Here is a 60,948-nt window from a genome sequence, read left to right on the forward strand (position 1 = left end):
GTGCTGTAGTGGTTGATGCCACGGCTTGATCAGCTGCCATAACTTGCTTCTGGAACAAGTTTGTTGTCAAGTTTAAGTTGTTTAGCTCTTTTTCTCTTTTCCAGTTGTTCCCAGTGTAAGAATTGCTCCTTCCTCCTTTTTACCAGCTCGCTCATTCTAGCAACCGTCTTTTTTCACAAGATGAGTCGATATGTTCAGTTCACGCAACTCTTCCTCCAGTTTCACCTCATATCAACCTTGTTCTCTTCATCCATTGGTAATGTGTACACTACACATTCTTGGCCGTCTTGAGGCAAGCAGTAAGCTAACATGGGAAACATAAGTTCTTTTCTAGTTAACAGTAAGCTACCATAGAAACTTCTTCAGGTATGTTTACTTACCCACCAGTTCCAATTTCTAACCCGAGCCGTTAGGCTTGGGATGTTTGCGTTCAGTCATTTAGGGGGTTCATCAAGTTGGAATATCATATTTTCTTACCTTTTTTTTAAAAGTTTTGTTGTTTCTTTTCTCCGCGTAACTTGAAAATTTGAATTAGAATTCGTCAAAATGTTAGAAATCAAAATCACTGGAAGTAGGAACCATGATACTAAAATCCCTCTCTATACAAACGAAACGAGGACTAAAAGCCGAAACCATACAAACGAAAGTAAGTATTGGAAGCCCAAATCTAGCACGGAGTCACGTTTAGCCTGTGATCAGAAAATAGAACAAACTACACATGACGACTGGCTTCGCAGCCCTTCGAATAGAACATAGCAAGTATTTTGTTTGACGCTTTGGTGAGTGTCGAGGATCAGTACTGGTCGCCACCTTGCTCAAATACGGGCTTCCCAGGCTAGGTGGCTTTTGGGGGTAATTAAGTCTCTAGCTAGAATATCAGCCTCTTGAGAGTCTTGATTGTACCAGCTCACCATGTAAAACCGCTTCATAAACATCCAAACGCGTTGTAAAATCCTACCCCATATACATTTTAATTTTCCGCTCTTTTCAAATGCTTATTCACATGGTGAGACAAAAATGTAACATTCTGCCCGTACGTAAGTCACGCAAAGCACTAGGATGGTTCACCTTGTTCACTAGTTACTTGGCTTAATCCTAGCGCCTCCTAGGTAGAAGTGACTTAATCAATCCTACTCTCAAGTCAAAGTTTTTTTTCTAATAAGTGGACAAGTCATTGCCAGGAATGCTCTCGTACCACAGGAAATCAGTGAGCTAGCAAGTCCTCGTACTGTCCACCTTGCTAACAACCACTAACAACTTACTCCTACTAAATCCAGCCAAAAATCTTATGGACGGAACAAAGGCCTTAGACAAGTCAGTGTCCAGCCGCCAGGACCTTAATGTATAAATACGCCACATTCTGGGCTTTCTACACTAGGGGCAACTTGCAATGGGTAGGAGTCCAAGATCAACTGATGCTCTATCAACTTTCTGCAGATGTCTTCTAAAGTAGAGTTTATCATTGTTTAATTTCAATTAAGTGCGCCTCAAAAGTCTATTGCAGATGCTCCAATATACACCATGACCATACCCTATATAGATATATGTAACTACATAGTCTTAGCAGTTGTTACACAGCATAGAGTCTTCAGCTCATTACACTGTAAGATTGTAAATTCACACATTTAAACCAGATATGAAGATTATTCTACCGATCTGAAACAGTGTTCAGGAGAAATCTTACTATCTAGTTAATGTCAAACACAGTGGCAGCACCGAATGCCAAGAAAGGATTGGCAAAAAAGAAATTTGAGCCTTTTCTATTCAAAGTCATATAAAAGACAAAAAACTAAAACGAAAAACAAATAAGAATGAATTGTACTTGGCTAAACTCCTAGCAAGCATAACAACGATAACCTTTGCCCCTGAGACGAACTAGGTTACTTTCTATAGATGGCAAATGCCCGTCCGAAAAGTTTTAGAACTTGTCTAAAGGAATCTACAATTCCTAAGGGGTTAGCTAAATAACATTGGCATTACTGACAATAATGTCTTGAACCCTTATGAGGTTACATCAAGTCATCAACTAATTGGGACCCAAGTAGCAAATAAAATTTGCTTCTTATTGATGGGGTGGCCCATTGAAGTTGAACAAATATTTTCCTGTAGACGCAAACAACACTTTAAGCATCTCAAATTGGGCTTATGCAATAAATGAAGGAACTGCCACTGTGATTGTCTGCCTAACAAATACAAATCAACAAAATAGCAAACAACTTGGTGTCTAGTGTTTACTAAACGTTTGCAAAGACGTCTCCTGAAACTAATTTCATATACTATTTTCTATCAACCATAGAGTTCATACATCTTTCAATGGTGAGCTTTAGCCTCTGCCTTGCTTTGTGATTTCGCCTTTGCCTGAAAAGAACCAAGCAAATAAGAAAAATATCAGAACTCAAACAACTATGTAAGAATTGCTATTGGTACAATAATGTACTGCAGCAAGAGTTCAAGGACATACATTTGTCTCATTACAGGATCCCCTTACGGGAAGATTTGATAGAAATTCCGTAATTATATATATCAAAAAGAAAAATGAAACCCTAACTAAGAATCACATAAAAGACCTACACACAGTTATTGTATATATTTCCATTTAGAACAGGTGCGTGTCACCTATTAACTTAGGAGTGGTGACTAGTGGCAAATTCTGGTTAGCAGTAACTAGACCAAGTTACTTTCTCAAATTGACGAGAGACCAAAGTGATGCATCACAGAGTATGGGTGTCATATCATGCAGCGTAATGTACCCTTAGCCATCTTAGAGCATTACAATTTCAGCGGGGACACTGATGATAGATTTCCAAACCCGGCTAATCATAAGATTTTACTTGTGGACACACATCCGACCACATCACCACCAAAATAAATATCAAATGCAAAAACTACTTCATTGAATCCACAGTCACGATTAAGTTTTGCCATCAAATCAACTTTAAAGTTGGTTTTTTGTAATTTCACTAATTTGAGATTATGATGAAATCACTATACATCCATACCCCAAACAATACTTATCTATTTATGTCATTTGCTAATATTTCTGCCTAACAAGACAAAAAAAGTAGTTCCATCCATTGTACAAATGTCATTACTTTGAGAATCGCTCTAAAAGTTTAATATGCCAATTTTGATATATTGCACTACAATTCATCAAACCCTAAAAGAGATCCATAATGTAAACGTCCAATTACAACCAAAACCAAACAAATGTTACCCTATATATATTTTTTTTCGAGAATCTTTATTACTATTTGTTTACGTAGGATTGGTGTCCAGTGGAAAACCACAGACTATGGCTAGTAGTTCAAATTCACTCAAAGATGCAACACTAAACACTCGTTGCCAGAGGAAACAATTATCTCGTCCCTATGAAAGCAGATGGAAGAATAAATCTTGCTAGCAGTAACTAGACCAAGTTACTTTCTCAAATTGATGAGAGACCACTGTATCCAAATTTCCAACTAAAATGCTTCTTTTCCTGATGATTTGTGAGGGAGAAACTCTGTCCTCACTCCTCACCAGACATGTTCCAATTAAGAACATTCCTCAATCTCCTCAAGTTGGCTTTCCAACCAACGACGCAACAATTTTCTGAGAACTGAAATCAGCCCAAGTACAAAACTTCTTAACAAAGAAAACCCAAAGTCCACAAACTTATTGTTGATCCGCAGTTCAAACAACAACCAGAGTCATTGACCATACTTAAAACTTTTTAATTTCACACTAAACTGCAGATTCAATCACTAATATTCTGATTCCATTCTCCCATGTTTGTTTCTACACCTGTTGAGATGTTGTGTTGATCTTTTTACAATTAAACTTGTGTTGAGATGTTGCAACAATTTGACTGGGCTATCCATTTGAACTGGAAAAAAGTAGTTGTGTTGTGGACTGGTGAAAGTGTGTGCTGTGGTGCTGTTGCTGCTGGGTGGAAAACTGCAGCTGCTGTTGTTGCTTGTTGTGCGTTGCTGTTGCTGGGGGTGGAGTGTGTGCATTCTTTTGGGTTTACAAACTTTGCTCACTTGCTGGGTGGAGTCTCATCACTACCATTTTAGAAGATCTTTCATGCATCCCAAGGTGGTGGTGGTTCAAATCCACCAAGAATTCATTCCAATGTTGTTAATGGATAAAATTATATGGTTGAATATGTTTTTAGTACTATTTTGCACAATAAATAATCCATATATATATAAATATATATATATATATATTTAAAACCAATCCACACCATATACAAATAAAATAAATTTACAAATAAGATGTAAATCTTAAATATTTTAAAAACCAGAGCTTGTATCATCAAACAAATTTGCCACAAGTTATTTGTAATTGTCACATTACAAATTTGCTAGTGGCAAATGGTGACAAAATTTGCCTTTGCATCACAAACTATGAGTTTTCTCATTAGAACTCTAAAATTGACTTCCCAAGAAACTCTAAAAATCTAAAAATATGGCATTTCCGCCACAAACTTGGGGTTTCCTATCAAATTCCAAATTTCATTAAAGTTTCTACAGTATACAACTCATAATACCTAGACACTTCATACATAAAACAGGGAACATACCAAGTTACACACTTGGTCTCTTAAACCAAAAATCATTGCATCAACTGAGTATCTGTACATTTACCCGCCCTAGAGAACTACATTCTTCTAGCTCAATCAGATACACTATTCCCAAAACTATCTAGCACTAAGATTTTACTCATAGCAAGCAGAACTAAACTCTGGGTGGGAATCGAAGCTAAGACCTTGGGGGCCAAACGTCCCAAATCTTGTACTAATCCATAGTACAAAATGCCAGTTTAATATGCCGATTTTATGATGATGATATAAATAAAATATGCCGCTACATGAGATCTATAATATAAAACTTGTAATCAGATCTAATGAGTATATATACCTTAAGGTACTTAAGTTTCACTGATCCATAAACAACACCAATTGTGAATGCTGAAACTCGAGCAACCTGCACAACCAAAAAAACAATGGGGGTAAGAAACGTAACAATAAAAAATTAGAAAATGATACGTGTCGATCTTTTTTACTTACCAGAGCGAGAGAGCTAGTGCCGGAATAAGGACCGGGTGGAGGTGCCATATCGAAAAATGAAGTTTTTGAGGATAGAGACAAGTTTTCCAAATGTTCAGTCTTTTTCAACTCTTTTAAGTTTGATATATTGCCAGATTTCGGTTGTGATCTGATGTTATCGGTATGTATCGATTTATTTTTCACTTTGGGCTTAGCAGTTTATGCGTTAAGGAAGTATTGGGGTTAGCAGTTTGACTGATGCCACCAAACAAGCCCGTAAAAAGAAGAGTACTTCGGCATATTAGTTTCAAATTCTTTTGCTAATGACATGTTCTACTTCACCCATAGGGCCACATCAGCATAGCCAACGAAAACGATATTGCAACATTGAGGACAACACCTCTATAAGATCTACATTTTAGCCTTTGAATGTGGTCTCTCCTTCCTTAAAGATCAAATCGAATCACAAACAGTAAGTGCCACTGTAGCGACCCAATTTATGATGGCCAATGGTCCGGCGGGTGATGGATTCAGAAAGAGGACATGCAATAGGGTGAATGGCATTCTATTAGGGCCGCGAACATAGGAGTCAAGTATGAAGGCTGAGAAGCGAGGACTGACAGTGTAGAGCCGCGACGTGAAGGGATAGCTGACCTGGAATTGTACCATCAGGACACATGCCCAGCAGGAGCACGGGAAAAACCCTAAGGTCGTACGGGGAACCCTCCACGCGGCAATCAATGGACCGAGAGATGGAGGGACAGGTAGATGGCCTAAGAGAGAGATGAGAGATTATAAATAGTCACAACATTTGGCACTGCCTGTGGGGAGAGAGAGTGGAAAATAGTGAGATGGCAACAAAAAGAAGAGTGGGTCAACCAAAAAAGACGACGGTCACCGAGATGGATGTGGAATCAGTAAGGAGTGAAGGGGAGGAGCAAGATAGGGAAGAGACAGTAATGTCAGAAGCGGAGGAAACAAGGTTGTTGCATGAGGAGATAACGAGGTTGAGAGAAGAAAATGAGGGGTTAAGGAGGGAGAAAGAGACAATAGAGGAGTCGGAAATGGAGGTGTCGAGAGCGGAAAGAGGAGGAAAGGGGAACAGATCTTGGAAGAACAGACGGTGGTGGGGCTCACCAAGGAGCAAGTCGAGAAATGATCGCCCGGCCGATCCGAAGGCTAGTCCGGAACGCACCAAGGGCATGGGAGGTGCGGCGAGTCAGGTGGTGGCAGGGTTGAACCGCAACCCACTGGCGGACTCGATTTGGAAGTCGGAGGTGCCGAAGAGGTTCAACCAGCCAAGGTTCAATCAGATGACGTTGTGGCAGGAGTCGCGGTATGACGGGTTGAGATGTATGATGTTCCCGGCAAGCTTCAAAGGGGGAGCATCTGATTGGTATTACAGATTACCTTCTAAGAGTATTAATAACTTTCAGGAGTTGGAGCAGGCATTCATTGATCATTTTTATAACACCCCGTGTTTTATTTCGTTTATTTTCCTAATAATAATAATAATGGATAATAGAAAAAATAAAAAATATGATAAGTGTTAGTGGAAATAGGAGACGTGGGTTTATGGGATAAACCTTCTTCCCTATTTCGGGGGTTTTGTTTTTAAAAAAGAAAACAAAAAGAAAAATGTAATAGAGTTTTCTCGAGAGTTTACGGGGAAAAACTTCGGCGAATTACACGAAAAAAACGGATCTTGCCGAAAGAAGAAAAGGAAGAGTTTTATTTTGAGATCTAGCTGGTTCGGAGCGCGCTAAAGGTGAGTAGAAATTTTGTATACATGTAAATTTCAACGTGATGAGTAACATGATATTTAAAGTTTGTCCTGAATATATATGAATATATATGTTAATGACAGTCTTGTTCTTTGGTGTGTGTTTTCGCAAGTATCTGATCTTCCTAATCGGTATTAAAGTAGTTTCTAGTATTTCCAGAAACGGACTGCTTTGCCTGCCACAGTAAATCATACGGCTTGAAGAAACTCTTGTACTTGTGTATTGTTTATCTACCAACAGTAACTAAAAGACTAATAATACAATCAAGTAGTAGATAGTTTACATTCAAGTTCTGCTCTAGATTTAACCAGCGTGTGGCTAACTTTATTGAGTCTTAGCTATAGCTTAAAGCATAAGTTTTCTATCATGTTGATCATCATCTATGGCGTGTAATGCGATATGCGATATTGGCATTGCCAAACCTCTGCTGGAGTAAAAGCGTCATTTCGGACCTCTCATGGGTGTGGTATGTTAAGGAAGATGAACCGCGTCGCGATTTTAGATGTTTGGTTTGATATGGGCGATGGAGAGTGTGAGGTGAAGCTATCGTTAATGGAGGCGCGATCCGAATCGATACTATTTAATTTTGTTGTGTGTTTTGATAGGTTATACTGTGGTTCTAGTATAGAACTGTGTTGGTGAGATGAGAATTGATTTCATAGGGGTTGGGGTCATTGAAGCTCCGGAGAAGCCATTAATGGGCGTAAAACGCGATTTTCGCAAAGATAATGGAATTGAGATTTGAGGGTATCGGTGGATTGGGTTTTTTGTGAGGAATCCAACCGTGGGTTTTAAATTGGAGATAGGTTGGTGGGTTGTGGTGGTCGGCTGGTGAAAGTTTTGGAAGTTTTGGTGAGGAAGGAGATGAACAGTGCCTTCCGATTTGGGCTTGGGCCAAATGGGGGTGGGCTTTTATGTTTTTAACTTTTGGATTTTCAAATTTGACTTTTAAGTTAGACTTTGGGCCTTTGACTTTGGGCTTTTGGGTTAGAGGAGTTTGGGGTTGGTTGACTGCTGTTGACCCTTGGCATGTCGACTTTGACTTTGACCAGAGTTGACTTTTGACCAGGGTTGACTTTGACCAGTTGACCCAATTTGACTTTCAACTCGGAATTGTAATTTGGGTTATTAAGATAGGTCTAGGACTATTAACATGCTTGGCTTTAGGCTAAGACCTCTATATATACGTGTGTATGTGTGTATTAACTACTATGTGATTTTGCAGTATTTTATGATATGCAACGTTATGACACTTAGACATCCATGAAATTAATAACGCGTAAACCAAAAAAAAAAATACAGTTATCAAGATACTCATTCGTTCTCTGAAATGATACATGCAATAAAGTTCAATAATGCGTAAATAAATTTACCGCACTCTTTTAAAACTCTCCACGTCTCAATTTTTAGAATTAAGTTTTATGACTGTTGATGTCATATGTTAGGTGGGCATTTATTGAATGTGCCATGAATGATCCAGGTATTCATTGAATGTGCCATGAATGACCAGATTGTTTGGACTACCCTAGAGAGGAACTAAGGTATTCGCCTTGCGGGTTAGTTATATTCTTTGAGTGTACGGGAATGTAAGGTTGGGTATTCCTTGAATGTGACGGGAATGACCTAAGGTACATAGGTTGTGAATTATGTGTATAAGAAAAGTAATTGATTAGTTGTATTCTTTGATTATGTGAGTGTTTGGGTTACTTTTGAATACATAGGATATCTACATATGTTATATGCAAGTTCTAACTTTCTTTTGCAGGAGGGTAAGACTTAATAACATTTTGTGCAGGGACGCGGTCCTACCCTTATACAGCAGTGGATATCGGTAAGTTTTGATTACGGTATTTAGATATTAAAACGAGGTATTAGAATGAGTTAAGATAATATAAGTTTTGCTTGGGAAGAACTATGCCGGTTGAGATGACGGAACTACCTGTCTTCCAAGCTGAGAATGATTAGGTTATGATAGATTTAAAGTGTTAGTTGGATAAGATTCATTTGAAATGTTTATATGTATTTAGTCTACTCATACCAGCAAATTCAATTTGCTGACCCATGTTTGCTTTGTTTTGGCAACGTGGGTGTGTTCTTGGGAACATAGGTGGAAGGCTGTGGAATTGCGGCGTGTGACATTGATTCTTGTCTGGAGCAGTCCGGGAGTTTAATTTTTTAGGTCTGTTCTTTTTGGAAGTATGTAATAGTGTAGTTTCATATTCAAATGGAATGAGAATACGATGTTGAGGACCTATTATTCTTAGAATTTTATATTGATGATTTTTGAATGGAAGAGAGACTTTTTGGAGTTTTGTTGTTAAGATTATTTATGATGTGGGTTTTAGGTTTTGACATGTGTAGTATCCACCCCGTCATAGCCTGGGTTTTTAGACAATTGAATATAGTGATGTTTGAGATATTTATATTTCAAATATTCATTTTTTTTAATTGTTTAGAAATTCGGGCTGTGACAATTTTATACACCAGAAGAAGCTTGTGGTGGACATCGCGGCCTTGTTCAACGTAAGGCAGAGGTCCGCTAGAATCGGTAAGGGATTTCTTGTGTAGATTCAAAGCAGAGACCTTGAAAGTGGAGAATCTGGACGAAAGGACGGGCGGTGATAGCCTAGCGAGAGAGGATTGCTTCGGGAACAAGGGGTACATGAGTCGGTAGCCAAGAATGAGATTGCAACATTACGGGATCCGCACTGAGGGGTGGAGAAGTACATCGTCACGATGACACACCATGCAGAAGGAGGTGAGAAGGCCAGGGAAGGCGGTGTTATCGCTGGAAAAAGGTGAGGGGTGTCGGCGATATGAGTCCTCGGACAAAGGGGGCAGCGGATACCGAGGATATTCGTCGCGGCCCGAGAGGAGCCGAGAAGAGGCTAGGAGGGAGAGTCGAGACAAAAAGCCCTATCGCGAGGTAGAGCAAGTGCCACTGAACAAGTCGTTGAGCGAGATACTATCATTGATTCAGAATTTGCAGGGGTATGAGGGTCCACGAACCAAACCAGTGGAGGTACAAGGCAGACCCTATTGTGCCTATCATCAAATACACAACCATGAGACGGACGGCTGCTATGCGCTAAGATGGTTAATTCAGAAGATGATAGGAAAGGGGTTGTTGAAGGAATTTATAACAAAAGAAGAGAAGGTAGAGCAAGCACTGACCCAGGGGAGGATATTGGGGACGATCAACGTGATCTTGAGTGGAGATATATTAAGCCCCAATGCACACACGGAGACAGAATACGCGGCAGGCGAGCATCTGGCGAGTACATGAATCAAGGGACATTCGCGGGCTACTTCCACGGTCCGCGAATGGAAGGGGAAGTATAATGTTCACCGACGCGGACCTTCAAGCCATCGATTCCCTGCATGAGGACGCGCTGCCTGGTGATCACTGTGGCTATGGGAAATTACATGGTAAAGAGGGTGTTAGTGGATCTGCGGCGGTCTGCGTAGATTTACTGTTTAGAGGGACAATGGAAGAAATGAAGATAGAAAGGAAGCAGTTGAGACCCTCACCGACAAATTTGTATGGGTTCAACGGAAGCATGACGGAACCTTTGGGGGAGCTTCTGGTCCCAGTGACCACGGTGTTCTCGAGATTCAAGGTGGTAGATGCCGACTCGCAATACAACGCCATCTTGGGAAAGAGGTGGATTCACGAGATGAAAGCAGTTCTCTCTACCTACTACCAAGTGATTCGATTCCCTACCCCTACCGGGGTATATGAGGTCCATGGGGATCAGGTGTCAGCTAAAAACAGTCACCAGAGTACAGTGAAGAGATTGATCCGCGGATCAGAGGAAGAGACTTCGCGTTCCAGGAAGAGGCAGGCATAGCAATTACTGTTAATCACCGGGGGAGGGGTCGGCGGAGTTAACAGAGGGACCGAAGACCTTGGATGAGATAGAGGTAGTGAATTTGGGGGAAGGCGACGAGGAGAAGTTCACATCAGTGGGGTCCAGTTTGTCTGAGGAATGGAAGGTTAAGTTAGTACAATTTTTGTCTGCCAATAAAGATGTGTTTTCATGGACGATTGAGGAAGTCACCGGATTAGACCCAGAATTCGCATGTCATAGGTTACATATGAGGGAAGACGCGAAGCCAGTAAGACAGAAGATGTGAGGAACTAGACCGAAGTACGCCGAAGGAATTCGCGAGGAGGTCGCGAGGTTGAAAGGGGGAGGTATAATACGAGAGGTGTCATTTACCGAATGGTTGTCAAATGTGGTAGCGGTGCCTAAGAAGAATGGCAAGGTACATATGTGCGTCGACTTCACTGACGTGAATTCAGAATGTCCCAAGGACAGCTACCCCATGCCGAGAGTAGACGAGCTGGTGGATAGAACTGCAGGGTTTAAAGTGTTTTCCTTCATGGACACGTCAATGGGATATAACCAGGTGGCCATGTATGGGCCAGATCAGGAGAAGACAGCCTTCGTGGTGGAAGGCGGTACATATTGTTATACGAGAATGCCGTTTGGATTGAAGAACGCCGGGGCCACATTTCAGCGGCTAGGGGAGAAAATGTTTGAAAGCAAGATCCGAAAAGGGATTGAGATTTACATAGATGACATGGTGGAGAAGAGCATGTCAGAGGAAGAGCATTTAGAGGGTTTGAAAGAGACGTTCAATATACTGCGGTCATACAATTTAAAGCTTAATCCAGAGAAGTGTACGTTCGGCGTTACTACGGGGAAGTTTCTGGGATACATAGTTACTTACCGGGGAATAGAGGCCAATCCCGAGTAGATAAGAGCCCTAGTGGAGATGCCGTCGCCTCAGGATGTCAAAGAGGTGCAGAGACTTGCAGGAAGGGTTGCGGCTTTGAATAGGTTCATCTCAAAGTCATCGGATAAGTGTAGGCCGTTGTATCGGTTGCTAAGAAACACTCTGGATTTCGAATGGACTGCGGAATGCGAGGAGGTGTTCCAGGAGTTGAAGAGTTATTTAGGTAAGGCTCCTTTGCTGTCGCGACCGGAACAGGGAGAAAAATTGTACTTATATTTGGGGGTCACGGAGTATGCCATTAGCTCAGTACTAGTCAGAATTGTCGGAAAGTTAGAAAAGCTGGTGTACTTCCAAAGTAAAACACTGCTGGAGGCCGAGACCCGGTATAGCAGAGTCGAAAAATATGCCTTGGCATTGGTGTTCTCTGCCCTGAAGTTGAAACCATACTTTGAAGCACACTTTGTAGTGGTGGTGACAAATCTGCCTTTAAAGCAAGCGTTGAAAGCAGAAAAGTCTGGGAGGATGCTGAAATGGGCAGTAATGTTGAGTTCTTACGAGATATAATATCGATCGAAACAAATGCGGAGAAGCGCAGGTGGCAAAAATTCTTAGCAGAGTTTCCAGCGGAGGATCCCACCTGGGGAGAAGAGATGATCATGGAGCCAGAAAAGATCATGGAATAGGACTGGTTGGACCCCTGGGATCGAAGAAATGGGTGGAGAGTGTTCACGACCGGTCACCCACGCATTACTTGCGATGGGATAGGAGCGGTGTTGGTCACGCCGGAGAACAACAGAATGGAGTTAACCATGAAGTTAGGGTTCGTGGCATCCAATAATGAAGCAGAGTATGAGGCGGTAATAGCGGGCATGAGAATGGTAGAGGATGTGGGGGTAAAAGAACTGACAGTGTATTCGGACTCGAATTTGGTAGTGTGCCAGGCAAACGGGGGGTTTGCCATGCGATGCCTGCGGATGGCAAAATATTTGAAAGTGTTGCAAAAGAAGGCTGCCGGGTTTGCAAAGATCAAGTTCATACACTTGGGTCGCAGCGAGAACAGACATGCCGATGCCCTAGCATACGTGACTACCGCAATCCCTGAGTCTGAAGAGAGAGTGATAAAGGTAAAGCGATTGGAGAAACCTAGTATAGAGGAAGTGGAAGAGGAAGGGGCTGAGATATGTCAGGCGGAGGAGGAAGAGGGGGGTTGGATTAAACCCATCAAGAGTTTTTTGTCTGGGGACGTGGTGAAAGATAAAAAGGAGAAAAAGAGATTGGAGCAGACTTCTTGGAGGTACGTGCTGATAGAAGGGGAGCTGTATCGAAAGAATTTTAATGGGCCTTTGCTAAAGTGTCTCGGGCCGAAGTTAGCCCTAGAGGTGTTGGCGGAGTTACATGGGGGAGACTGTGGAAGTCACTCAGTGAGCGGAACAACAACGCACAGATTGATAACGCAGGGCTACTTTTGGCTGCACATGAAGAGGGATGCCGTGAACTACTCTAAGCGATGTGAAAAGTGCTAGAAGTTTGCTCAGATGATCTTTGCACCAGCGGAACCACTATATAGTGTGTCTAGTCCGTGGCCTTTCGCAATGTGGGCAATGGATATAGTGGGCGCTGCCCATGGCTATCGGCAAAAAGAGATTCATATTGGCGACCACAGATTATTCCACCCAGTGGATCGAGGCAATGGCCCTGCAACAGGTTAAGGAAGCTTAAGTGATCAAGTTCTTGTGGGAGAATATCATCTGTAGATTTGGGTTGCCATATATTATCATAGCGGACAATAGAGCCCAGTTCACCAGATCCAAAGTGCAGGCATTCTTACAAGTATACAAGGTGAAGTAGGGGTTCTCAGCTCCATACAATCCAGAAGGCAACGGGCAGGCAGAATCTTCCAACAAGACCATTATGAACAATCTCAAAAGGAAGCTAGAGGATAAGAAAGGCGTGTGGGCAGATGAACTGAGTCATGTTCTCTGGGCATATAGGACAACGCCTCGAACGTTAACCGGGGAAACTCCCTTCTCTTTAGCTTCCGGAGTCGAGGCCGTGATTCCCTCGGAAATGGTGGCAGCCACAACGCGGACAAGAGCGGTGGAAACATGACTGAATGAGAGCATATTGGCAGTGGATATGACTTTAGCAGAAGAGAGAGGAGACGCGGCGAGAATCAGACTAGAGGAATATCACCGCAGCCTTTAGAGACGTTATAACAAGAGAGTCAAGCCGCAACAATTCAGAGTAGGGGATGCCGTGCTGCGATGAGTGACACACAGTACCAAGAGAGAGAATGACGGAAAGCTGGGACCAAACTGGGAGGGGCCCTATACGGTGGTCGACGTAGGAGGAGCTGGTACTTACAAGCTGCGAACAGCGGAAGGAAAAGTGCTAGAAAAGCCATGGAATGTGAGAATGTTAAAAAATTTCTATGCTTGAATGTAATGAAAGTCCAGAACGACACACTGGAGCTGTTTGTAAATATATAATACAATGACACTTTTGAGGAGTAAATTTTGCCCTTATGCATAAATGTAAAGAGATGCCCAAGGACGAGAGGTCCACCTCAAATTAGAGCCGCGGATCCGGGAGAGCCATCCGCGGAAGAAAGGCATACGCTGCACCGGGGGAAAAGAGAGAAGCCCAGCGGTTGGCGAAGCCACTCCAAAAGAGAGACCGCGGTGGGGATGAGCCCTCTGCGGACAAACTGCTTAAATCGTGTCCATGGAAGGTTGAGCTTCCCCGATGGAACTCGAAGTCTATGAGTGACTACGAAGTGAAATGAGATATTCACGAGTGAGAGGCGTGGGTCACACATAGGGGCAAGAAGAGAGAAGGCCCCAGTGTAGAGACTGACAAAGGGAGAGAGGGTAGAGACAGAAAAGGATGAATAGCAGCATGTCAGGCAAAACAGTAACTAAAGCCAAGAGACCATACATATAATGGGGAGGAGTGAAACAGTTCCTAACCAAACCAACACACAAGTAAAAAAGGAAAGAAAAAAATAATATCAATGGCACACTTAGTCGGAAAAGTTAGTTACAAGACAGCTAGTAAAATGACAGATAGCCAACATGGGGGCTAATCTAAGTTCGGCAACAAGTCTTCAGCAAGAGGTGCATGGTCGAGAGAACTCGAGATAGGGCCCGGGGAGGTGGCCTCACAAACTGGGTCTTCAGGCAGCAAATCGAGAGGGGCAACATCAACTGACTCAGAAACAGTCTGCTCCGCGGCAATGGGGACCATGACGACTGGATCTTCTGACATGGGAGAGGGAGGTTTTTCTGGGAGGAGTCGGCCTTCTTTGATTAAACGTGCATGTTCATCAGCGAGCTTCTTGGCCACACGCTTGTCGGCTTGAGCTTTGAAGCTTATCCGCAGCTGCTCCATGTCTTGAGTGTGTTGCAGAAGGAGAGCGACAGTATTCTCGGTGTGTTGGAGGACAACCTTGCTTAAGCGGTCATTCACTTCGTCCATAAAGGCCTGGTGGGAAGCTTCGACAGTTCTTAGTTCATCTTCAGCTCGAAGTTTGGCCATGTCCGCGGTGACAGATCAGCTTGAAGGCGTGCACAGGTGGCCCTTAGTCCATTGGGACCGCCGACCTCCTTCTCTAAAGATTCCACAATACTCAGGGAAGAGAAGAGGCCGCGTATCATGTAAGCCATGTCCAATCTCACCTAGCAACGTAAAATTAGTCAAAATAATGGGCAAAACAGAGAGTGGAAGGGGTGGAAAGAGGGACCTACCTTCTCCCAGCCGACATATAGGGAGGTGCGATGCTGTTCAAAGGTCCCAGTATCTGCATAAGCCAGGTCGCGGGGGAGATGGGAGCCATAGAACATGGCTGAGGTCACGATGGGGGTTTTCAGGGCGAGTCCCTCCCCATTGATCGAACGGCCGCCAAGACCTTGAAGGTGGGGGAAAGTTCCGGAGCCGCGGACCCGGGAGAGATCGAAAGCGCTTTGCCGTGCCGCTGGAGGAGAGGGTGAGGAGCTGCGGAAAGTCTTGCGGTAGGAGATGATCTGCTGCGCTTGTGTGGGGGCTCTTCAGATGAGAGATCCGTGGAGGTGGGGGGCGGCCGGGACAGCTTGGGAGTTGGGGACTTCAGTTACTTCATCGTCAGAGTCACTGTCGAATAACTTAATCTTGGAGATGTCCATGGGGGAAGGCGGGGAGTCGACAGGAGGGGAAGTTGGAGGAATATATTGATCTTCCCAGTCAGTGAGGGAGCGGAAGGAAGGGGATGCATATCGGCAGGACGGGGAAGGAAGGTGGGCAGTGGATTTTCTGACTATCTCCGCTAGAGCCCGAGCCTTGGCTTGAGACTTGGTGGTTTTGCGAGTGAAGCCGCGACTGCGAGGCTTACTTATGGGAGGATGGGACACGGATGGTGGAGGAGGTGAAGGCCGAGGCTTTCGTTCTTTGGGGGGCGGTGGATGACAGAATGGAGCAGAGTATTTACCCAAAGTATGTAGAGCGGGGTCAGTCAACAAGGGGGTTCCGTGGGAGGGATCTATGCCGGTGAACTTCACTTGAGAAAGAGCTCGGGTTCATGGATTTGTTCAAAGACCGCTGGACTTCACACCGGTGTAAAAGCGGGATTTCGAGTCGGACTTCCAACCTGCGCAATAGAGAAATAAAGATAAGGAGTGAGTCCGCCGCATAATCGATATAAGAAAGAGATGTAGTAAATTGAACTCACCACGAGGCAGGAAGGTGAGATGGTTGAGAGTCACTTCAGATGGAACATCCGCGGACAAGAAATTACCGGAGACATACAGGGGGTAATGGTGCTAAGTTTTGTCCGAGGTGGTGAGTTTGAGGACGAAGGACTGTTTACCGGGACGGACACAGAAGGAGTGATATCCAACGCTCATGTCTTTGGTGCTTTTGTGTATATAGTAGTGAGAAATTATGTCGTGGAGGACTATTTGGGGCTCATGGTGGAGGTTGTAATGGTTTGCAGCATACATGATATGCCAAAAATTGCCTATACCTTGGCAGGGGGGAATGTTGAAGTGGTTACATACTTCGACATCTAATAGAGACAGCGGTAGTCGTAAGCCAGAGACAATTTGACCAACCGTGGCCATGAGACATCCAGGTTTGGGGGGAACTAAATGGGGGAAGTGAGTCACGTCGGGCACGTGCTCAAGGAGGATGTTGTCTGGTATACCATAGCCAACCCTAATCGCTTCCAGGTTAGGTCGACGGGAGCGTGGGGGAGGCGGTGTAAGTTTGAAAGGTCACCCGATGGTAGGGGGGCGGTGGGATCGAGACGGAGGAGAAGAAGACTCCGTGATATGATCATGGAAGTCGGACCTCCGATTGGGAACCGGCATGGGAGAGAGCTAAGGAAGATGAACAGTTCACAAAAAAGAAATGCAAAAGAGAAGAGGAAAGATTACCAACCCGATCGTCAAACTCAACAAAGAAGAGCAAACACTTGAGCAAGCAAAGTATATAGAGAGGAAGAGTGAGAAGAAAACTAGAAAGGGGAAAGGGTTGAATGTAAAGAGGAGAGAGAGTAGTGTAGGAAGAAAGTAGGGAGTTCAAAAATGGCGTCTGGTGAGAAAGAAGAAGAAGAGTGAGGAATAAATGAGAAGGAGAGAGGAAGCGAGTGGAAGTTGAAGTGTGAAGGGGGTAAAAGGGTAAAAGAAGGTGATCGGAAACCAAGGAGCTGTTAGTTGAGCCAGAGGATGCGTGACACGTGAAGGAGCATGAAACGAGGCAATCCGAACCAAGCACGTGTGGGACACGTGTGCTAATGATAAGAAAGCGTGAAATAGAAGCCAAGGAAAAAAGCAGGCAAATTGAGTTCTCGAGCCCACGAACATTCATGAGGTTTGCAGACTCGAGAGGGGGCATTGCAGCTGACCCAATTTATGATGGCCGATGGTCCGGTGGGTGATGTATTCAGAAAGAGGACATGCAGTGGGGTGAAGGGTATTCTATTAGGGCCACAGACATAGGAGTCAAATATGAAGGCTGAGAACCGAGGACTGACAGTGTAGAGCTGCGACGTGAAGGGATAGTTGACCTGGAATTGTACCATCAGGACACGTGCCCAAAGCAGAGCACGAAAACCCTGGGTCGTCACGAACCCTCCACGCGGCAATCAATGGACCGAGAGATGGAGGGACAGGTGGATGGCCTAAGAGAGAGATGAGAGATTATAAATAGAATAGGAGAGGAGGAGAAGGGGATAGGTCACAACAGCCACCGTAAATTTTTACTGGCTTTTCAAATGTCTACGGATTCTGCAAAGTTTGTGAACGAGGACAAACGTCACAAGAGAGGATATGTTGTTCATCAAGATATTTGAATACTATAAATAGTAGATAAATGGTCAATGACTCCAGGAGTTCCTTTAATCTGTTCCCAAAATGGAAAACACCAATGAAAACTGGGAACGATACTATATTTTACAAAGAACAACGATCTGAATCATTATATTTTGGGTCCTCTATGGCGCGCCACCAGAATTGGATTGGGTAGCCTCTAGCCCAAGCCCAAATCGCAAAGCCCAGTACACCCCCCACCTCTATCGCGAAACCAGAAAAACCTACTCTAACCGGTCATCTCTCTCGCGCACTCGGCCAAAAAACCCTTCAAACCCTAACGAAAAAAACTCATATCCAAACCTTTAAAGATTGTTTTAATTCTAGTTTTTCTTTCCTGAATTGATTCATATCCGACCTTTTGTGAAGAGAGTCATCGAGTTTTTCTTTCCTGAATCAAGTTTCATATCCAATTTGAAGGTAAGAATCATGTTTTTTTTTTAATATCTCTCACTTTTAATGGTTCTATTTCTTGTTGGCTTGGTTTAACTACTTGTTTTAGGAAATGGGTAATATTTGATGGTTTGGAATTTGTAATGGGGTTGTTGGTAGAATCTTGTTTTTGTTGTTACTGTCATACTAAGGGCTTTTTCTTTGGAGTACTATTGAAAGATCAGTTTTCATGTGTTTAGTCTTTGTTGAAGAATATGTTATTTTAGGATGTAAGGTTTTGGGGGTTTTCGACAAGTGAATGATTCTAGTATACATATATTTTAGTTGGACTAGTGATGTGTTGAAATAATGGAAAACGATATTACTAATGATTAGTACTTCATATCTTGTGGTGTATTGTATACGTTGTATAAATTCGTGTGTGTGCAGTGTTGTGTATTGATCGTACTCGGTAAATTAGTATTGTTCTTAACAAACCTTTTTCTTGAATTCTTTGAGGTTGTTAGACTGTGTTCTTAGCAAATCCCAAGTATGTTACTAGTGTTAAAGATACATGTTAGAAGGCATTAGTTGGGGTAATCAATGACCACTGTGATGAGTATCTCTGCAACCCATATTTCTTGTGTCCATTATGTCAACAGTTAGTTATTGACGCAAAACTCCAAAAGGTTTCTAAGTAAGAATCACAAGCTTATGAGTTCCTTTTTGGTATATCAGATTCATTATACTTTTGTTAGTATAGACCAAAACTTTTGTTCTATTTCTTCATAGAAGGTAGAGTCTAGCTCATGATGCCATTAAATGTTGTTTCATTTTTCTTTGTAATAGTGATGCAGACAGATGTCAACCTCCTCTCTTTTGCATTATTGACTGGTAATTCATGCTTATGACTTAGTTTTCGCTTATCAGAGTGTTTGTAATGTAATGATACAAGATCTGTTGTTTCCTTTCTTGTGAGAAGCACTGTCATCACATTCTGGTTGGTTTTAGTGTGTAGTATAAACATTAGTTTATGCATTATATAAATGTGGGGCACTTTTGGGTTCAAAAAGTGGATTTGTTACTTAACTGTTGGGATGTATGGTACTTACTACTTCTCTACTCTAGCTATATCAGTGCTCAGATAGTGAGATATATGACTATGTTGTAAATAAATCTCAATCCAGAAGGCAATAACATATATAAAATGAGTTCAATGGCCTATCTAGTTTGTGCTTGTGGTGTTCACATGTGTTTTCTTATTGTTAATGTTCGATTATAACTTCATCTAGGTTTATTTTATATACTGTGTTTTGTATATTGTTAATGTCCTATTTTATTTTATATACTGTGTCCTGTTTTATAAATAATACTTGTTTTATTTTTCTTTGTAGCAATGGGTCCTCGATCAAAGAATGTAGCGAAAACTACATTCAAGGGTATGAAGAAATTATTTGGTGGCGGTTCCTCTAGTGGTGATGCAGTTGGAAGAAAGAGACAAAGGGCAGAGGGCTTAACGGCATCAGCGCGTAGAGGGGACCACAAAGAAAAAGAGGTTCCTAAAGTTGATTCATCGAGTGAAGATAGTGTAGATAGTGATAACAATGTAGGTTTAGATGTAAATATGGACAAAGGGAAGAGTATAGTGGAAGAGGAGAGTGAGGAGGGTGAGGACGGGGAAGAGGAGGGGGAAGAGGAGGGCGATGAGGAGGGTGAGAAGGGGGATGAGGAGGATGATGATGTGGAAGAATATGTGGTAGAATTCGTACCACCAGTGGAAGAAGCACCTTTGGTATTGGATATTGTAAGAAAATCCAATGATGATTTGGAGTTTAAAAGAGGTGAGTATGGGGGTGGCCCGTATGAGTCAGAGTTGTTGTATGACTATACGGTGCATGTCGCTCGTGATGTTTGGGAGAGAAGGGTAATATTTTGTTTTTCTGTAGTACTTTGATTTTCTTTTACAAAATCTTTTGTTTCTGCTCATATATATCTAATGCGTGCTTGGTTGTTTCAGGAGGATCGCGGAGCGTTGAAGTGTGTTTCGCACTTAGCGAAGTTCTCCCAATGGGATTTCAAGGATGAATTTCAAAGGTCTCCGAGATTTGCCCAACAGTTGAGAAGGATTGGGTTGTTTGATCTCGTGGTAACTTATCACGAGCATATAGATCCTCCATTGGTCTCTGTGTTTGTGGAGAGATGGCATCCAGAGACCAACACCTTCCATATGCCATTTGGGGAGATGACTGTGACTTGGGATGATGTTGTGCAAATCTGTGGAGTCACAGTTAAAGGAAGAGCGGTGCAAGGGGACAGTGAGTTGAACTTACAAGAAGCGATAAATCTCATACATCGTGGTCTGGGTCTCCCTACTGATTTGATTAAGGCGGAGATGGAAGCTAGCAAGTTCACTTCAAAAGTAAGGCTAGAATTCCTCTGGGAGCATTTTGCTAACAAGGTTCATGATAGCCCCATATGTGATGCTGCTGGGAAGGTGGTGGAGAAGGCCTCGAGTTTCCAGGAAGTCCAACGGGCTGTCAGAGATTTTATCCTGTTTTTCTTTGGATGTGCCATTTTTATTGACAAGTCTGGGACTGGAGTACCTATATGTTATCTAAGGCCGTTGTTGAAATTCAGTGAGATAGGAGAGTATGCATGGGGTGCAACAGTTTTAGCGTTTTTGTATAGAGGTCTTGGGGCTGCCACATGTGTGAAGGTGAAAGGGGTTACAGGCTATATGACTCTTCTACAGGTAAAACTTTCGTATTTTAGAGATTTTTTTTTAATATTAATTTTATTACTCTATCAATATGTTAACTATTTGTGTATATCTAGGCGTGGATCTATGAGTATTTTCCGGTACTCAAAGCAGTCCTAAACATGGACTATACCTTGTCTCAGCCGCATGCTAATAGACACACAGTAGTCGCTCTACACTATTATGATACAACGCATACATTGCAGTATTATCGAGCGATACTTAATTATATGAATGTTTTCAATGTAAGTATTTAAGTTTGTTTATATATATATTTTTTAGTAATTGATCATTGGAGTTGTTAATGACACATTTGATTTTGTTTTAGGTTGATTGGCATCCCTACTATAATGTCAGAGATAGAAGCCCGATCGATGACATTGCATTTTTTGAGGGATTGCTATGTTTTTTCAACATTGTCGAGCTTTACTCTGTCGCAAGGGTGGTGCGTCAGTTGGGTCACGTGCAACTTATACCTGTAGATCCTCCAACACCAAATTGGAGAACAAAAACTGTGGTAGGACGCGGGTATGAGGTGAGCTGGACCAATATTAGGCTACTTTACTGGGAGTCATGGCAGAATCACATGATCCAACCCTGCAATCGAGGACCTATCTCGTCTTATCCATGGGAGTGTCATCCAAACTACATGACTTGGTATGTGAGGAATTCTCACATTCGATTGGTGAACCTTGAACGTCTTCATATTCATCCCTCCCTGGAGACACTTCCTAACTGTTCACCGATTGTGAGTATTGTGATTTTTAATTGAGTTTTTCTAACTGTGATTTTTTGCATTCGATTGGTAACTTATCTTGATACCCTTTTTTCAACAGAATGACGCCATCGATGAAACTAGTCACATGCTAGAGAGAGGTCTGCAATTGGCTGGGAATAATATTTCAGATGAAGCAAGGTCCTCCTTCGGACAGGCGAACAACTTGACTAGGTGCAAGTACAGTGGTGGGCGTTATAATTCATGATTTGTTTCTTGTAAGGAATGGATGGATGTTTGATTTTGAATGATGTTTGATTTTGGAATTAATGACGTTTGGAATTTGTTGTTATTTGATTTTGAATGAATGATGGATGTTTGGAATTTGTTGTTATTTGATTTTAAATGAATGATGGATGTTTGGAATTTGTTGTTATTTGATTTTGAATGAATTATGGATGTTTGTGTTTGTTGTTAAGTGGAATTTGTTGTTATTTGATGTTAAGTGGAATTTGATGTTTGTGTGGTTGTATGAATATAAAAGTGTTGTAAAAACGAAATGAACTTTTAAATTTTTTTTTGTCCAAACGACCTAGCCACATCGTTTGGTATAAAGGCCAAACGACCGCTTCAGATCGTTTGGCTTAATGCTCAAACGACCCAGCCACATCGTTTGGTATAAAGGCCAAACGACCTCTTCAAATCGTTTGACTTAAAGCTCAAACGACCCAGCCACATTGTTTGGTATAAAGTTCAAACGACTTGACCATGTCGTTTGGGGGTAAAATTAAGTAAAATCAAATCAAATCAAATCAAATTACGCTTATTCCAAATTACATCAAAATATCATATTGGCAACATACGAACATTATTTCCAAATTACTCGATTGCCGTCCGAATTAACTTAGTCGATCACTCAATTTCCAAATCAAATCAAATAAAAGCCCTAACATTATTTCCAAATAACATAAAAATAAAATAAAATTATACTTGTTCCAAATTACACAAAAATAACATGTCAAAATGAATTTATAAATTACATCAAAATATTATATCGATAACATACAAATAACTTAATTGATAACATGTACTGTTGGGTCTTCAACATGCTCATTTTTCCATATTAGATTGGGAACATTCAATGCCATAAATTGCAATTGCCTTGTTGTAATGCCAAATTCTAACTTTCAGCAATATCATATTGAGCTCTAAGCTATTGGCGCATTACTGGAGGAACCGGACAATCTTCAACAAGTTCAACATTGACAAAATGATTTTCACCAACATGTACGCTACCCAACACTTTTTTCACTCTTTCAGGATTTGCTTAGGTTCTCAACGACATGATAAGAAAGCACTGATGAGCTCCTAAATTCAGGAGGACAACATTAAATCTTGAAGCAAATAGGTATCCAACAAAGGGCATGCTCATCCACTTATTTAAGGGTGCGTAACCTTCTTCATGTAAGATTTCCTTCATCACATAAACAACCTCACTTTGACTGTACAAAGTACAATAAAAAGGGAGGTTGTCAATAAGCTCTTCGTACAAGTCCTTTCTCATCTGCGGCCATTCTTCTTGACTTCTTCCTAATGCAATGCAGAAAGCTCTATAACTGCAATTGCCATCGCCAACAGGGTCATCGACTATAACAATGTATTTATGCATTTCTTTAAGAATATCTAATCCATAATCCTTAGAACCCCTCGTCTTTCCCAAGTCTAACCCATCTCTCACATTTCGTGGTGTGGCTGTTTTTGGAGAAGGCTTATTTCTTGGTGTGGTTGTTTTTAGTGTTTTTGGAGAAGACTTATTTCTTGGTGTGGTTATTTTTTGTGTTTTTGGAGAAACCTTATTTGTTGGTATGGTGTGGGTGTTTTGGGTTGGTATTTTTGGAGAAGGCTTCTTTCTTGGTGTGATGTGGGTATTTTGGGTAGGCGTAGTGTTTGGTTGTGTCGAGACCCACTCCTTATGGTCACATTGAGAATGTTTAAAATGAGATGGATCTCGCTTTGAAGAGTTCTCATCTCCAGTTGGAAGCTTTCTGCTGTAGCTACCTTTCTGCCGACTTTTGGTTTTTGCTTCCTCAAGAGGCGGTACTAGCCATGTACTTTATGGTACGACAATCTCCATAAGCTTCCTAATCATAACCTTCTGCTCTTCTTCAGAAACCATTGCAAACCTTTTCATGAACAAGTCCATCGAAGGTGTAACATCGGGACTAACACCCACTGACACATTGGGAGAAATAGACAATGTTTTCCAAAAGGGGTCGATAGCAATCAAAGGGATGGACCGCTCTTGCTCTTCAAACTCAATTAATTCATGAGCACATGGCAGTCCATGGTTTGTGCATAAATAGCACCAACACCTGATCTCTCCATCTTTAACATGCTTTACGCGGGTATCTATTTCTTCAAATAGCAAGTCCAAACACTTGCGTGAGACAAAGCCTCTGAGTTCATGAAACAAAAGAATCCGGTGGTGGTGTTGAGTTACAATCATACTTCTCTCGAAGGTAGCTCTAATCTCAGACATCTGGATCTCTAGAATCGGGTGGATTAAGCTAAACATACTCAAAAAATCATGACAATTTGCATTTCCTAGTACACGCTTCACCTGAGCATGAGACCCTTCAACTCTATTAGTCGTTGTACTCGCAAAGTGAATGTGATGGTCAGTCCAACAACATACGAATCGATCCCTATGAGGAAACCAAGTCTCTCGCAAATAACTAACAAAATTGGAGTACTCAGCCCTGTAATATTTTTCCAAAGCATCCCATCTCCACTGGAAAATAACTTCTGTCTTCGATTTGACTACAGTGTTCCACGAATCGGGCCTTCTACAAGTTCTCAGAGTTGGAAAAATATCGTAACATTTTGAAAGGACGCACATAGCGATATGTCATCTATATAGATGCTTGTGTACGTTAGGGAAAACTTTGTCAGCGGCACTCATCAGGGCCAAGTCCCTGTCAGACACGATCACAGATAGGCTTATGTCACTAAGCAAGCCACTAAAATGATGCAGAACCCACTCATAGTCGAATGTTGTTTCAGACTGAAGCAACACCTGACACATGGTGAAAGACTTCCACGTTGAACTCACCCTAACAAACTGTACGAAAGGCTACCGATACCTGTTAGTTTTGTAGGTAGCATATAACATGAAAGCTGTTGGAAAAGTCCGATGAGCCAACTTAACACCTTCTGGATGGGCCCATAACACCCCGTTATCTCCTTAGTATTCTTATCCTGTCTCAACTCCTCAAAATAATATTCTTTTGCTAACAACTCATGCAATCTCTGCAATTGTGTGAGACCGTTCATATCCAATTTTCTCACCTTCTGCCTTGCAGTGTAGACTTGGGATATACTAGATATGTTTTCATGATACCTATTCTTGATGGAATCCAAAATTTGTTTAGGCTTTATTCCACACTTACTCATCTCTGACAAGTACTCGAACTCTGGAACGGTCAGACGAGCAGCAAATGCATGTTCTTCAAGGGTTTTCGCCAATACATGGTTATGAATACCATTTCTAACTTTTATTTTCCAACTATCGATAGTGCCGCGTTGGAAAACACCTTTTAACTTAAATGGACATCCCGATTTCTTGGTTCCCGACCTTCTCTTATTAGCCCTCCCTTTGCCTTCCTTCTTGTGTGACCAATACACACCTGAGCACTCGCAAGCCAAATTTAATTTTGCTACTCGGTTTCCCTTGGCACACTCCGACTTTTCAATGACCACAACAACATTAACTTGTTTTCGTCTAGCGGTTGCCCAACCGATTGCCTCGCTATGTGTATGAAAGACCTAAACACATAAAAAACAACAACTATTATTAATACACTAATAAAATTACATTTAGAAAATTAAAAAAAAAAAAAAATGAAATTAATGCCTACTCCACCATCATACCTTTTCCGTAGTAAAAATTTATGTTGTATCACTTAAAATCGGTTGACAATCCACGTCATCGTGTTTGTAGAGGATCGGTTCTCGGATAGTGGCAAAGAATCCTACATATAGAAGAATAAAACAAGAGTCTCAAACAATTTGCATTTAGGTAATGAGGGATTTCAAAGTCACAAAAAAAAATGAACTTCTAACTAAATTTAGTCCAAACGACTCATCCATATAGTTCCATAGAGGGTCCAAACGACCCAGCCATGTCGTTACATAGTGTCCCCAAACGACCTAGCCATGTCGTTCCATAGTGTCCCCAAACGACCTAGCCATGTCGTTTAGCCTAGGGTTTTGCATTCATTCAAGTGTTTTGCATTAATTCATTCATTCAATCAATCAAGTATTTTTTATTCATTCTAATCAAGTGTTACCTCACTATTTAGGTTTGCACTTTGTCGTCGACGATTTCTCGACATCTCATTTGCTCGACTAGTCGCATCTTCAAATTCTTCACCTTCACCTTCAACATTTTGTGCCACTTCTTCACTTTCACTAGTAGAAAAAAGGCTTTTTGTGACTATTTTAAAATGTTATTTGTGACTGTTCTATTTGAAATGGTCACAAATAGCAAAAAAGGGTTTTTGTGACTGTTGTGACATGCTTTTTAGAAACGGTCACAAATGGTTTTTTTTTTTTTTTTCTAAAGAAGGTGTATACGTGTGGAGAATTATTTGTGACTATTTCACTAAAATAGCTATGTATTATCCAACCCTTAAGTGACCGTTTGACCCATTATTTGACCCAAGTAGTTTTTATTGTAAGTTTCTTGGTGGTTGACGTACCCTGATCATGGTATGTACTATCCTTTACTTTATTATGGGTGTATTATTTTTGTTGTTAGTGTAGTAATTGCTGGATCTATTGCATTACTCTTCAAGGCAGCATATACTGCTTATTTAGGACCTTCTTATGCAGCCATGCTAGTTTTGTATTTTTCATATTATCTTTTGTTTGCAGGTTAAAGTTTTTGTTGATTTTGGTGTTAGAAAGACAGAATAATTTACTTCACCAACATGAATATTACCGAAATTTTATTGAGTAACCGAATTATTATGAACAAGGAGCAAAATAGTTTTTAGGAATATGGTTCCCGTGCATTAATTTCATAAAGACGAATGCAGAGTATTCAAGGAAGTGTGAAACAAAAAATTTAAGGTGTTAGAAACACAATTTTTTTTTAACAATGCCGAACATTTAGGGTAATAGGTTGAAAGCTGAAATTGTTGTCAAGCGAATTTGATTAGATATTTTTTAAATGTTAAGTAATGTCATGGCTTCCTTAATGCTTAAGCCTGTGGTTCAGGTGCAACATGGTTTCGTCATGGGTAAACACTATTTGGTAAGCACTATTACTGAATGTTGGTAAACACAATTTACTGAGCCATCGATCTTGTCTATTTTTTTATTCTACCGTGGATGATTATACTTGAATGTAATAGCTATTTTTGTTGTTCTTGTATGGGAGCATTGAGTATCTAAGTATGTATGATTAATGTGTTTTTATGTACCAGTAGATTTCATACTAGAACAATGAGTTTGCTTATACGTTAATAGAAGGACAGGGTCATGTCTTGTTTTCCCCTTATATTTCTTTTGGGATGTCCGGACCTTGATATTTAGTGGTCTAGCTTGTTTGTTTTTCTGTCTAGTGGATAGTATGGACATATGGTTGATGCGACATAGTTAAATCCTTTTGATTTTGAAGTAACATTTGACTTTTTGACTTCATATGCTATTTTGGTGCTCTAACAAAAGTTAGATAGAAAACTTATTGAAGAAGGATATTCTTCTAACAATTTATAGTAATATGATCAAGGGGGTGAGGCATTGGGGTTGAAGCTGATCCTAGAGAACTCTGTTCAAATTGCTTGTGTTGACTCGTTGAAGCTTTATTTTCTTACTTTTGTATAGTCCTTTGGAATTATTTGATGTTGTTTACTCTGCACAGTGAAACTTGCTTTAATTTCTTAAGATTCAAACTAGAATCCTCTAAGCACTTAAAATGTAACATGTTGGTTAATGAATGATTCAAAGCATTTTTAGGACATGGTTTATAGAATACTTTGATTATTTTCTCTTTAGTAATAGCCTTTATTCTTAGTCTATTGTAACTTAATACTTATTTTGACTGATGGATAAAATATTTATGAATTCTACTCACTTAAGTGAGATCTTATTTGTCTTTACTAATAGGTGAATCCTCTTCGGTACAATACGTGCTGTAACTTGTTGCTTTATCTATAAAAAATAATTGAGGCTTTTAAATTCTTATCCTATTTTTGAAAATGATAGACGACATAGCCCTAGAAGTGGTGGTGGTTTTGGACCTGATGATAGAAGGTGAGCATGTTTGTTTATTACTTTAGACCTTCTCACAATGAAGTTCAATAGACATAACTAGAATTAAGCATCTAAGATAAATGACAAGCATTATAGATTTCTGCCTCTAGTGTGTTGTTCTTGCATATCCACATGAGCCAATGCCATTCACTGCTTGTGGTTGGACTATGTAACCCACGCTGATTTTTCAGATTTTGTTTTTTAAAAGGGGAACTATTGTCTAGGCATTACATACTTTTCCCAGACTAGGTTATACCATTTTTCCCTAGGGTCCCTCTCTATTTTTTAGTTGTATATAGGCTTTTTATAGCTTGAACAATGCTCATTTATTCTATGCTAAAATAAATCAAAGGTGAGAAAGAGAATACCTACTAAGATATCTTCTAGTCTGGTTGTGTTGCTTCGAGGTGGTTTCTTGTTTGAGAGTTAATATGTCTAAGAGTACTATTTCTAAGACTCCTTTAAGGACATGATCAAGCGGCGTCATGAATGCCAACATAGATTTAAAACTAGTAGTACATATGTTTTCTAATTGCTTAGTAAAGATTATCATATAATTAGCTGTGTCAGGAGTGAACATAGGATCTGGCGAAATAAGTGTATGTATAGTACACCGATTAGCACCTTATCCACTATGGTGTGGCTTGTGAATGTCTTGGATAAACTCTTTCCTTTTGCAAAACGAATAGGTGTTGCAGAAGCTTAGCTTTAAGTTTGAACTTATAGGAATTACATGTTTAGTTGGATGAGGCTCTAAAGTATGCAAAACAAGGGAAGCTTGCATTGATATGCTTTGTTAATAAATGGCCTGATCATACAACTTCATTCAAGATATATATGTGGGCTGCTTTCATACTAATTCCTCAACATTGAGATGTGGGCCAAGATGAATTGCTGCCTGATTGTTTTTCTTTGTTTTTAAAGAGGGTTCTCATTCTTGCAGGACTTCAAAATGCTCATTTCAAATTGGTCCAGTACTCGTAGGAGCCTTTCACGTTAAACTTCAATTGGGACGTTGTCCTGTGTTGTCTTCATTTGGTTAATTTCTCTATATTTGGCAATTGTTATATAATACTTGCTGACTTGTAGATCGATAGTGGTCTGATGACACCAACCATGAAAATAAGGAGGGATAGAGTTGTGGCTCAATACAACAATCAGATTTCAAGTCTTTACAAATAAAGTTCTATTAGAAAGATGCCTCCCACCTTACCGAATCTCAGTATAAGTATAATAATATGATTCTTAGCCCTTTTTATCTTCGAGTTAGATATCAGGATGTTCAACCCCATTTAAGGAACCTTTTAGCGGTTGGTACTCGGGTAAAGCATAACTGCTTGGTCCTTAAGATGGCAAAAGGTGTTATTTATTTCATTACATTTTACGATTAAGTACAAATATATATTGGTTAAGTTATCCAATGAAATTGGAATATTTCAATGAAATTAGCAATATATATAAGTGTTACTTGAAATTTAATAGATCATATTAAGATATGTAGTTTATTCAAGTGTGTAGTTTATTGCAGGTCCCCAATTTTGGGGTTTTTTTTTAATATATATTCACATTTTTTTTTCTTTTTTTAATAAAAAAAAACAATATATACATATAATTGTTTTATCCAAACCGTCATGACTAATGATACTTTTTATGACCGTTAAAAAGGATGAATGCATAACAGTTTATTTAAAACCGTCACAAATGATATGATTTGTTGTGACAATTTTTGAGCAGTTGTTACCGTTTTTTATGGTTTTATGACCGTTGAAAAGGATGAATGCATAACCGTTTATTTAAAATCGTCACAAATGATATAATTTGTTGTGACGGTTTTTGAGCAGTTGTTACCATTTTTTATGGTAAAGAGAGGCTAGTCTAGAACAAATATTTGTGACGGTTTTAGAAAAAAATAAATGACTCTCACTCCATCACGGTTTTGGGAAAAAAAAAAACAGTGACAAAAGACTTTTTGTGACTGTTTTTAACAGTGATATAAATCATTTTTTCTTGTATTTATTTCAACATTTCTTCTATTTTCTCCTTCTCTAATTTGTTGTTGCACCTCAAACATTACCTCAAATGCTTATTCTTCATCTTCATGTTCCATTTAGAGAAACTTGAGTATTCTAATATGTAGAGAAACTTAAGTATGTAGAGAAACTTGAGTATGTAGAGAAACTTGAGTATTCTATGTAAGGAGTAAGGATTTTGATGAAAAAAAGGAGTAAAGAGGAGTAAATGAGAAACTTGAGTATTCTATATAGAGATATTTGAAATTTTGATATATTTCTAATAATTGAGTGAAATATATTTGTAAACCCTAAACCCTAAACCCCAAACTAGTTTATTATTTACAATTGAAAAAAAAATGGAAAATAACAAGTTTAGATATAAAACAAATTATTATTTTAGATTTGGATAATTGAGTGAAATATGTTTGAAATTAAATTTTTTTTTATGTTGGTACGAAATTTGTAAACCCTGAACCCAAACCCCCAAACTAGTTTATGATTCAAAATTTGAAAAAGAAAATAAAAAATAACAAGTTTAGATATAAAACAAATTATTATTTTGAATAATTAAGTGAAATATGTTGGTACAAAATTTCTAAACCCTGAACCCTGAACCCCAAACTAGTTTATGATTCACAATTGAAAAAAAATAAATAAATAACAAGTTTAGATATAAAACAAATTATTATTTTAGATTTTGGTATGTTTGATTACATGTTTTAACTTGGTTATATAGATACTATGTCATAACATATAAAGAGTGCATAGTTCATGTAATTGTGTTGTTCCTAACCCAATTTTTTAAATCGAATTTCAATTTTCCTAATTCAATTGGGATGTGTTAAGTTGATAATTGATCATTACTAATTCAATTTTGCAAATAATTGTTTAAATAAATTATTGTACACTTATGATCGATTACTTATTTGTATTATAAGAAAAATGTTCGGTGTTTATGTATAAGAAAAGTGTAATTGGTGTTTATGTAATCAATTTTTATTAGTTAATTGGGCTAATCATTGGTTAATCAGAAATTTCCTTGGTTGAGAACTTCTCAATTATTTTAGTCCAAACGATTTCACCATATCTCCCCATAGAAGTCCTAAACGACCCAGCCATACCACTTCCATGTGATACCAAACAACATGGAATAGTCGTTTCAATGCACACACAAACGATGTGGTCAAGCCGTTTGAGTGTACACTCAAACGACTTGGCCATATCGTTTGAGTTTATACTCAAACGACGTGGCCATATCGTTTTAGTGTATACTCAAACGACTTGGCCATATCGTTTGAATACGAAAAAGACATGGCCATATTGTTTGAGTGTATACTCAAACAACTTGGCCATATCGTTTGAGTGTATACGAAAATGACATAGCGGGATCGTTTGAGTGCACAACCAAATGGCCCGAGGGATTCATTTTGGCGAGACCGTTTGAAGTGGTTGCTAGGCCTGGGCTTTGATGGCAAACTTGTAAAATTTCTTTTTTTTTAGGGGTTGCCCAATCCAATTTGACGAGTGCCCGATGGAATCACCAAAAACATCTATATTTTTAGGAAAGAAAAATGTATTTGTTACTGACAGACCCCATATTGTGTTGGGCAGACTCCAAAAAAAAAATTATTACAAGTGTGCCATTGGTCCCAAAATGTCAAAAAAAAACAATTATTACAAGTGTGCCATTGGTCCCAAAAAATTGTTTTGTGTTGGCACCTCCCAAACCAACGTGAATTTCCCCTTTTCAGCCATTCTTTTCTATTCTCTTCTCTTCTCTTCCACCATCCTAAATTTTAAACCATGAAAACTATATCCTAACACTAACATTAAAAACTAGGGCTGAATATGCACGTGACTAGGGCTGAATATGCATGTGTACAGTGGCTGAATGAGAAAATTTGAAAACCCCCAAGCTTAAACGACCCGGCTAGGTCGTTTGTATTGCACACCAAACGGTCTGGTCACACCATCTAGACTGAGTCCAAAACAATGTGGCCATGTCGTTTGGCATATGGACTAAAAAAAACTTGCCGGTGTGGCCACACCGTTTGGACTTAGTCCTAAACGACATGGCCACATCGTTTGGACTAGATCCCAAACGGTGTGGCCATGTCGTTTGGGATTTGAACTTGGATAAAAATGAATTGTCTATTTTTTGGCCTCTTGAACGGTGTGTCCACACCGTTTGGACTTAGTCCCAAACGACGTGGCCACATTGTTTGGACCTAGTCCAAACGATGTGGCCATGTCGTTTGGGATTTGAACTTGGATAAAAATGACTTGTCTATTTTTTGGCCTCTTGAACGGTGTGTCTACACCGTCTGGACTAAGTCCAAAACGACATGGCCACACCGTTTGGACTAGGTCCCAAACGGTGTGAACATGTCGTTTGAGATTTGAACTTGGATAAAAATGATTTGTCTGTTTTTTGGCCTCTTGAATGGTGTGTCCACACCGTTTGGACTTAGTCCCAAACGACATGGCCACACCATTTGGGACCTAGTCCCAAACGGTGTGGCCATGTCGTTTTGGACTTAGTCCAGCCGATGTGACCAAACCGTTTGGTTTGCACAACGAACGACCTAGCCGAGTCGTTTAAGCTTGGGGTTTTTGTAATCAACTTTTTGGGACCAATGACATACTTGTAATAATTTTTTTTTGGGATTTTTTGGGACAAATAACACATTTATAATAATTGGTTTTTTTTTGGGGTCTGCCCAACACAATATGGGGTCCATCAGTAATAGGACCCAAGAAAAATTTGTAAAAGGTTGATTAAGTAGCACCCTACCTGATTGGCTGCATAAGCCTGTTCTGGAGAACTACTAGAATGCTGCGACCCAAGATACTGTTCCCATGCTCCATGAGTATATATACTGTCTGTGCGCAAAACCATAAGAAACAAAAGAATAATGAAATACAATTCAGAAAAGAGGATGCATAAGCTGGGAAACAGAGGTAACTAAGTAACCAAAAAAGATAAAGTTTTGATGGACAGACCTGAAAATGAGTCATCATTATATTTGTGTCCTGGTCGACCCAGGAACAAATATGCAAATTTCCATTGACCAAAAGAATATATGTAAATTTTGATATCATCGCAATGGAGAAATGTAATCTTTTAAAATGTAGAAACTTAGTGCAATGGAGCAAAGTAACCAAAATAACATGATATTAATTGGTGTATGTTTAGTTTGTGTTCACCAGTCTAGAGCTCAACATCATAACAAGAGTCTCTAAATTTCTATTGTCTGATTATCGCAAAAAAAAAAAACTATCTATTGCTTGCAAGAGAGGTATACCATAGAGAATTCCTCATCCGGGACTCGCAATTTCTTCTGTAAGCGCACTTTAACTTCAGCTAAAATTTCGCCATCATGAATAATAAACATGAATGGTTCCCCAAAATTCCGAACCTGCAGGCTGAACTACACAAGATTCCAAAAAATAGGATCATACAACTGGTTGAACAAGCGAGAGTGCAAATAGTGCTCTTCATTAGTGTAAAGGTGTGTTTTGGGTTTCCTTAGTGTTCGCTAAGGGAGAGGGAAGAGGTTTGAGATTTTCTGAAGGGACCGAGTTCGCTTATGAGCAAACTGCCTACGTATCCTCTTGTTGGTCTCTCTTTTTCCTGGGGAGAGAGGAATTAGGTCCGACGTAGTTCAAATAGGTGGTATTTATAGGCTTGAAGAAATATCTATCCAGGAGACACGTGTGTCTCTTGCACACGTGTAAGGTGGAGATCGTGAGTGAGTGTTGGGCTGGTTATATTATAAGTCGTGTGCTAATTGGGTGTTGGCGCGGTCACCCCTATTTCCTGGTGGTGGGAAGTACAAGCAAGATTTTGGTAATGATTACCCCTGGTGGTGACCTTTATCCGGTATTCCATCTCGGCCATGTGCTCGCATCGAGACATCTTTGTTCGCATTCACCTACACGAAATAAGAGCTACTCACGATCGGTCTTGGAGGTCGATGTCCCGAAGTTCGCTTATGTTGCACGCGCGCATGATAGGATATCGCTCCCCTACACAGCCCCTCAAGAAAGTGTTTATGCCACGAAAACGCCTCTGGAGAAAAAATGGAAGAACGTGTGGAACATGAGCGAAGCCGTGGTGGACGATCCGACCGGATCGCGAATCGACTTTTTTGAATCATGTAGCATGATGATTTGGCGGGAAAGGGAAGTTGTGTCGTAATATGCACGCGATGTAATCGTAGCGTAGCTGAGGAAGAAACGTGTCGCCGCATTATACCTGAATCGCTGAAAAGACAAGATTACCTTGGAACACGCAATGGGCTAGAGCATAGGTGTAATCATAACTTCTTGGTAACCGAACGGGCGGTTTATACAAAATCAAATTTGGGACATCAAAAAGGTATTGCGTGTTTTCTTCTTCCGCAAAAACGCAAGCTAGGGTTCCTCAGGTGAGTGCTTTTGCTGCTGTTACCTTTCCATTTTCAATTTGCTTTCCTCTATGTCCAGTGCGCTTTGTTAAGTAGGTAGGTCATCGTAAGGTTATAGGGTTTAAGCTTGAGTAATTGATAGAAAAGACTCGTTATAATGTCTGATTCTGATGATACGCGATCGGAGGAGGTCCGGGAGATATCCTTGAGTTCCGGAGAGTATGAGGATGAAGAAGCAGTGAGTGTTGGCATTGAGGTTGAATTGGATGAGGAAGATAGGGTAGATGAGGGTAATACCCGATCTAGGTCAGAAGGTGGCATAGCCAGTACGTCAAGTCGAGGGGAGATGTCGTCATCAAGCGATGTGCCCATTAGAAGTGTAAACCGTCGTGCTGCCAACTCGTTCCCCAAACTGAGGGCAGCGTATGGGATTAATGTCCCCGACCTGGAGATATACGAACCACGGTTGAGTGAAAATATTCGTAGTGACGAGTACAACCCGCCGAATGGTGGAATAATAATCTGTGAGGGCCAGCTGAGAGCGCATATGCAAATACCGTTCTCGAAACTGGTATGTGACTTCTTGGCCCATTGTTGGAAGTCTCCTTGTCAGTTCATTGGTAACACCTGGCGATTGTTTAAGGTGTTTGACCTGTTGAATGCGAGTGGGGAATACGACATAGGGGTATCCGACATAGTGGAGCACTATGTGGTAAGGCGATCTGGGAATTTGAACTTTAGCTTGCAAACCATGACGACGCATTTTGCTGTGATCGATAGTGTAAGCAATGAGGCCTGGACAAAGAGGCCGTTGTTGCTAGTTGGCAACTACTGTGTGAACGGGTGTAGATTGCAAACTAGGATTTGTAACATATCTGGTGGGTAGGAATATTTTTCTGTTGTTGCTTTACTTAACGACTGATAGTTGTTCTAACAGGCCTTTGTGTGGCTTTAACTAAAGAGTTTTCTGTGAAGAAGCAAACTGATCGTGGGGAGATAGAGAGGTTCGCTCGGCTGACTCGTGCAGAAAAGCAAGCGAAGTTGCCTGAAGTTGCACACTTCTTTGTGGAGAAGGGTGGGCCTGCGATCCGGGAAAAAAGGAAGGCGCAAAAAGATCGAGCTCGAGGTCAGACAAGGGAAGAGGTGATGGAGACGCGAACGAGTGACTTAATAACACGAGAAGAGAGGCAACGGGCGCATGGCGGCGCAAGGCGACCTGCTAGGGGTGGTGCCTCAGGAGCTGGAGGATTGAGCTTCCGCCCTGAAGGGGGTTCGATCGATGCTCCTGTGGAGTTAGAAACGGTGGTTTTCAACCCTCGCGCAAGGAGCAGGTCGGAGAAGAGGCCGCCGCTGATGCTTCGAAAGACGCGCCCGAAAGTTACAAAAAAGTAGCGCGGCACGCTCTTGGGGAAAGCTCCAGCGCAGGAGGCGGTTCTGATGGTGGCCCGGCTGGGGTTATTGTTTCTCGCCGGAGTGGAGCGCGACTTGAGCAGGTCATGGACTTGGCTACTTTTGGGGCGGGGTCTAGTGCGCCTCGTCGGGGGCGTGAACCCAGTCTGGTGGCGAAAGCGAAAGCTCCGCGTAAGGCGAGTGGAAAGGCTGTTGTGGTTACTAACGAGCTAGAGGGACATTTTGTTTTTCTGGACGAGCATGGGGCGCAACGAACTGTGAAGCGAAGTGATTGTAGCTTCAGATCGAGTAAGATATCGGGTTGCCTGTTAGAACAGATAGCTCTAGATGGCAACCGCAAGGAGCTGGATGAGAAAGGGCTGGCTGATAACTTGAGATGAATGGAAATTGCACAATAGTTGGTACGCGTGTCTATCTGTGTTTGATGTAACTGTTTACGTATACACGCTGTTATTTTGTGGCTATTAACCATGCGTGTGTTTTTGCAGCTAGTAAGTGGGTTTCAGAAATTGAAGGAGATTGCCCAGTTCATGGAGGCGGATAGAGAAGCGTGGTGAAGTCATCCGATGAGCTGAAAAATGTCCGTGAGGCCTCAAGATGGAACGCGAGAACCGGAAGATCCAAGAAAGCTCATCAAGTGTTGAAGTCCGCCAAGATGCTTTGAAAAACACCGGGCGTAAGATCTGAGGCAAAAACTAAAGGGAGCTGAAGAGAATATCTTGGCAGCGACCGTGGAAATTGGTAAGCTGAACGAGTATGCCTTACACTGCAAGAAGGTTGCTCAGGATGCTACCAAAGCCTATGAAGTTCTGGATGCAGACTTGGTTGAACTAGAGGCGGACTACAACGCTTTGAAGACAGATCATGCACGCTGTACATCTCACATCGGGGTAGAACAGGTGCCGGGAGTAATTAGTGGCGCTCCTGCTGCTTCAGAGGTCATGCCGGAGATTGCACTACCGCTGAACCGATGCCGCTGCCCCGATGTGGCCGATGAGTTTAGACTTGGATGGAGTATCTGTTATGGTGACTGGGAGGGATGCTGAGATTGATGAGTCGCTCATGCCTGGAGAACTAATTGTCGAGCCCAGAGATGGCGAGTTGTAAGTTTGTTATGTAATCTTTGTCGGCTTATAAGCCGTGGATACAAAAAGAGCTGGTTTCCCCGGGTAACCCGGCGCTTCGTCTTTTATTTGTATGTTCCAATACTGTGAATGATCTGGTACCTCATTCTGTTCTGGGATACCCATGAGAGGACGAATATTGTTTAGTCGGGTTGGATTTCCTGAGTAGTCTCAGCAACCCGGCTAATTTACTATGTTTCCATCTTGTTAGGATAGGTCGTTGTTTGTGTGTATGCCACGCTTGTTGGTTGTTCCCCTACTGTGTATGACTTGCTTGCTTGACCATAATTGTGTGTGATGATACTGCGTATAACAAAACCTGGCGGGTGCATTGCAGTGACCACTTCCCTGCACATGACTGGTAAGCTTGTATGAGCATCTTGTTGTTAAATTGCTTGTAGCTGTGAGGTGTTTGCTCGTAACGAGGCGACCAGGTCGCTGGACTCTGGTTCGTGAAGTAGGTCGAATGGTGTTGTGTTCAGTGCCGCTAACGGTAGTGTTCCCTCGCGTGCGTGACACGTGGAGGGAGACGAGCGGTTCAAGGAACATAATGATGGCAGGCAGATGGCATTTGGCGTCTCAAGGTAATTATGAGGAGCTTAGGAAAAGACGTTTCCTATTGAATAAAACTGGTCATCGAATACCAACAAAGTATTTGCTCGTCTTCTTGCCTAAGCTTAAAAGTCTGTCTTTTTGCTTTGCTCTTTTGCTGTGCATCACCGTCGTTGCTGCTCGTTCAGGTACGTTCATTCTCCTCTGGGAATGTTATTTCATCGAGAAGAGTTTGGAATAAAACTGTAGCTCATGTGACAGTACCTTTGTTTGCTAGGTTTTATCATGGCAAGGTGTCGTCCATTCATGAGGGGAGAAGAAAGCATGAGAGAAACGTCTCCTCTGATAATAGAGAGGATGGAGTTTGAACCTCACGTACGTGGTGATCGCAGGAAGAGGAAAGCTGCTGCTATAGAGGCGAAGGGTCATAAACGACCTAGAAGGGCTGGACGTCCAGCTGGTGGCATTGTGTTTAGGTCACCGCAGCGGGTATCGACATCGATCGTCCACGCCAAGCGAGTGTAGCGACTTGAGAGGCAAAGGTCGCCTAGTCGCTGGTGAGAGTTCGTCCCCGCCGCTGTGGTGATATGGGGAGCGAATTCTACTACATGGGGAAGACGGGGAAGAAGCGTATGGTGAAACGCTCAGACTGTAGCTTCCACTCGGCGCCCATAGCGACCAGCGTTCTGAAGGGGATCGTACTGGATGGTGACAAGGGAGAGGTTAAAGATGAGGACATGGAGACGTTGCTGGGGACGATGGATATGGCCGCTTGTTTGGTAAGTTCAAGACACACTAGGTTGTTATGTCGGTTACCCAGGCAAACTGATTCTTTGACTTTGTTCGTGCAGTTTCTTGCAGGATATGATAAGTTGAAAGAAGTTGTCCAAAACACCGAGACTGATGATGACCCTCACGTCGAGCTAGGGTGTATGCGAGCTGCGTGGGGGGCTGACAAGAGAAAGCTGGAAGTGATGACTACCAAGTACCAGAACATTATGGCTGAGAATGCTGTGTTAGTGATTGACGTGACGGAGCTAGAAAGGGAATTAGCTGTGGTGACTGCTTATGCTAAGAAGTGTCAAAAGGTGGCGCACAAAGCGAAGAAGGAGTATACGAAAGTATCGCCTCTCGACGCTCACGGGCCGACGAAGTATGATTCGTTGAAAGCGACGTGGAGCCGGCGTACAAAGGGCGAGATGCGTGTGATGCTGAGATCGGCCCGGCACACTGCTTCGACCACCGCGGCACCAGAAGATAAGCATGTCATAAGCGAGATTTGATGATGTGGTCTACTTTTGTCTTTGTCAGCCATAAAGTGTAAGTGTTGTTTACATTTTCCTCTCTTACATGAGAGTTAACAATAGAACTGTGTCTTCAGGCTTGCCTGAGCAGTTCGCCTTTTTATTCAGAGAACTGGTTTCCACGAAAGTGGTAGTTCGATACTTTGTTAATTTTGTAATGAACACCGATCTGGATTTTCTGGGTAAGCCCAGCAGATCGGTGGATGTAGTTGTTGTGACGAGTGGTCATATAATGTTATTGGTTATGCTCCACATGCATGTTGCCTTGTACTTGTGTGTAACTAGTGTGCTGCTTATGATTCTAGAAATGTACGTCCTGTGGTTTAGTCGACCCTAGAAATATAGGTCTTCGACGTGACAGGAATTAGAGAGACTATATAGCCTGTAAGCTCCAGAGAGCTGTCTGCTCGCGGAGAGCGTTCTCGTTTAGTCGATCCTAGAAAGATAGGTCCTCGACGTGATAAGAATTGGAGAGGCTAGGTAGCCGATAAGCTCCAGAGAGCTGTTTGCTCGCGGAGAGCGTTCTTGTTTAGTCGATCCTAGAAGTATAGGTCCTCGACGTGACAAGAATTGGAGAGGCTAGGTAGCCTGTAAGCTCCAGAGAGCTGTTTACTCGCGGAGAGCGTTCTCGTTTAGTCGATCCTAAAAGTATAGGTCCTCGACGTGACAAGAATTGGAGAGGCTAGGTAGCTTGTAAGCTCCAGAGAGCTGTTTGCTCGCGGAGAGCGTTCTCGTTTAGTCGATCCTAGAAGTATAGGTCCTTGACGTGACAAGAATTGGAGAGGCTAGGTAGCCTGTAAGCTCCAGAGAGCTGTTTGCTCGCGGAGAGCGTTCTCGTTTAGTCGATCCTAGAAGTATAGGTCCTCGACGTGACAAGAATTGGAGAGGCTAGGTAGCCTGTAAGCTCCAGAGAGCTGTTTGCTTGCGGAGAGCGTTCTCGTTTAGTCGATCCTAGAAGAATAGGTCCTCGACGTGACAAGAATTGGAGAGCGTATGGCGTGTTAAGCGTGTGAGAGCGGGGAAGCATATTGGTCGTGCATCGGATGCGAACTGTAGGACGTTCTCATGCTAGTAAATGGAATAGCGTATACTAGGCAACATAAAAAATTTCTATAACAACAAAGGTTTTATTGATAAAATCTTTTCAGCAGATAAGTATTCCATGGGCGAGGTAACAATTTCCCTTCTTGAGTTTTTATCCAGTACGCTCCGTTGCCCACAACACATTCTACGATGTACGGACCTTCCCAATTAGGGGCTAGCTTGGAGTCGTCTTGCGTCTTTTTTAACACTAGATCGCCAGGCTGGAAAGATCGAGGATGCACTCGTTTATTGTAGGAGTTCTTCAGGGTTTGTTGATAAGATGTGGCTTGGATGGTGGCTAAGTCACGCCGTTCTTCGAGCAAATTGACCTCTCGTGCTAGGACAGAATCATTGTGTCCGGTCTCAATGAGCTCGGACCAAGTCGTAGTGACTGTCAGCTCGGTGGGAATGACAGCCTCTGTGCCATAGCACAAGGAGAATGGAGATTCACGATCTTGGACCGAAATGGAAAGTGCGATGAGCCCACAAGATGTTTTCCAACTGGTTTGGCCATTGACACTTGTTCTTTTCAATCTTTTTCTTCAAATTTTCTAAGATGGCCTTGTTGCTGGCTTCCGCTTGACCATTACTCTGAGCGTACTGTGGAGTAGAAAATGCCTGAACTATCTTCCACTTTGCTAGAAATTCTTTAACGGTTTGGCCTTTGAATTGGGGTCCATTGTCCATTACGAGTGTATGTGGCAACCCAAATCTGGTGATGATATGAGTCCAGATGAAATTGCGGACATGCGATTCCTTGACATGTGCTAAAGGAATGGCTTCGACCCACTTAGCCTTGAGAACTTGAGAACGTACGGTTTGGCATCGGTCTGCATACGAGGCCAAAAGTAGCCTTGGGAAATTGCCTTGTGGGCTAAAGAGGGACCTCCGGCATGGTTTCCACATTCTCCCTCATGAATTTTGGCAAATATCAATTGGCCCTGCTCTGGAGTAATACATCGCAAATGCGGTCCACCAGCAGATTTCCTAAATAACTTATCATGTAACACGCAATAACGACGCGCTTGATATTGGATTTGTCTGGCTATGGCACGCTCTACACGAAGCGTGCCCTATTGGAGGTAGTCCATGATGGGCTGCATCCAGGTCTGGCGCATCTGGTCGTCGAAGAGAGGGAACAGATCGGCTATAACTAGGGCATGTTCGACCTGGTATGCAGGTCGATCGACGACCTCAATGAGGAGTTGTCGTGGAGCACAACTCGGTGTTTGAGTGGCTAGGTAAGCTAGGCTGTCTGCGTGATGGTTCTCATCACGCAAAAAATGGTGTATGGTAGCTTTCTTAAAAGAAGGCAACAAATGATGAACGACCTGAAGATACTTCGAAAGGTTACCTTCCTGAGTAGTGTACTCCTTAGCAATCTGGCGAACGACCAGTTGCGAGTCACTAAAGACTTGGAGCTCTTGTACACCGAGCTGTAGCGCCATACGAAGGCCCATGATCAGCGCTTCATATTCTGCCTCATTATTGGAAGATGCAAAGTCGAGTCGAACTGATTTTTCAACCATAACTCCTTCGGGAGACACTAAGACCACCCCGATGCCACTCCCTCCGGGGTTGCTAGAGCCATAAGAGAGACCAGATTGATTTGACACGCTCTTTGACAACAGCGAGCTCAATGTCGGGTTCCCAGTGTGGGTCCTTAACAGGGAAATCGGCGATGACTTGACCTTTTTGAGAGATGTGAGGTACAAACTCCATGTGGTGTTCACCGAGCTCCTCGGCCCATATGGCCATACGAGTAGTTTTGTTTTCTTTGTGGAGGAGTTTCTTCAGTGGAAGGTCGGTCAGTACGTTGATCGGATGGGCTTGAAAGTACGGCCTAAATTTCCTTGCCGAATACACCAAAGCAAGTACGGCTCGTTCAAGGAAAGAATAATTCTTCTCAGCTGGCGTGAGCGTCTTACTTGTGAAGTAGATCGGCTTTTCTGAGTTGTTCTCCTGTTTGAAGAGAACCGAGCTGATTGCAAAATCTGATACTGCCAAGTATAGCCCCAGTGTCTCTCCATCTACTGGTGTGGCTAAGACGGGAGGCGTGGTGAGGTATTCTTTGAGAGTGGTGAATGCGTGATGGCATTGATCGTTCCATGAGAACTGCTCGCCTTTCTTGAGGAGTTGTAGGAACGGACGACACTTGTCTGACGCCCTAGATATGAATCGAGTAAGTGCAGCGACCATGCCTGACAACTTCTGTATCTGCTTCTTTGTCTGTGGATCAGGCATATCTAAGAACGCTCTGATTTGGTCAGGATTTGCTTCGATCCCGCGTTGTGACACTTGATAACCGAGAAACTTACCAGAGGACGCTCCAAAGAGGCATTTCTCTGGGTTCAACTTCATTCGAGTGTGGCGTAATCTGGAGAACGCTTGCTCAAGGTGAGTAATATGGTCGACTGCTTTTTTGCTCTTGACGACCATGTCGTCGATGTAAACCTCCATGGTCTTTCCTAACATGTCCTGGAACATGTCAGTTACGAGACGCTGATATGTCGCTCCGGCGTTCTTAAGGACGAACGGGAGGACATTATAACAATAAATTTCTTGTTCAGTAATGAACGAGGTCTTCTCTTGATCTTCTTCCACGAGTGGGATTTGATTGTATCCGCTGTACGCATCCATAAAGGAAAGGAGTTCATGTCCGCAAGTCTGGTCGACAAGTCGGTCAATACGTGGTAGGGGAAAGCTATCTTTCGGTGTTTCTTGATTGACATTCGTGAAATCGACGCATAGGCGAACTGTTCCATTCTTTTTGGGGACCGCCACTATGTTAGCGACCTAATCGGGGTATTCCACTTTTCTGATGAAACCGACTTGCTTGAGTTTGTCGACCTCGTCATTAATGGCTTTCTGAAACCGCAGAGATAACCGGCGAGGTCGTTGGCAAACTGGTTTAGCATTAGGATTGACATTTAATCGATGACAGGCTACACTAGGGTCTTTACTGGGCACATCGATATACGACCAGGCGAAAACATCTTTATTCATAGCTAGAAAGTTTACAAGTTGTGCCTTGAGTGTAGGGTCAAGGTTAGCCCCTACATATACAAACTTGGGATCATTATCAGTTCCTAAGTTCACCCGCTCTCTATCGACCTGTTGAGGTGCTGGCTTGGGTGGCGACGCTTCTTCGCGTGGTGGTACTTCAGCGACCTGAGAGAGAGTGCACTTATTCATCCGAACTGGATCGACATCTGTGTTGACGAGAGCAGGGACTGGAATGGCTTCTGTGGTCGTACTAAGAGGGGCTGGAGTGACTGTCGGCATGGAGACTTGTGGTGGAACACATGTCTGTGAATCCATTGGGATGCTAACTGGTGAGATAACAATAGTAGAGGGGCCCTCTGGGGGCGGGACTACGGTAGGGACAACAACTGACGCGACTTTGGGAATCCATTTTGATGGAGCGGCAACGGCTGGATTGACTGCTGGAGTGTAAGTAGACGACTTCCTCTTGTTCTTTGGAGCCCCCAAATTGCGTTGATCGTTAGCTCGACCTCCGCAACCAGGTCTTTGGCCATGGTATAACTGATGGGTTCGCTACTTGTGTGGAGTGGTGTACTGTCGATCTTTCCTGCTGACAAGATTTGGTTACAATGATATGCTTCCAGTTGATTGCTTCTCAGCTCCATCAGTCCGCTGGGGCCCGGAAAATGGAGAACTTGATGCAAAGTCGAAGGTACAGCTTGCATTTGGTGGATCCATTGTCGTCCTAATATGGCATTATAGGACGACTGGATATCCAGGACGCTGAAGCGCGTATTGCAGCTGACTGTGTCTTCTTTAGATCCCACTGATACTGGAAGGATGATATCACCGACAGGGTCGGCCCTGGAACCATTGAACCCATAAAGGGGGGCAATCGGATCTATCAGAACTGATTTGGGTAAACTCATTTCTTGGAGAGTGTGGTAAAATAAAATGTCACAGGAACTCCCCGGGTCGATCAAGACGCGCTTTACTGTCTAGTCGCTGATCTTGACGTGGACGACTAGTGCATCATTGTGAGGAAGGCAGACCTTGTTGAGGTCGGCCTCGCGTGAAAATGATATCTCTGAATGGCGACTGAGCGGAAAGCGAAGCATGTCTTTGCCGAAGTAAAGTGATACACTTCTTGAAGAGCACCAACACGATGTCTTTTCTCTCTGGATGAAGTAACTGAATCATCGGGGAAAGTAATCATGTGAATTGTTCGAGCATTGTCACGATCTAAGGAGTGCTGTCTTCGCTCGTGACGAGAACGATCTTGGGGACGTCCTCTATTGTGGGGGCGAATTGGAAAGTCTTGATGATGACGGTGAGGTGGAGATCGACTACGCACTCGGCGAGGTGGAGATCGGCTGTGCACTCGGCGAGCCATGAGCTTATGACGCAAGTCACCGTCAGGAATGTTGGTGTACTGCTTAATGTGACCCGCTTTGACAAGGTCTTGAAGATAATGCTTAAGCCCCCAGCACGCATTGTTGTCATGACATTTGGCTTTGTGGAATGCGCAATATGGCTTGTCAGGTCGATCTACGGGCTGCTTCACATCTGGGCGGAAGTATGAGGGTCGCCGGATCTTGTCTAGGATGTAACTAGGAGAGCGTGTTAGGACAACGAATTCTCTGTTGTTATCCTATCGGGTTCCAGCCTTAGGTGCCAGCGACCTGGATTGCTATTTGGTACGCGGGGTATGATCATAGATCGCTGCTACCTCCTGGTTCTCGGCTAAACCACTGGACTTCAAACTTTCTTGCAACTTGATATACTTGTCAACTTCGGCGCATTCGGATAAGCGTTTACGCCTTCCTTCATGAGCGATCCGGAGAGGTCGGTATTACGCACTCGACAAGCGTTAGAAAATGCCAGTGTGGCAAAAGACTCTTTCAGTCCGCTTTCCATACACAATGATTCAGTTTGAACCTTGAACCTAAGAATTGGCGAATGGTTTCATCTTCTCGGAATGATAACTGGAACAACGAATCAAGATCTGCCTTCTTACGTCTGTTATGCACGTATTGGCTAGCAAACAGGTCAGTAAGCTGCTCAAAAGTTTTAATAGAATCAGGTTCGAGAGAGAAGAACCAATCAAGTGCGCCATCCTTGAGACTGGTCGGAAATAATCGATAGTGAAGATAATCATATTCAGAAGAACTGTAGAGGGCCAAACTCTGAATGTATCGAGCCACATGTTGACCGGGACAGGTGCTGCCATCATACATGGGGAAACGTGGCTGGATAAAATCTTGAGGAGAGGATTTACTGAGAACGTCAGCAGTGAACGGGGACGCGCGGTATGTCTTGAGCATCTTTTGAACAATTTGGGTTGCGTCTTTTCTAACTGCACTTTGGCATATCCTATGTGACAATTCGTTAATCTGCTGATTAACCTCGTTGATGCCATTTTCAGCAACATTACCGACTGGTTGCTATTGATAAGCGTCGACTTGGGCTCGTAAAGTAGCATTTTCTTGCCTGAGCAAGGAAATGCTTTCATTTGTTACACCCACTTGTTCTGCAAGGTGTTGAACCTGAGCTTCGAGGCTGACCATGCTTCGTGGGCTTGAGAATTGGAGAATTTTTAGTTAGGGTAACGTGATTTCTCAAGTAATCGAAACCACAGACAGCGCCAATGTAAAGGTGTGTTTTGGGTTTCCTTAGTGTTCGCTAAGGGAGAGGGAAGAGGTTTGAGATTTTCTGAAGGGACCGAAGTTAAACATGAGCGAACCGCTCCACGATCCTCTTGTTGGTCTCTCTTTTTCCTGGGGAGAGAGGAATCAGGTCCGACGTAGTTCAAATAGGTGGTATTTATAGGCTTGAAGAAATATCTATCCAGGAGACACGTGTGTCTCTTGCACACGTGTAAGGTGGAGATCGTGAGTGAGTGTTGGGCTGGTTATATTATAAGTCGTGTGCTGATTGGGTGTTGGCGCGGTCACCCCTATTTCCCGGTGGTGGGAAGTACAAGCAAGATTTTGGTAATGATTACCCCTGGTGGTGACCTTATCCGAGGCGTTCTGTCTCTGGCCATGTGCTCGTACCGAGACATCTTTGTTCATACCACCTACCTGAAAGGAGCTACTCACAGATCGGTCTTGGAGGTCGATGTCCTGAGTTCACTTATGCTGCACATATGCGTGTTCTCGAGGGAGCTGCTCACAGGTCGGTCTTGAAGGTCGATGTCCTGAGTTCGCTTATGTTGCACGCGTGCATGATAGGATATCGCTCCCCTACAATTAGTGCATGCACAAGTACCATTTGGAACTCTAGTTGGGCTTGATAGCTAAACTTACTGTAGACCGGGAGATTTCTTGGGTGAAATGATAAACTTGAATTAGGCAATCACGAGGACCAATGTTTTTCTCGGTTGGAATCTTTGACAGAACGTAAGAGGAATCAAAATATTGCACCAGACACTAAGACACAGCTAGCTATAACCCCACCAGCTATGAAATAACTATCAAATCTCCAACTCAACTTAATCGCGTAACAATGGATGTGAGGACTCAAACTGATACACTAATAAATTTTAGTAACCAAGGACAAAATGCAACTTGCCTCCTGAGCGCATATGATCCAGTACTAGTTGTAAAGGGGTTAATTAGTCTGGGCTTTACAACTATGATTAGGGTAAGGTGGAGGAGAAGGGGATTGTAGATTTGAAAGACCGAGTTCGTTGAAAGCGAACTGCCTATGTATCTATCTCTCGCTTCTGTGGGGAGAATAGAATCAAGTCTGGCGTAGTTCATACATGTGGTATTTATAGTTGCTGAGCGTGAGGATCCACCCAACACGTGTACTGACAAGCATAGATGTATGGTTGAGATTGAGAAGGAGTGTATGGATGGTGTTGGTAGGAATTCTGTAATGATGGGGAGTGGTTACAGTGGTTCGTATTTTGCCGTAATGGATTGTGTAAATATGGCTTTGGTAATGATTGCATCTAGAAGATGGATGATGACATTAGATGGAATGTTCTGCGTGAGGATGTGCGAGCTGAGCCACTCTGGAGCAATCTAGTAGATCGGATGCGCGAGCTGATGATGTGAGTCGCTCTGAAGCCAGCTCGGAAGACGAGGGCATGAGGTCGGTATGGTATTTCCGTTATGCTGGACACGTGCTTGATATTCCTAAATGAGAATATCACTCCCTCACACAGCCCCCTCTTAGTAGGTCGTGTTGTACATTGAAGCGATCTGCTGAGAGAAAACGATAGCGCGTGTTGAGCATGAGTGAGGAAGCGAACCGACGTGAACGGAAATACCAACCGTGCTACTGAGGTCAGTACATGTAGTATGACGAACTGATGTGACACGGTAGTTGGCGCGTGGTTGGCACGTGAGAGAATCTGAGTAGTTGTGAAGAGAAAAATCCCCGCCTCGTTTTCTGGGATTTTGAAAAGAGAGCGTAGGGGGCGTGTTGTCTAGAGTATAGGGGCAATCATGATATGTATCGGGAACTGAAGGGTCGGCTGTATAAAACCAAATTTGGAGATATGAAAAGTCATTTTTTGTTTCTCCTCTAGCAAAAACGCAAGGCTAGGGTTTCTCAGGTTAATGTTTCTGCCATTGTTGTTCTTCATTTTTCTTCTGTTCTAGTGTTTTGTGTCCAGTAGCTAGGTCGGCTTTAGCTGTTCTTGTTTAGGTTTGGTACTTGCTAAGAAAAAGGAGATATCTGACTCTGATGATACTAGATCTAAGGAGATTCAAGAAGTATCACTGAGTTGTGGTGAGTATGAGGAAGAGAGAGAGAAGTCAGTGAGGTGTGAGAGCACTACTAAAAAAATGAGATTTCCCGACGGATGCAAAATAGATATGCCTACGGATCCAGTCCATACTTCTATTGCTGATGGGCATTATCCGTCGGCATAAAAGCCTAGGCCCGTCACAGCTCACTTTTTATCTATTCCAACCAGGCGACGGTTTTGTTGGGGATCTAATCCGCAGCAAAATTCAACCCTAAAATCCCAAATTTCTTCTCGGTGGCTCTATTATTATTTAGACAATAAAAATTTTTAGGGGACCGTCGACTTACATTTAGGCACCAAGGTGAAAATCTCCCCCCAAAAGTTTTGTGAGCTTGAAGATTTAACGCCGTCATTGTTTTCTCTCCTAGTTTTTTTTCTAGAGAAGTGTTTTTTTCTTACCCGTTCGTTGTTCTAAGGCAGCCAAACACAATCTTTGCTCGTTAATTTCTCAGGTAAATTTTCAATCTTTTTCACTTTAAGCATCGATATCTATATTCTTTTTGTGAAGAAATTTGGTGTTTAGAAGTTCAAATTTATATCTGTGGTTTCTTTTTTTTTAATGAATGGCAATTTATTATCTCATTCATAATGAGTGTTTGCTGCAACTCTCAACTCAAAAAGATTTTCTTAAAGACTGATGATTGAGGTTAGCACACTAAAGATTCACTTTATTTTGTAGATCGAGTTTTGTAGTGAGGAATTGAGGTTAGCGCACTAAAGATTTCTTAAAGACTGATGATTATTCAGTGAAAAACATCTATAGTATTAATAAGCCATCCTAATTCTGTTGGTCATATATTGGTGGTAATCCAAGTTCTGAAAATCCCAGGTCAAGTGCATGCGTCTGGTTTCATGTTGAGTTTTATTAATTCCTTCCACTGTCTACACTTTGTTATACTAAGTACTAATAGTGAAATTATTCTTAAGCTTCTTAATTTATGTTCTTCTTTTTTCGATAGGAAACTTCTTAATATATGTTCAGAACCGTCTTTTAACCAAGTACATTATTGAATGACAGTGACACAAGCTCGTGCTAGTACCAACTCACAAGGACAAAAACACACGCTCGTGCTAGTACCGTCTTTTGGGGCCTTCTCGTTGCTAGGTGAGGCAATTACCTTTAGGGACTTTCATCCCTCTGTGGCTCTGTTGATGAGATTGCCTATATGTAGTAACGTAGAATTGTAGAGCTACAAGCAAATTACAGTGAAAAATGGCTTATTATTTCACAATAGATCTAGTACAACCTAAACTACACAGATATGGATTTGAGCTTATAAATAAATGGTTGTGCAAATTAGGTGTTTAGAAATTTGGTGTTTTCACTTTGAGCTTATAAATAGATGGTTTTTCTTTTATACGATATAGTTTATAAATTCGTTGTTTTGAGTATTGGTGTTATGGTTATAGTTTTATTTATAGATAGTTTAGATCTGGTTCTATTAATTGCACTTTGTTAATGCTTTATTTATTTTATTATTTTGGTAAAATAATTGTATTAATTCATGGCTTAGATTTGAGAAATTTTGGGTTATTGTTATTTTGTTTTAGGTTTAGGGCATGTGTAGACAATCAACAATTTAACTGTTATATTTTGCATGAAAATTGTTGTTGGAAAATGAAGCTATTCTAGTTCTCCATCTATTTAATTCTTAGCATGGATGCATTGCATTGTATGGTGAGGTGCTTAGTATTGCATTCTAGAATGCTAAATCATAGATTTATTTGATGCCTAATTATTTGATTTGGTTGATGCTTCTTACATACTAGCTTTTCTTTGTTATATATAGTGGTATGGATGCTTTCGCTTCATCGATAGATAAAAGTTGGATTTCCTTGAAATATCCAGATAAGCGTTTTATAGCTGGTTTAGAGAAATTTGTGGAGTTCACGAAGATACACCATCGTAATAAAAGGGTCATACCCTGTCCATGTGGCAAATTCCTAAACCAAGGCCCGGCCAAGACCCATGATGACGTCAAAGTAGATTGTTTTAGGCATGGCTTTGACGAAACATATAATGTGTGGTTCGTGCATGGTGAAGTAGCACAAAATCAGTATGTTGAACAAGGATCAGGTTTTAGTGATAATGCATATAATGAAACGGACATGGCTAATACCCTTAACACTGTGGTGGGGGAACTTGGTGGTGATAATTTGGATACGCTAATGGGAGAACATAATGAACAAAATGACTTATTTGAAGATGTTAAGTTTAGTTCTAATTTGCGTAAGGCGATGAGTGAATTGTATGCTGGAAATAAGGACTTCACCATTCTTAGATTTGTAGTGAAATTATTTAATTTGAAGATCACACATGGGTGGACTGACCAAAGTTTTACTGCATTGCTTCAACTATTTCAGTTGGTGCTTCCAAGTGGGAATAACACACCAAAAAATATGTATCATGCGGATAAGATAATCAAAGATTTAGGATTGAAGTATGATAAAATTGATGCGTGCAGAAATGATTGTATGTTATACTGGGGAGACTACAAATCTAAGGTTTCTTGTCATATTTGTGGGGTCTCGAGGTTTAAAACTTTAAGCATTGAGGAAAGAAAGAAAGGGGTTTGGTCTTTGCTTGAAGATTTTAAGATATTTTCCACTAGCGATAGGTTAAAGAGATTATATAGAGTGGATTGGGTAGCAAAGGCTATGCGTTGGCATTCAACTGGAAAGTCCCCTCCAGGTACTTTGGGGCATCCAGTTGACTCTGGGGTGTGGAAGCTAATTGATACACAATACCCAGATTTTGCTTCCGAACCTCGAAATGTCCGTTTGGGGCTAGCAACTGATGGCTTCAATCCTTTTGGGTCATTAAGCTCATTGTATAGTTCGTGGCCTGTGATGTGTGTGACTTACAACCTTCCACCTTGGTTGTGCATGAAACCCCAATTCACTATGCTCACAACACTCATCGAAGGTCCAAAACAGCCAGGTAAAGATATTCATGTGTTTTTGCAACCATTGGTCAAGGAGTTGAATGACTTGTGGCATGAAGGGGTAATGGTAAAAGATGCATCAAAAGGAGACGTATTTAAAATGCGCGCTGTTTTTGATGTGGACAATACATGACCTTCCAACTTATGGAAATATCTCCGGTTGTAAGACTAAAGGAAAACTTGGTTGTCCAGCTTGTGGTCCAAAGACTGCTTCTTTTTGGCTTCGCAATGGAGGTAAGCATGTGTACATGAGAAGTAGACGTTGGTTGCCTTTGTTACATGAAGCTAGAAATGATACAAGAGAAAGCACCTATGATAAAACTCAAGAGCTAGAGGAGCCACCAACAAGGCTAACTGGGATCGAGGTTGATACTATGACAATGAACTTAAAACCAAAAGTTGGGAAAGGCAAACAGAAACACAATGTTACTGAGTGCGATGATAACCGAGAAAATGAAGGTGAATCGTGTTTTACCAATAGGTCGGGGATTCTTTGGGTTGGATTATTGGAAGTACATTCCAAATTCTTCATAACTTTGATGTCATGCATATTGAGAAGAATTTTTGTGAAATCTTGATTGCAATGATGCTTAATTCGAAAGAAAGACCAAGGATAATGACAAGGCATGCAAAGACTTGAAGCTTTTGAAAATTAAAAAGAGGTATTGGTTATCCTGTGAATGGTAAAACCTGTTATGAAGCCGGAATTTTTTGGCTTAACAAAGTGGAGAAGAAATTCTTTCTTGATACATTCGCTAATCTAAAGTGTGCTGTTGGTTTTAGTAGTAATTGGTCTAATATTGTCAAGGCTGATTCAGTAGATTTAAAGGGATTGAAGTCACATGACTATCACATCTTGATGCAAAGACTTGCTCCCGGTAGCGATTCAACATGCCTATAGAGATGGCGCAGAAAAGGAAGCTCGATCCATCATCAAAAGCATTTGTACTTTTTGGTGCTTTATGTGCTAGAACAATAGATGTCTAAACACTCAATGTACTTTCGAAAGAAATATGATTAAGACATTGTGCGCGACTCAAGAGACATTGCCCTCCATCACATTTTGTTATCATGATGCATTTGCCCATTCACCTTGCTCAGGAGGCTCGTGAATGTGGTCCTGTTTGGGCGAGATGGATGTATACATTCGAAAGGTATTAGTTTTGTAATTGTTGTCTTGCAAATTCTGTTTCCTATTAATGTTATTCCTATAATGTGTTCCTTGTCGTTTAAAGGATGATGAAGACTTATAAGGGATCCGTCTCAAACAAAGCACGTCCCGAGGGCTGTATTACGGAGCGCTACTTGAAAGAAGAGACCCTTATTCATTGTGCAGGCTATAAAGGAGGGGGTGGTATTCTAGAGAAACTTGATAGGATGGCTGAAAATGAAGCTCCACTTGTACCTGATTTGTTTGATAAGATTTATGATCATACTATCAAGGAGGTTGGGCCAATTGGTGTGGGTCATGGCTATGGGTTAGAAGGTGTTGAGTATGAACAGCACGGAATTGGGTATTAAAAAGCCATGCTAAATATGATTATTGGCAGGAGTAAGTATACCTTGAGATTATTGTTTGGAATTGCATACTAGTTTAATCAAATGCAATTTCTTTCTAACATGTTAAATAATGTGTAGGAAGTACACCAAATTTCTTGAGGACCAGAGAAGAACCGGAGGAAGAAGGGCAGTGCCATTTAAGGATACCTTTGTGTGATAATTTCACATCATGGTTGAAAACACAGGTTGAGTACATAGAGTCAAATGATGTCCAGTTAAAAGATGTTGTGAGAGGACCTACAGGTTTGGCAACAACATACACAAAGTATTGTGTAAATGGTTTTCTCTTTGTCACCAAGGATCATGAACGAGCATGAAGGAACCAAAACAGCGGTGTTAGCACAAGATGCATGACTACTTTTCGGTCTAGTGCTAAGGACAAATATCCAGTTGAAGACTATGTCGAATACTATAGTGTTCTTCGGAAAATTGTCCAGCTACAGTATCGAGAGGGGTACAAGCCTATTTTGTTCAAGTGTGATTGGGTAAAATGCTCCCAAACTGGTGTGAAAATAGATGTAGAAGCAAACCTCAAATTGGTGAACTTGTCTAACCTAATGAGTTCAGACCACATGGCTGATGAACCGTTTATTTTCGAGGAGCGTGCTGCACAGGTTTTTTATTCGAGGGATCCAATGGATCCTGATTGGCATGTAGTCATAGAGGTTCCAAAAAAGTTGTATTCTGATCATGATGAAGTGTGTCTGCTATCAGATGATAGAACGATAAATATTAATATTGATATAGGAGGGCCTTCCAATGTGGAAGCCGTGGAGGATGATCTAGTACCTAATGACCTAGAAGATGTGTTTGTGGTTGTTGAGAATAGGAGAAATAAAAAGAGACAAAGATCTAATAGACCTTAGACCATTTCTTTGTTGGTTATTGCATTATATAAAATTAAACTATTTGGTTATGTCCTTATGTCATTGATTATGTCCTTATGTCATTAAACTATTATAATTGATTGTGAAGTGTCATCATGGGAGCAGAAAATCAGCACAAGTATAGGATTAATAACTTCTTTTTCCCTATGTTATGTTATTAGAATCTTATAATTTGACTGTATGCTCTCTTTGAAATGTCACTGTTTTCTTTATTTTCTTTTGCTTTTTGCTTCATGAAATTCCACATTTTATTTAGTGAACATGGACACTCACTACTCACCTGGTGGTTCAAACTCACTGGATGATGATCAGCTCAATGAAGACATGGGTAATTAATTTCAGTTTAACATTTAAGATTTCTTTTAATAATTATGTATGGTACAAGCTTAAAATGTTGTTTGTTTGTACAGGTGATGATGCCACAAACATTCCGAGTTCATCCGTAGCTGCATCTTCTAAAAAAAGAGGCCCTTCAATTGGTATCGAAGAAATTGAGGGTCAACCACGTCCGAAACTTGTAATGCAGACTAACCGAAAAGGCCAACCAGTCACACCCATAGACGTTGTTAGTGAATTTGGTACAAGATTGGGATACATTTCTCGTCGAGACTTTCCAGTATGTTATGAGGATTGGCGACATATTGCTAAGGATCTCAAAGACAAAGTTGTTAAGACTTTGGGACGCCAATTTGTGTTTGAATATGAGAAGACGATAGATACTGACTACACAAGGCAGAAACTGAATGAAGCATGGAGGAACTACAAGCACACGTTGTATGAAACTTTTGTCAAAGATGAAGATCCTTCCTTAGTGAAAGAAGTTGCATCGCGTAACATTCCCTTGGAGGATTGGTTTGTTGATTATTGCAATACAGATAAGTTTAAGGTATGTGTCAATGTTTTAATAGGTAGTGCTTCATGTTAGTTTGATTTGACATTGCTTTAAATATGTAGGCCATGAGTGCAAGGAACAAACTGAATCGCGAGCAACAGATCATGCCTTCATCTCTTGGCAGAACTTCAGTTGCTATAGCTCGGAATGAGCTAGCTTTGGAGAAAGGTATTCCTGAATCGGAGATTACAAGGGCAGACTCCTATATGCTTATTCATAAACCAAAGGAAACTGTTCCACAAAGCCAGGAAGTATTGGTTAGTGTTTTAGTATGTATTTAGCTTATATATACATCTTTAGTTTAAAATGAATGACTTTCATCTTATTTTTGTAATTTTAACAGAATTCGATTAAGAATCACATCTCTGAGCATCCAGAGTCGCAATATGATTTGTCTGGAGACGCAATTGCTACGGTATAGTTGTTTCAATATCATGATAGATATTTATTTTAGTTTTTGTACTTGTTATAAATTGCTCAATGAAAACAGGTGGTTGGGCCAGATAAAAGAGGTCGTTTTCGAGGTCTAGGTACAGGGGTTTGTAAAATTGTACTGCGAAAGGGAGACTCTTTGATGAAAAAGAATGATGGCTTGATGGAGGCAAATACTCTCCTTGAGAGGAGGATCGAAACTATGGAGGCAAATATGGATGCTAAAATGTCGAGGCACATGGAAGAGGTTAGAGGCCTGTTTATGAGCCAAAGGGGAACTTTCAACGACAATGTTCCATCGCCACATTCTCATGCTAGTCGTCACAGTACTGCTCCGGTAACTATCAATAACTTAACTTTCTCTTTTTATAGACAATATCATTACCCTTCTATTTCTTTGTCTTTCTATAGCTTTGTTCTTTACTCTTTCCTTTTTGTTTCTTTTGGCCATTTTTGTTGTTTATTAACTCATGCACAAAGTAATGGTATTATCATTACCAATAATGCATTCCAGAAAATTGTCCTCATTAAGACACCTGTGAACAAGTTTGGTTTGCAGGAGCACCATTGCTATAGACCTTCTTTCCTCTTGTTTGCTTCTTAACTTGCCATCCCTCCATTTCTGGATGTCCTTCCTTTAGGTTTGGTCTTGCACTAGTAATTATTAATAATATAAATAGACTTATCTAAAAATGTTTACCACAAAACTAAAACAGACTAAATAAGCATTAATAATATAAAAATAGACTGTATCTAAAAATGAACAACATACAGACATACCCCAGGTAAGTTTCTTGAAAAGTCAAGACTGAAAGACTTCCACTTCTGACCAATCTCATATTCACGATCCAACTCACGAGCTTTATATTTAGCAGTCTGAGCTACCTCGCTCACTCGACGAGACACTGAGTACTGCCTATCAATTCTTTCAGCTGCTTTTTTAGCATCATAAACGAGTTGCTCAAACCCATCATTCGCACTTCGCCACGCGTCCTTCCACACTTCACCTGACGCTACTTTTTTAGCGAACCCGTCCAAATCACTTCGACGGAATGCTTGAGTTGACACGTGGCGTCTGGTGGTAAATGTTACTTGTTGATATTTGGGTTGTAGTAGTAATAATGGGTGGTGCCATGGCAAAGTGGTCGTCATGAAATAATAAATGTTATTAAAGAAAAAAATTAGATTTTGTTATAGACAAGTTGGAAGTACAGTGTGTGACAGCGTAGGTTTGTTCTGGATTGAACCATGTGACACTTACAACCAAAACCATGAATTGCAGCAGTAGAGTGGAGATTTGGGTTTCATTGCTGCTTAGCTTCTAAGGGATCTCCTTATAACCAAAACCATGAATTGCAGCAGTAGAGTTTGCTTCTATCCATAGGTTTAGCTGCCCCTCATTTACGGCTCTTTCAGCTAACATTTCAAGACACTATATCGAATCAAGCTTCTGACTACTTTGCATCCTTCGATCTGCAACTCTACTGTACATCAACTAGTTCAGTTAATTTGTACCCCGTCTTGAATGTGGAGTAAAACATATAGCTTATAATGATATGATAGGGACAGTGTACATTCATTATGTTAATCAACACAGGTAGGGGTCTGCCAGTCTGCCTAACCATTTATCTTGCCAAAACTAAAACTACGCTTGAAGAAACTCTCTGCATGATTCAGAGAAGATAATTCATCTGTTGATTGAGGTTCCATAATGCAGTTACACTGATCCTAATATAAAACTTTGCTAGAGTATCTCATTTGTCTTGTATGATGTACTTGAAAGATGTTGCTCGACTGAAAATTCAGGGAATTGTTAAGAGTCAACAGAACGGTCCTAGCTCATTAAACATTATTACCTGTTTAGTTAGTTTCTAGGTAATTGCTTTTACACAATTCTCTGAAAGTATCTCATTTGTCTACCATAACTTTGCGAAAATGCTCCCGAGTCCCGTGATGCATATATTGTTTGAGATACTGGTTGAGCTGTCGTTCCAATTGCTGAAGCTCTTTTTCTTGAGATTATTGCAGAACTGAAGTGACATTTGAGGAGCTTTTTTTTGGGTTAGCACAAGTCTGGGTGTTCACTTCTATTAAGACTTTTATATATCTTAGGCTATTCTCCGAAGACTTCTGAAAGTCGTCCAGCTTCTGTTGTCAATCATTTATGTTATAGGTTGTCTTTGTAGACTTCTAGGTGTCCGACATTCACACTAAAAGCGTGGGGGGGGGGGACTATTATAATCTAGATTCATAAGCTGATGATGATAACATATACGTACTGAACTACCATATCCACCAGTTCAAGGAGTACACATTACACAAACTTCCCAGTGTTTAACAAGAAAAGAAGTGGACCTATGTGAAGCATCACATAAATAAGTAATGGCTCTAATTGTATGAGGCACGTTTTTATCCCAAGACTTCAATCTCGAAACTGAAGCCTGACTTATCAAAGGTTTTCTAATTTCACTGAAACAACTTGCTTAATTTAATTTAATTTATTTATTCTAGTTTCTTGTTTATTCTGATTTCTTGCTCGGTAGGTTAGTAATAGATTTAGTTTTCTACTCACTTTGTTCTGGAAGATAGAACCTGTAAAAAGAGAGAACGAGTTGCCTAACCAGTCTCTAATAGGTTGAAGCACATTGCTGTTGGTATTAGTGGGTTATGTACTATCTAGCACATGGTCTTGGGCACCCATCATATGTATCAAACATATCCAAGTTACTTCAATAGTTTAAGTTAGAAACTATGGACTCAAATTATTTTGCTGTTGTTTCTGTTGGTGTTACTGGTCAACGTGTTGTTGTATATACTTTATTCTTATGCCATGTTTTACGTTCTTTGCAACAAAATAATCACGTGCAATGTAATGAATGGTGTCGTAGACTTTTTATATAGTTTCTCTACGTGCACGTCTATCTACATGTATGTATTGTTTTAACGTGAAATCTTTATTAATTAAAATGTTTTCTTTTCAGCTGGAAAATGCCTACTATATTGGCAAAGACTGTGAGTTGCGTGGAGGTTGGCCGCTTGAACTTGTTGCTAGAGGTGTTGTGCAAGACGTCGACCCCAACACAGAGTATGGTGAAAGGACTTTAGAAGAAGGGAACTTCAAAGTTTATGTCCAGGTCGTGCATAGGGCTGATGCTATCTTGCCTTTCCCTCACAATGCATGGCAAAAAACACTTGGTCAAGTTGTGCAAGGAGCTGTCATCTGGCCTAAAGAGTTCTTGGTGTTTGCATCTCATAGTTCGTCTTCTTGAAGTGTTTATTGAACTTCTCTTTTGTCTAAAACTAGTAGTTAGTGATCTTTATTTTGCTCTAGTACTTAAGAAATTAAATGGACGTGGTGGAGGATGTGAACTTATAGGTACTTAAGTGATCGCATGAATATGGTTTTTGCTAGACTGAATTCTCTTTTAAGTTCAAGGTGTGAACTTATTTTGTAAGTTGAAGATGAGAATTATGACCACAAGTTATATATATATATATATATATATATATATATATATATATATATATATATAGTTCATTCATGCTAGAAAGTTGGGTATGGATTAAAATGTAGGATTTTGGTAAACATTGATTGAATTAATAAAATATGAGCATTTAAAAATAATAATAATAATAATTAATTTTTTTTAAAAAAAAAAACAATTCCGACGGACACAATCCCTAGCTAACATCAACTGTGATTCATATTGTTTCGTATACAACGACAGATACCATCACACGCCAATCCGTCGCCAAAGATGACCTATACCGACAGATACCATCACACACCAATCCGTCGCCAAAGGTGACCTATACCGACAGATATAATCCCACACATAACCGTCGGCATAGATATTCTATATCGACGGATAAAATCCCACACATAACCATTGGCATAGATATTCTATACCGACGGTCCTTTCCGACGGTTTTTGTCCATAACTAAAGCAATGGCGACAAAGCAAATTAGGACGGCCGAGGGACGATTTTAATCCATCGGCGTAGCTCTACCAGGACGGTTTTTGTTCGTCGGTATATGTCAATTATTTTGTAGTGGAGTGAGGATGAGGAGGAGGAGGAGGATGAGGATGATGAACGCTCTAATTCTGTGGTTGCTGTAGCTAGTACTTCAAGTCGCGACGAGGGGTCGTCTTCTAGTAGGCTACCCCCTAGGGTTGTAGATAAACGTGCGGTGAAGGCGTTCGCCGATCTGAGAGAAGCTTATGGGATCAATGTAAGCGACCTGGAGATACACGAATTGGGGGAAAAGCCAACGTGTTCAGTGAGAGGTACACGCCGGCGAACTACGGGGTAGCAATTTGCGAAGGGCAGCTAAGAGTTGGTATGAGGATACCGTTCTCGAAGTTGGCCTGTGAATTTTTGAACTTTTGTGGGAAAGCGCCTTGCCAGTTCGTGGGTAATACCTGGCGGTTGCTTAGGGTGTTCGACCTGTTGAATGCGAGTGGTGAATATCGCATAGAGGTCGCTGACATTGCTGAGCATTTTTTTGTGAAGTGATCTCGGGCTTGTAACTTTAGTCTGCAAACAGGAACCAGAAAGTTTAGCGTGCTGGATGGTGTAAGTAATGAGGCTTGGGAGAAGAGGCCGTTGTTGGTAGCTGGGAATTATTGTGTCATAGGATTTGGTGTGAACACTAGGGTTTGTAACATTTTAGGTGGGTAATAGTGTATTGTCTTATTAGTTTGATGTGCTGACCGTTGAGTTTGTATTTGAACTGCTTCTTTGCTTCTTTTACAGAGTTATTATCAAAAAACGAACCAAACGTGGGGGATAGAGTCATTTACGAAGCTCACTCGAGTTCAGAAGCAAGGGAAACTGCCCAAAGTAGCGAGCTACTTTGTGGAAAGAGGAGGTCGCGCTATCAGGGAGAAGAGGAAAAGTCAGAAGAAAAGGGCTCGGGGCCTAGTTATTCGTGAAGCTTCCAGTGAATCAGTGATGGAGATGAGCAATGACGAGCTGGTGACTAGGGAGGAAAGGAACCGAAACCGTCCTAGTCACAAGCGACCTGTAGGTGGGGCTGGAGCTTTGGGGCTGGCGGGTCGAATAAGTGACCTGAAGGGGGGAGGGGGTCCGGTAGCGCTTCCTTGGACTTAGAGGAAATTCATTTCATGCCTCACGAACGAAGCAATTCGTTAAAGAGGAAAGCTATTGCGGCTGAGCCAAGGGCTGCTAAGGTTGCAAGGGCAGTGGAGCTTATCATTGGTGGTAGCTCCGATGTCGGTGGTGAGCAAGTTGGGGGTAAAACCTCTCATAGTTCTAGGTCGAGGGAGGCGCCCGACCTGAGCCTCTTGGATCTGGAGACTTTTAGGGTCGGTCAGAGTCAGCCACCAGCGCCTCGAGACCACAGCTCGACGATGAGGTTGAAGGTCCCTAGCAAGGCAAGTGGGAAGTCTGTCGTGGCTGATGACGACTTGGACCGCCAAGTGGTGTATGTGGACGACCAAGGGGTGAAGCAAACAGTGAAGGGAACTGATGTCAGCTACAAGTTGAGTAAGACTGCAGCCTGTATGATTTATTATATGGCTCTGGATGGCAACCGCAAGGAGCTGGATTCCAAGGACCTTGCTGAAAACCTGAGGCTAATGGATCTGGCTCATTGTTTGGTAAGTCGTCCACTCTATGGGGCGTACTCAGTAGTGTCGTATTTGAATTTCAAAAGTTTACTGTTGTGGTATTTTTGCGTGTACAGCTTGTGAGCGGATACTAGAAGTTGAAAGAGATCGCCTGATTTCTTTGAATCGGATAAAGAGTCCAGAAGCTTTGAAGGATGAGTTGAGGAATGTACAGGACGTGCATGCCATCGACCTCAACGAACTCGAGAACCTGAAGAAACAACACCAGAATGTTTGCTTGGAGAAGATCTTGATGAGCACCAAGCTAGAAGGAGCGAAGTTGGAGCTTAGTGCTGCAAGGATGGAGCTTGACAGGGTGACGAGTTATGCCCAGCATTGTAAAGACGTCGCTCGGAAGGCTACTGAGGCTTACAATGTTCTGGATTCTGATTATCTCGAGCTGGAGGCAGAGTAAAAAGCTTTCAAAGAGGAGCATGAATGCGGGGCTTCCAGTACACCAGTGTTACATGTACTGGGAGATGCATGTGATACTCCTATCTTACCTGCAACTGCTTCGGAGGTCATTGAGCTCCCTATTGATGAGGTCGCTCCTAGTGTGGCTGTGGAAGTGAATGTTGCTGATACCTCAACTATTGCGGGTGATGGGAATACCGCGGAAGGCAACTTGGATCCCTTGTCTACTGAGAATTTGTTTGCTGTTTCTTGAATTGGAGAGTTGTGAGAGTTTTTTGCTTGTTCTTATCTTGTAAGCTATGATACATTAGAGCTGGTTTCCTGGGGAAACCTGGGCAGCTCGCTTTAGATAATGGTTTGTCTTTGCTGTACGTTGAATGCTGGCTAACCGAGTTGGGTTTTCTGGGATGTCCCAGTAGCTCGGTTAGTAGACGAATTGGTGTCTTAGTTTGTTCAGCTAGTTCGTTCTTTTGCCTTTATG

At 41.6% G+C, this 60,948-nt stretch overlaps 4 protein-coding genes across 4 annotated transcripts; 3 read left to right on the forward strand and 1 right to left on the reverse strand.

The window, feature by feature from the left end:
• Window positions 1-2,130: 2,130 nt before the first annotated feature.
• On the reverse strand, window positions 2,131-5,196 carry LOC147492908 (uncharacterized). Its single transcript, XM_086569610.1, has 3 exons — window positions 5,054-5,196; window positions 4,905-4,970; window positions 2,131-2,358 (listed from the first exon to the last, which is right to left on the reverse strand). The coding sequence occupies exons 1-3, from the start codon at window positions 5,099-5,101 to the stop codon at window positions 2,311-2,313; spliced, it is 162 nt and encodes a 53-aa protein (XP_086425736.1). The 5' UTR covers window positions 5,102-5,196; the 3' UTR covers window positions 2,131-2,310.
• Window positions 5,197-12,356: 7,160 nt separating this feature from the next.
• Window positions 12,357-13,082, forward strand: LOC147492909 (uncharacterized). Its single transcript, XM_086567690.1, has one exon. It carries the CDS (start codon window positions 12,357-12,359, stop codon window positions 13,080-13,082), a length of 726 nt encoding a protein of 241 aa, XP_086423816.1.
• Window positions 13,083-47,990: 34,908 nt separating this feature from the next.
• Window positions 47,991-57,905, forward strand: LOC147492910 (uncharacterized). Its single transcript, XM_086567692.1, has 7 exons — window positions 47,991-48,156; window positions 53,353-53,424; window positions 53,507-53,982; window positions 54,051-54,245; window positions 54,332-54,403; window positions 54,479-54,757; window positions 57,402-57,905. Exons 2-7 carry the CDS (start codon window positions 53,358-53,360, stop codon window positions 57,687-57,689), a joined length of 1,377 nt encoding a protein of 458 aa, XP_086423818.1. The 5' UTR covers window positions 47,991-48,156; window positions 53,353-53,357; the 3' UTR covers window positions 57,690-57,905.
• On the forward strand, window positions 49,499-50,782 carry LOC147492911 (uncharacterized). Its single transcript, XM_086567691.1, has one exon. The coding sequence runs from the start codon at window positions 49,499-49,501 to the stop codon at window positions 50,780-50,782; it is 1,284 nt and encodes a 427-aa protein (XP_086423817.1).
• Window positions 57,906-60,948: the final 3,043 nt, after the last annotated feature.

This window comes from Coptis chinensis, chromosome 6 (assembly GCF_015680905.1).
Source record: "Coptis chinensis isolate HL-2020 chromosome 6, ASM1568090v1, whole genome shotgun sequence".
In the NCBI taxonomy this organism is placed as follows: Eukaryota; Viridiplantae; Streptophyta; class Magnoliopsida; order Ranunculales; family Ranunculaceae; genus Coptis; species Coptis chinensis.

Coding starts and splice junctions, on each gene's coding strand:
- LOC147492908 (XM_086569610.1), bottom strand. CDS start 5,101: ATGGCACCTCCACCCGGTCCTTATTCCGGCACTAGCTCTCTCGCTCTG. Junction 4,971..5,053: donor GCACTAGCTCTCTCGCTCTG/GTAAGTAAAAAA, acceptor TTGGTTGTGCAG/GTTGCTCGAGTTTCAGCATT. Junction 2,359..4,904: donor TGAAACTTAAGTACCTTAAG/GTATATATACTC, acceptor GGTTCTTTTCAG/GCAAAGGCGAAATCACAAAG.
- LOC147492909 (XM_086567690.1), top strand. CDS start 12,357: ATGGAGTTAACCATGAAGTTAGGGTTCGTGGCATCCAATAATGAAGCA.
- LOC147492911 (XM_086567691.1), top strand. CDS start 49,499: ATGGATGCTTTCGCTTCATCGATAGATAAAAGTTGGATTTCCTTGAAA.
- LOC147492910 (XM_086567692.1), top strand. CDS start 53,358: ATGGACACTCACTACTCACCTGGTGGTTCAAACTCACTGGATGATGAT. Junction 53,425..53,506: donor TCAGCTCAATGAAGACATGG/GTAATTAATTTC, acceptor TTGTTTGTACAG/GTGATGATGCCACAAACATT. Junction 54,246..54,331: donor CACAAAGCCAGGAAGTATTG/GTTAGTGTTTTA, acceptor TAATTTTAACAG/AATTCGATTAAGAATCACAT.